The following is a 60,948-nucleotide window of genomic DNA, read 5'->3' as shown; positions in this document are numbered from 1 at the left end:
ATGTTATGATATGAATATACCACACCAATTCGTTATGTATGGATGATGAGATTCCATTGATACAGAGTCAATTCCAATAGATTTATTTTATTGGAGGGTCCCATTAACGTTCATCCAGTAGGAATTGAACCTACAAATTCGCCAATTATGAGTTGGGCACCTTAACCATTCAGCCATGGATGCTTAGCGGGGATCCTCGTACATGGTGAATAACCAAATTCCAATTCAAAGGAAATCTTTAAGATAAATCAATGCAATTTAGTAGGACTCAATGAAAGGACATCAATTCAAATCCTGGATTTTAAAATTAAGAGAGATGTTGAGAGAGATCAAGAATTCTCATTATTTCTTAGATTCATGGACCCAATTTAATTTAGTGGGATCTTTCATTCACATTTTTTTCCATCAAGAATGTTTTATAAAACTCTTGGACTCCCAAATTTGGAGTATCGTACTTTCACACAATCACATTTACAGGGTTCAACAAGCAATCGATATTTCACGATCAAGGGTGTAGTACTATTTGTAGTAGCAGTCCTTATATATCGTATTAACAATCGAAAGATGGTCGAAATAAAAAATCTCTATTTGACAGGGCTTCTTCCTATACTTATGAATTTCATTGGACCCATAAATGATACAATGGAAGAATCTTTTGGATTTTCCAATATCAATAGGTTGATTGTTTTGCTCTTGTATATTCCAAAAGGAAAAAAGATCTCTGAGCGCTGTTTCCTGGATCCGAAATAGAGTACTTTGGTTCTCCCAATAACTAAAAAGTGTATCATGCCTGAATCTAACTGGGATTCGCAATGATGGAGGAACTGGATCAGAAAAAAAAAGGGATTCTAGTTGTAAGAATGAAACCGTCACTGGAATTCAGATCTCATTCAAAGAGAAAGATATCAAATATTTGGAGTTTCTTTTTGTATATTCTATGGATGATTCGATCCGCAAGGACCATGATTGGTAATTGTTTGATTGTCTTTCTTTAAGGAAGAAGCGAAACATAATCAACTTGAATTCGGGATAGCTATTCGAAATCTTAGTGAAAGACTAGATTTGTTATCTCGTGTTTCCTTTTCGTAAAAAAATACCAATTGAAGTGGAGGGTTTCTTTAAATAACAAGGAGCTGGGTCAATTATTCAATCAAATGATATTGAGCATGTTTCCCATCTCTTCACGAGAAACAAGTGGGCTATTTCTTTGCAAAATTATTAAGCATATGTGGCAATTCCACCAAGATCTCTTCTTTATTTTGGGGAAGAATCCGCACGAATTGGATTTTTTGAGGAACATGTTGAGAGAGAATTGGATTTGATTAGACAATGTGTGGTTGGTATACAAGGATCAGTTTTTTTTATCAAAGTACGGAATGTATCATCAAATATTCAATATGATTATACAAGATCCAGTTTTGTTCACGTAACAGATTCTAACCAACTGAAAGGATCTTCTAATCGATCTAGAGATCATTTTGATTCCATTAGTAATGAGGATTCAGAATATCACACATTGATCAATCAAAGAGAGATTCAACAACTAAAACAAAGATCGATTCTTAAGGATCCTTCCTTTCTTTAAATAGAATGAATAGAGATAGAATCAGACTGATTCCCTAAATACCTTTCTGGATATTCGTTAATGTCCCAACTATTCATTGAACATGAGAAGCAGATGATTGGAAGAAATCGAAGAATTTCTTAGGAATCCTACAAGATCCATTCATTCTTTTTTCTCTGACAGATGGTCAAAACCTCATATGGGTTTGAATCCTACTGAGAGGTCCACTAGAGATTAGAAATTGTTGAAGAAAGAACAAGATGTTTCTCTTGTCCTTTTCAGGCGATCAGAAAATAAAGAAATAGTTAATTTATTCAAGATAATTGCGTATTTACAAAATACCATCTCAATTCCCTATTTTATCATATCCGGGATGTGATATGGTTTCGAAGGATAAACTGGATAGTTCCAATAAGATTTCATTTTTGAACAAAAATCGATTTTTTGATTTATTTCATCTATTCCATGATGGGAACAGGGGGGATACACATTACACCATGATTTTGAATCAGGAGTTCAAAAAATGGCAGATCTATTCACTCTATCAATAACCGAGCCAGCTTTGGTGTATCATAAGGGATTTCTATTGATTCCTACATATTTGATAAAAAATAATTATTGAATGAGGTATTCAACTCCAGGGATGAATCGAAAAAGAAATCTTTATTGGTTCTACCTCCTATTTTTATGAAGAAAATGAATCTTTTTATCGAAAGATCAGAAAAAAATGGGTCTGGACCTCATGCGGGAATGATTTGGGAGATACAAAACAAAAAATAGTGGTATTTGCTAGCAACAACATAATGGAGGCAGTCAATCAATATAGATTGATCCAAAATCTGATTCAAACCAATATAGTACCTATGGGTACATAAGAAATGTATTGAGAAATGTATTGAATCGATTCTTTTTAATGAATAAATCCAATCGCAACTTCAAATATGGAATTCAAAAGGATCAAATAGGAAATGATACTATGAATCATAGGACTACAATGAAATATACGATCTCGAACTGAGAGATCCATGAATCAAGATACTAATGCATATAGATACAAATGGTCCAATAGGAGCAAGAATGTACAGGAACATTTGGAACATTTCATTTCTGAGCAGAAGAGCCATTTTCATTTTCAAGTAGTGTTTGATCGATTACATATTAATCAATATTCAAATGATTGGTCTGAGGTTATCGACAAAAAAGATTTGTCTAAGTTACTTCCTTTCTTTTTGTCCAAGTTACTTCTTTTTTTGTCCAAGTTTCTTCTCTCTTTGTCCAACTAATGTCCTTTTTTCCTTGTGAGTTTCAGGAATATCCCCATTCACAGGTCCGAGTTCCACATCTATGAATTGAAAGGTCTGAATGATCAACTCTGCAATCAGTTGTTAGAATCAATAGGTCTTTAAATCATTCAATTGAAAAAATGGAAACCCTTCTTGATCATGATCATGATACTTCCCAAAAAGCGAAATTCTTGATCAATGGAGGAACAATATCACCACTTTTGTTCAATAAGATACCAAAGTGGATGATTGACTCATTCCATACTAGAAATAATCGTAGGAAATCTTTTGGTAACACCGATTCCTATTTCTCAATGATATCCCAGGATCAAGACAATTGTCTAAATCCCGTGAAACCATTTCATAGAAATTCATTGATATCTTGTTTTTATAAAGCAAATCGACTTCGATTCTTGAATAATCCACATCACTTCTGCTTCTATTGTAAAAAGATTCCCTTTTTATGTGGAAAAGGCCCATATCAATAATTATGATTTTACGTATGGACAATTCCTCAATATCTTGTTCATTTGCAACAAAATATTTTCTTTGCTCGGCGGTAAAAAAAAAAAAATTTAGAAAGAAATAACATTTCCCAATCAAGTTACAAGGTTCTAACATATTCATACCTAATGATTTTCCATAAAAATGGTGACGAAAAGTATAACTTGTACAAATCTTTCCATTTTCCAATTCAATCTGATCCATTCGTTTATAGAGCTATTTACTCGACCGCAAACATTTCTAGAACACTTTTAACAGAGGGACAAATAGTCAATTTTGCAAGAAGGGAAGAACTTGCATTAGTATCTCAATTTCAATTCAAACATGGGTTTGATTCACACTCCCTGTTTTGAGAAATATTTACCATCTGAAAAGAGGAAAAAACGAGGTCTTTGTCTAAAGAAATGCCTTGAGAAAGGGTGGATGTATAGAACCTTTCAACGAGGTAGTGCTTTTTCAACTCTCTTAAAATGGAATATATTCCAAACATATATGCCATGGTTCCTTACTTTGATAGGATACAAATATCTAAATTTGATATTTTTAGATACTTTTTTAGACCTATGGCCTATACTAAGTAGCAGCCAAAAATTTGTATCCATTTTTCCTGATATTATGTGTGGATTAGTTATATCATGGTGAATTCCTAAAAAAAAAAAAATATGTCTTCCATAATGGAATCTGATAAGTGACATTTCAAGTAACTGTTTACATAATCTTCTTCTGTATGAAGAAATGATTCATCGAAATCATGAGTCACCATTGATATTGACACATCTGAGATCGCCAAATGTTCAGGAGTTCCTCTATTCAATCCTTTTTCTTCTTCTTGTTGTTGGATATCTCATTCGGACACACCTACTCTTTGTTTCTCAAGTGTATAGTGAGTTATGGACAGAGTTCGAAAGGGTCAAATCTTTGATGATTCCATCATACATGATTGAGTTGCGAAAACTTCTGAATAGGTATCCTACATCTGAAATGAATTATTTTTGGTTAAAGAATCTCTTTCTAATTGCTCTGGAACAATTAGGAGATTCTCCAGAAGAAATACAGGGTTTTGCTTCGGGCGGCAACATGCTATGGGGTGGTGGTCCCTCTTATGGGGTCAAATTAATACGTTCTAAGAAGAAATATTTGAATAACAATCTCATCGATATCGTTGAAGTATCTAATCAGTTATGAATTCAATACATCCTATTTAGTAGAAATACGGATATTCCTTGCTCATTATTAGACAATCACTTATTGATAAACCTCCCGTGGGGCTACGAGACCGATTTATATCACCCTTCAATGCGAATTAGCAAAAGCAATATGGATTACTTATCCCTTGGTTTATCAGTGAACTATCTCTGCAGGGATTGTGAAAGATGTTCCACTAGAAATTTTCTTATTATTGCTTCAACTCATATTCCCCAAAAAGTGGATCCCGCTCTAATAGCTCCGAATAAATTAAATACATGCATTAAGATATGAAGGCTTCTTATTCCCCAACAACAAAAGCATTTTTTCACTCTTTCATATACTAGGGGATTTCACTTGGAGAAGAAAATTTTCCATACTAATGGATTCGGGTCCATACCCATGGGTTCCAATGTACGGGATCTTGTAGCACTTACCAATGATGATGTGATTCCGCCCGAGCCCGCTCCACCGATAACCCGCTGGGGTGCTGACTTGACACGGATGAAGACTAGGCCAATCACAATAGCTCAAATTAAGAGATTTAAGGACAACCTGGGAGTATTTATACAGGGGGTAATCAATATGATAAGAGCTTGTCCATACTTGAAGATACAAAGCCTATTCTAAGCATCCAAGTGGTGGAAGCCGATACGGACCCGGGTGACGGTTTTGGTACATTTTTGGAGTTCGGGAAGCATGAAATGGTTCCAATGCTTTATGGGTTCAATACATATGCCTAAGAGGTCATGGAATCAAGTTAAAGTAGCCTCAAATGCAATCAAAAAGGGCTTGTACGGACAGCATCAACAATTTGGCCGAATTTGCTGTATTGCTTGCTGCTTTACTGTATTTTACTGTATTAGCCTTTTCTTATTTTTCCAAGCATGGGTAACGTGTGGAACCTCATATTCAGCTTATTTGGCATCCTACAAAGCATCTAGAAGCTGATTTGAAGCTCAAAGAGGTCAAAGATTGATCAAAGTCAACTTGATCAAAAATGGTAGCATTTTTAGTTTCCTAATTTGTTTTTACTTTTTGTTTTAGGAAACTACCATTACTTTTTGGCTTTTATTTATTTATTTTCTGGAAAAATAACTTTAGGAAGGTTTTTATTTTATTCTATCCATTGTAAATTAATTAATTCCTAATTTAATATAAAGGAATTAATTAATCAAACTTAGATTAGGAAAGGAAGTATAGGTTCAGCCAACTAGGTTTCTTTATGTGTGGTTGCTGGTTTTCTTTATGTTCTAGGGTTTTATTTCGTGGCTTTGTAGCCTATTTAAAGGCTTAGTTATCAATAAGAAAACAACTTTGATTTGATTGAGAAAATATTTGTGAGATTAATTATCTATTTGTTCTTTGAGAACACCTAAAACACCATTAGAGAATTGGTTGTTTTAGCTTGACTTATCAATAGGTTTTCCATCCCCTATTGTGGCGTCTACATTATACCAAGGTTTCTAACCACAGGTTGGTTAGGGGTTGAGGTCCATTCCATTAGAACTTGAACTTAATTAAGATCCGGGCTAATATAATACGGGTTTAGGAGCAGGTCGTCCTAGGTTTGTATCATTTGGTATCAGAGCTAAGTTTTGTTCAGGTTTGATCTATCTTTTTTTGCTTTGTTTGTTTTTGTGTTATTCTGCAATTTTAGCATTAGGTTAAGATTGCATCCATCCCATACACGTTCTGCATCTTTAAAAAAAACCAAAAAAAAAAAAAAATTCATTCCTAGTTGAATTAGGTTTCCTAGTTTTATCGTATTTTTGCTTCCTAGTTTGTTGGTTGTTCTTCATCATTGTTCTTGTTAATTTTGATTTTTTTGGATTTTCCTTTGCTGTTTTAGTCTTAGAAATTTGCATTCATATATTCAAAAAAAAAAAAAAAAAGTTTGCGGCAACAGTTAAAAAAAAAAAAAAAAAAAAAACTGCACATTTTGTTTTTGTTGGAGGCCACGGGTTTGGTGGATTTTTCGTGTGGAGTTGCAATTTCTAGTGTTGATCTTTGCTACTGCAGTCGTTTTATGTTCTGTGAGTGAAAAAACACAAAAAAAAAAGAAAGAAAAAAAAACAAAAGAAGAAGAAAAAAAGCCGAATTAAAAAAAAAAAATTTTCAGTTTGTTAAATTTGATTTGTTTGCTGGAAATTTGTTGGAGCTGCTGTTTTTTTGATTATTTATTCAATATTTGAGTTGCTGGAGAATTATTTTTGCTGCTGGATATTTGGATTTTGGGTGCTTAAATTATTTGGATTAAAATTAGTTAAAGGATTTGATACAAAACTTGAATTACAAGAACAACAACCAACAACTATTCTATATTTTTGTTCAATTTGATTCTTGTTCGTATTTGAATTTCTTTTTCTGGAATTTTATTCTTAAACTCATAATCTACTACCATCTGGTGCAGTTTTCAAAAATTCCAACGTTTTTCCATTATTTTGTGTTTTCTTGTCTAGAAAGCCGAAAAATTAGGATTTGTTGGATTCTTTCGGTATTGCCTACTTTTTGCTACTGTTTTGTTGATAAGTTTAATTAAAACATATTAGTGATCTAATTGCTATTTTGTGGGTGTTTTAATTAGAACTTTGAGATAATTCATTGAGTGGAAAAAGGCAAGAGTGTGTGAGCTTAAAAGAGGGTAAAAAGCCGAAACAAGTGTGCAAACACGAGTGTCGAGTCTTCATTTGAGTGAAACATGTAAGGGAGTGAAATTGGTAAGGTCCTATTTTATTTTTATTGCATTATTACACTAACATGACAGAATCAAGAATGAGGAGAGGAGATCCACCTTTGAGGATCAATGAGAAGGAATCCATAGCATTCCATGGCGATGCCCGAGCTACCGGGAGTGGAGACCAAGTGGACATGAGAGCTGTTTTGGAGTCAATACAGCGGGTTAGTGCTCAAGTTGAGCATGTGAATCAAAGGATGGGAACGCTAGAAGTTTCTCAAGGAATTCCGAACATAAGAAATAGGCAAGAATTCCATGGAGGACGAGGCCTAGGACGAGGAGGTCGCGAAAGATCGAGAGAGGAATTTGATGAGGAGCCATTCGGTGGAGACTTTGAGGAAGGTATGGACGAAACTTTTGCTGTCCAAGATAGAGCTGGCCATGGAAGATATAGGAGGGAAGAAACAGATGACAATCTTAGCAATATCAAGATCAACATCCCCCCATTCATGGGAAAAAGTGACCCCGAAGCATATTTGGAGTGGGAAGAAAAGATGGAGATGATATTTGACCGCCATAATTATTCGGAGGCTAAGAAGGTGAAATTGGCAGCAATGGAGTTTGGCCATTACGCACTCCAATGGTGGACCAATGAGCAAAACACCCGAAGGAGAGTTGGTGATGACTTGATTACTACATGGCGACAAATGAAAGGAGCCATGCGGAAGCGATTCGTACCATCACACTATCATAGGTTGCTGCATCAAAGACTTCAATCTTTATCTCAAGGACATGGATCCGTGGAGGATTATTACAAGGAGATGGAGATGCTTATGATGAGATTGAACTTGAATGAAGATAGGGAAGCAACCATGGCAAGGTTTCTTGCTTGAATGAAGATAGGGAAGCAACCATGGCAAGGTTTCTTGGTGGTTTGAATAAGCCAAAAGTCAAAGAAGAAAGTTCAAATTGGCCAAGGAAGGAGACTAGAACCGAATCTGTCCAAGCACCAAAGAATGAGGTAAAATTAGATCCTAAACCTTCTAGAACTCATGATGTTGTGTGTTTTAAGTGCCAGGGAGGAGGACACATTGCTAGCCAATGCCCGAATAGAAGAATCATGGTGTTCAAGGGCAATGACGAGCTAGAATCGGAAAGTGAAGAAAGTGAGGATGAAGCCAAGCAAGAGGAGAAGGACTTGGAGGATGAACCCGAAACCTTGCAAGCATCCAATGCTGAATTAAACTTGCTTTCTAGGAGAGTACTTGCTGCATACAAAGACGAGGATGAAATTCAAAGAGAGAACATCTTCCACACCCGATGTGAAATTCAAGGTAAGATTTGTAGTATGATTATTGATAGTGGAAGTTGTACAAATGTAATTAGTAACATTGTAGTTGATAAATTAGGCTTAATAACTATTAAACATCCAGAACCTTATAGATTACAATGGCTTAATGATGGTGGTGAAATAAAAGTGAATAAACAAGCCAAAGTAAAATTTAATATAGGTAGATATGAGGATGTAGTTTTATGTGATATTGTACCCATGATTGCTGGACATATACTATTAGGTAGGCCATGGCAATTTGATAAAGATGCTACTCATTTTGGTCGAGAAAATAGTATTGTTTTCAGGTTTAAAGGGAAGAAGGTTAAGCTGGAACCATTATCTCCTAAAGAGGTTTACAAAGACCAATTACAAATGCAACAAAGGAGAGAAGCCGAAAAGCTCAAGGAAAAAGCAAGTATGGCACCAACGGCTTCACCATCCTTTCAAGAAGGTAAGAATGAGGTTGCTGGTCAAGGTAAGGTTTCTAAGGCTCATATTGAGTGGAAAGATCAAGGGAAATCTGAAAGAGAGGGGAAAGAAAGTGGAAAACCCGAGAGCTTGGAGAAGGTAGAAAAATCCGAACGTTTGCGCCAATCCAAGGGGGGAAAAGGAAAAGAAAGAAAAGAAAGGTCAAGTAGCAACTTTTATTTGAGTTTAGGGGATATTAATAAGGTTATTGAGTATAAGAAACCTTTGCTGGTCATGATTTATAAAGAAAATTATTTTAATGATCAAACTAACATTGAAGAACTTGAATTGCCAAGTTCAATGATTTCTCTTTTGAAGGAATTTGGAGATGTCTTCCCAAATGAAATTCCAAGTGGACTACCATCCAATCAAGAGGGAAAAGGTGAGCTTACTATCCAAGGTAAGTCTTCTAATACTCAGGTTGTGTGGAAAAATTTTAATAAAACCAAGAGTGAAAAATTTGGTGCAAAAGCCGAGAGTGAGGAAGGTGAGATGGCATTGAGTGAGAAAGGAAAAGGAAGACAAGAAAGGAAGAATATAAATTTTTATCTTAGCTTTGGTGATGTTAATAAATTAATTATGAATAAGAAATCATTGCTGACCATGAATTTTAAAGATACTTATTTAAAGATGTCTTTATTGCATTGAACTTTATCTGCATTGTTGAGAGCTTTACTTAGTGGCAATTTGAAAATTTGGGAAATATTGTTTGCTAACTTTAAAAAGTGTAATTTTTACCATAATGAGCATGTATTTCTAGATTTTTCTGTAATAGTGTTTGACAAAGGAGAATTGGTTTTGTTGCACTTACGAAAGGAAAGGTTTCCTAATCAAAGAAAGTCAAAGCTCATGCCGCCTATGGATGGACCTTTTCAAGTTTTGGAGCCGAATAACAAGAATGCCTACAAGCTTGATTTACCGGGTAAGTATAACATGAGTGCTGCATTTAATGTTGCTGATTTAACTCCTTTTGCTGCAGGTGATGATCTTGATTTGAGGACAAATCCTTTTCAAGAGGAGGGGAATGATGTGATTCCGCCCGAGCCCGCTCCACCGATAACCCGCTGGGGTGCTGACTTGACACGGATGAAGACTAGGCCAATCACAATAGCTCAAATTAAGAGATTTAAGGACAACCTGGGAGTATTTATACAGGGGGTAATCAATATGATAAGAGCTTGTCCATACTTGAAGATACAAAGCCTATTCTAAGCATCCAAGTGGTGGAAGCCGATACGGACCCGGGTGACGGTTTTGGTACATTTTTGGAGTTCGGGAAGCATGAAATGGTTCCAATGCTTTATGGGTTCAATACATATCCCTAAGAGGTCATGGAATCAAGTTAAAGCAGCCTCAAATGCAATCAAAAAGGGCTTGTACGGACAGCATCAACAATTTGGCCGAATTTGCTGTATTGCTTGCTGGCTTTACTGTATTTTACTGTATTAGCCTTTTCTTATTAATCCAAGCATGGGCAACGTGTGGAACCTCATATTCAGCTTATTTGGCATCCTACAAAGCATCTAGAAACTGATTTGAAGTTCAAAGAGGTCAAAGATTGATCAAAGTCAACTTGATCAAAAAGGCTAGCATTTTTAGTTTCCTAATTTGTTTTTACTTTTTGTTTTAGGAAACTACCATTACTTTTTGGCTTTTATTTATTTATTTCCTAGAAAAATAACTTTAGGAAGGTTTTTATTTTATTCTTTCCATTGTAAATTAATTAATTCCTAATTTAATATAAAGGAATTAATTAATCAAACTTACATTAGGAAAGGAAGTATAGTTTCAGCCAACTAGGTTTCTTTATGTGTGGTTGCTGGTTTTCTTTATGTTCTAGGGTTTTATTTCGTGGCTTTGTAGCCTATTTAAAGGCTTAGTTATCAATAAGAAAACAACTTTGATTTGATTGAGAAAATATTTATGAGATTAATTATCTATTTGTTCTTTGAGAACACCTAAAACACCATTAGAGAATTGGTTGTTTTAGCTTGACTTATCAATAGGTTTTCCATCCCCTATTGTGGCGTCTACATTATACCAAGGTTTCTAACCACAGGTTGGTTAGGGGTTGAGGTCCATTCCATTAGAACTTGAACTTAATTAAGATCCGGGCTAATATAATACGGGTTTAGGAGCAGGTCGTCCTAGGTTTGTATCAAATGAGGCCCTATTTATTAGTATTACATAGAAGAAATCAATTATAGACACTAATATAATTAGATGTGCTCTTCATAGACAAACTTGGGATTTGCGATCCCAAGTAGATTGGTTCAGGATCATGGGATCCTTTTCTATTAGATAGGAAGGGCTGTTGCATAAAATGTACTTCTAAGTAGTTGCTCTATAGATCCTATGTCTATCTATACGAAGAAGAAATCATGTAACAAAGGGGATTCTTATTTGTACAAATGGTACTTTGAACTTAGAACGAGCATGAAGAAATTAACGATACTTCTTTATCTTTTGAGTTGTTCTGCCAGATCGATCGCTTAAGACCTTTGGTCTCTACCCGGACTCGATGAAAAAAATGGGATCACTTCTTATGGACTTGTTGAGAATAATTCTGATATAGTTCATGGCCTATTAGAAGTAGAAGGCACTCTGGTGGGATCCTCATGGATAGAAAAATATTGCAGCCAGTTTGATAATGATTGAGTGACATTGCTCCTTCGGCCCATACCAAGGAATCCTTTAGATATGATGCAAAATGGATCCTGTTCTATCGTTGATCAGAGATTTCTCTATGAACAATATGAATCAAAATTTGAAGAAGGGGAAGGAGAAGGAGTCCTCAACCCATAACGGATAGAGGAGGATTTATTTAATCACATAGTTTGGGCTCCTAGAATATGGCACCCTTGGGGCTTTCTATTTGATTATATCGAAAGGCCCAATGAATTAGGATTTCCCTATTGGGCCATGTCATTTTGGGGCAAGCAGATCATTTATGATGGAGAGGATGGGCTTCAAAAGAATGATTTGGTGTTCTTGCAGAGTGGAACCACGCAGTACCGTACATGAGATAAATCTTCCCAAGAACAAGGCTTTTTTGAATAAATCAATTCATTTGGGACCCTGCAGATCCACTCCTTTTCCTATTCAAAGATCAGCCCATTGTCTCTGTATTTTCACATAGAGAATTCTTTACAGACAACCAGATGTCAAAAGGGCTTCTTAATTCCCAAACAGATCTTCCTGCATCTATATATAAATGCTGGTTTATTAAGAATACGCAAGAAAAGTACTTCGAATTGTTGATTCATGACCAAAGCTGGCTTTGAACCAATAGTTCATTATCTAATGGATTTTTCCATTCTAATACTCTCTTCGAGAGTTATCAGTATTTATCAAAGTTGTTCCTATCTAATGGAACACTATTGGATCAAATGACAGAGACATTGCTAAGAAAAAGATGGCTTTTCCTAGATGAAATGAAAATTGGGTTCATGTAACAAGAGAAAGGTTTCCCATTCCTTAGCCAAAAAGATATGTGGCCATGAAATATGGATTAAGTGGAACAGAATTGAGCGGGTGGTAGAGTCATGGAAACACCCGTTTCTTCCATATTTTGGACCTTAACTCCATGGAACAATATACTACTACTGAAACATGGAAGAATTGAAATCTTAGATCAAAACATTAGGGATGGATGGTATGAACTATCTAAACAAGAATTCATGAACAGCGAACAACCAATTGACCGACTAATTCTAATTGTTTCGAAGCAATCCATAGAGCATTTGTTCTATTCAGATATTCACCACCAAGAAGTACTAGATTCTCTTTCGAATAGGCCCTAAAATGAGAAGGAAGGTTGGAATGCCAACAGGCATCTATTATTGAATTCACCAACCAGATTGTACCCATTTCGGAACGTCCAGTGCAAAGTCACTAAATGGGTAAGTTGCCAATCCCTAAAACGGACTATATAATGTACTTTATTTGTTGGGTTATCGGGGGGGGGGGGGGGGCATTTTACTAGAGGTTTCTATTGTATCAATCTACCATTGTGTGATTCCTGTTGAAGCATATACTCGGGGAGTGGGGTGGGTGCAAGATGGACGATTTCAAAGTGGTCTCCCCATTCATTAGATAGAGAAGATCACCAAGATTTTGTGATCCACTATTGAACTTATTCCAATTCACTGAGCATTCTCAATATTCAATATTATGCCTTGAAGAGGACTCGAACCTCCACACTCTTTAACACAAGATTTTGAGTCTTACGTGTCTACCATTTCACACCAAGGCAACTTGAAAGTGAATCATATTCCATGAATATGATATCTCTCCAGTGTGATGTATGGAATATATCACAAAGGTGGAGTGTTAAAGTATTTCTATTGATTGGTCATGTCATATAGGCCCGAATCGGACATCCACTTACTTCGATTTGAATTATCAGGAGGGTGCCTTATCTTATATTTATATATTATATAAAAAAGATGGACAATCAAACCTATTTCTCAATTCAATAGAAGCCCAAAGATGCAAGGTGAATAGCATCCCAAATAACGAGAGATATGTAAAAAGCAGGTCCGATTACACCTGTTCCTAATCCTAAATGGAATGTAACGATGTAGGGATCCATATGTATACATAGTATCTATTTACATACGTTCGAATGGCCCATTCTCGTAATTAAAATGTATATAACCCTATGCTGGTCTGGTTCGGTATGGATTGAACTTATAATCATGGAATCGACTTGATCATTAGATTATAGATTATAAGTTCATAACCCTAGCCCATCCCCATTTTGGACGGAACAAATCTACTAATTCTTTGATTCGAGTTAGTAAGAGGGATCTTGAACTAAGAAATAGCTTCTAGAAGCTAAAAAAGGGTTTCTTTTAATAATCGAATTCATTGATATTCCTGGTATAGTAGATGCTATCACACATACAATTATACTTAATTTGATGGAATTGTTTGATCTTAAAGCCGATCTTCTATAATTTTTCACATGAGGGGTTATTTTGTGGTTTCATCTAGTCATTAATAACTTGATTATTTTTAGATAATAATAGATAGAAACAACGCTCGTAATGAGTTCTATTGAAACCAAGAAATATAGGCCTGCCTACCATCCACACCAGACTAAATGAAGTTTTCCGAAAAAACCTGCTAGTAGAGGAAGACCTCCTAAGGATAAGAGACATAAGGCTAAAGAGAGAGCCCAAAAAGGATCTTTTGTGCATAATCCTGCATAATCTCGAATGTTATCAGTTCCGATATGTAGACCAAATGATACAATACAAGCAAAAGTTCCTAGATTCATGTAGATATAGGACAGCATATAAGTTACCATGCTTGCATATCCACCATTTTAGTCTCCAACAATTATTCCAATAATTACATATCCAATTTGACCTATGCATGAATACGCAAGCATAGATTTCATGCTTGTTTGAGTAATAGCAATGAGATTCCCCAATATCATGCTAAGAATAGCTAGGATTTCAATAAGAAGATACCATTCGTTTGGTGAGAAATAAAAAATATCGGAAATTCGAGTTACTGAAACTGAAGTAGCTACTTTCGAAGTAACAGAAAGAAAAGCAACAACTGGAATGGGAGAGTCAGAGTCGAAAAGAGCATTCCTTACTCCTTTCTCTCACTCAAAACCATGCATGAGACTTTCATCTCGCATGGCTCCTAAGTGATAAAAGAAAGAAGAACTCATCTTCTTTCTTTTTTGATTACCTTCCTCATGTATCTATATGACCGAACCCATTTGATTTCTAAAAAGGATTACTAATCCTTAACTTTTCGAGGAATCCTTCATCAGTGGTTGTGAATGACTGATTTTTCTCAATCTTTTCGACCTTGGTTCCATAGGAGCAAGTCAGAAAGATTGAGAAATAGAACCATCTGATTTGATTCGTTCTCAATAGCAATGAGATGATCATCTTAGGGTGATCCTTTTGTCGACAGATGGTCCTGTTACACTCATAGTCTCTGAAAGATGAGAACCAACTATGTAGCATCTACATCGAGAATTCAAGTATTGTATACGTCATTAGTCTAATCCTTTGTAGGAACTACCTATAATAACGAACTTGCAAAATGAATCTCTTTATCATAAAGAGATTCATTGTTCCTGACCCTGCTTCACCTTAATTGTTATTTGAACAAGTAAAAGTTATGTTTTGGTCTGAGTGGTGATAGCATTTCACTTCTGCATGTCCAAGGTCATCATTGATTAGTTTTCGACATAGTTTTTGTTTTTAGCTTAGCTTGACAGCATGTCTATTGTCTCAAAGTAATCCACTTAGAGTTAGGGAAGAAAAATATACAAATAAGATTGAAATAAAAATAGAGTACTAGTAAAAATAATATTACGATATTAAGTTAAGGAATTGTTAAAAAAAAAAAAAAGGGAAAGAGATCTAAAAGATCTTTTTCCTCAAATTCCTATTTGGTCGATTTATACCACCTTCCAATGTATACTCCCTTTCTATTGATATTGTTTTGTTCATTCAATTCACCGATTGACAAAAGAAAAATTAATAAATAATAAATCACATAAACTTCGATCAAATCAATCCTGATATTTCTATGCAATGATTATGTCTAATGAATTTGTCAGTTAGATTGATTGTACTCATGGGGGATAATGATAAGGGTTTGCAAGAAGGATATTTATAAATAAAAAGAAAAGGTTGGTTAGAGGAGGAGGGGGGGTCGAGCTAGATGTATGTAATCTAATCATTATAAGACAATTCTTGTGTTTGTTTTGAATAATGGTTCTAGAATCCGACTGAATCTAGGATATGAATAGTTGGTTTACGTTGTAGGGGAAAAACATGTATATGTGATATTTGATATTAACTAGGTATATGTGAATTAAAGATATATTTAATTTGGCCTACTATTGTGTTATGAATTTCGGTAGGGATTCCAATTTAAGTCTTTCCATTTTGACTATAATTTTTTTGAATATTTAATGAATTTAAATCACAAAAAAGGACAAAGAATTCAAAGAATGGTTCCCAAAAAAAAAATAAAAAAGAAAGAAATAGCTGAACAAAAGTCGTACGAATTAACAAAAACTACGTGGATAAGAAAATATCGATGCAGTTCTGTTGCTTCAAGAATATTATTATTTCAATTCGGGGTTTTTAGTGACTTTGAATGGATAAATCTTAGTGATAGAATAAGTAAGCCATAATTCATCGGTTGATTGTATCATTAACTATTTCTTTATTTTCTTTATTTTTTGCGAGGAATTTATCATGAATCCACTGATTTCTGCCGCTTCCTTTATTGCTGCTGGATTCGCTGTCGGGCTTGCTTTTATTGGACCTGGGGTTGGGCAAGGTACTGCGGTGGGCCAGGTTGTAGAAGGGATCGCCAGACAACCAAAAGTAGAGGGAAAAATACGAGGTACTTTATTGCTTAGTCTGGCTTTTATGGAAGCTTTAAAAATTTATGGACTGGTTGTGGCATTAGCACTTTTATTTGCGAATCCCTTTGTTTAATCTTAAAAAATATTTTTGTTTTTCTTTTTTATTTCCTGGGGTTTGCTGCTCTTGCTTTTTCAAATTATATTAAGATTTCACTCCTACAATTTCATATTCTTTGTGACGACAACCCCCTGAAAGGACTGGTTTGAGGATGAGGAATTAAATTAGTTGATTAACTCGCTTTCTTCTCTTAGTCTAATGGGATTATTTTTAGGAAGTATTGCAACAAACGATAAATTTTATTTCACAACTGACATAAGACCTGGTACCTAATTCTAATAAGTATCATTCTTATTGGATATTTCCAAATGAAAAAAAAAAAATTCATTTACATCTGTAAATCAATATATACATATATTTTGACTTTTACCCTATTTCTATTTAATTTAGAAAAAAATAGAATAAAAAAATATAGATAATTAGTCTATTTGTAAGAATAAGAAAGAGGCGATCATATGAAAAATGTAATGGATTCTTTCCTTTCCTTGGGTTATTGGCCATTCGCCGGGAGTTTTGGGTTTAATACCGATATTTTAGCAACAAATCCAATAAATCTAAGTGTATTCTTTGGTGTATTAATTTCTTTTGGAAAGGGAGTGTGTGTGCAAATTGTTTATTTCAAGAATAGATGGATCCAACCAACTGCACTTTTTTATGTTATAACTCGAAAAGGTGCACGATTCTGCAAATTACTTCTGAATAAATTAAGAAATCATATTTAAGAACCACAGCATTTCATGATTCATTGGTAAATCAACTTTGATTCTCTATCAACCAATAATGTGGGATTATTTAAAGCTAAGTCATTTGAAGTCCAAATGCAGTTTGGTACCTAAATCGTTTGAAGTGCAGATGCAGTGTGGTACTATTTCTACTACTATGTTAATATAGAATATGTTAATCCATAAATGGTATCAAAGAGTTGGAATTTGTTTTTCGATATAAAACACTCATGTTAATAAAAAAATGACTTGAACCTGTTATTTGTATTTGATTTTTAAAAATTAGAAAAATGGATATTTCAACTCCCCCTTTTTTTTTATCTTTTTTATCCAATGCTGAATCGATGACCTATGTATAAAGTAAAGAGAATTCTTTGGATTTGAACAAAAAAAAAAAAAAAAAAACAACTTTGCTTACAATTATTTGTTTGGTTAGAAGAGTCCTCTGAATATTATGTTCTTGGATTAGTGATCAGTTTCTATACTTTCACAAATATGAATAGAGAAAAGAGGATAGGCTCATTACATTAAAAAAAAAAAAAAAAAAAAAAAAAAGCTAGGGACCTTCCCCCATAAATAAGTAATTGGGCATGAGAGCTAAATGAATCAAAAGATTCATGTTTGGTTCAGGAAGGGATCGTGGAAGTTTTGAAATGAATGGAAAAATAATCTACTTTCATTAAGTGATTTATTAAATAATTGAAAATAGCGGATCTTGAAGACTATTCAAAATTCATAAGAACTACACAGGGGGGAGGGGGGTGTGGAACAGCTGGAAAAAGCCCAGTCCTACTTGTGGAAAGTAGAAATGGAAGCGGAGCAGTTTGAAGTGAATGGACACTCTTAAATAGAATGAGAAGAATTGAATTTGATTAATTCAACTTATAAAACCTTGGAACAATTAGAAAATTCCAGAAATGAAACCATTCATTTTGAACAACTAAAAGCTATTAATCAAGTTCGACAACAGGTTTTCCAACCAGCCTTACAAGGAGCTCTAGGAACTTTGAATAGTTGTTTGAATACTGAGTTACATTTACGTACCATTAAGACTAATATTGGCATGTTCGGAAAGATGATAGAAATAAAGGGTTAGTCTTTCTACCGCATGCATTATTTTTCTTTCAAACAAAAATAAAGAATTAAGAAACACTCATGGTAACTATTCGAGCAGATGAAATTAGTAACATTATTCATGAACGTATTAAGCAATATAATAAACAAGTAAAGATTTTAAATACCAGCACTATACTCCAAGTAGGCGATGACATTGCTTGTATTTATGGTCCTGATGAAGTAATGGTGGGGGAATTAGTAGACTTTGAAGAACATACGATAGGCATTACTCTGAATTTGGAATCAAATAATGTCGGTGTTGTATTAATGGGTGACAATTTGATGATACAAGAGGGAGGTTCTGTAAAAGTAACAGGAAAAATTGCTCAGATCACGATAAGTGAGGCTTTTTTAGGCCATGTCACAAATGCTCTAGCTAAACCTATTGATGGTCAAGGTGAAATTTCAGCTTCTAAATCCTGGTTAATTGAATATCCCGCCCCGGGTATTATTTCAAGTCTTTTCAAACAGGACTTACTGCTATTGATTAGATGATTCCTATAGGACGTGATCAATGAGAATTAATTATTTGGGATAGGCAAACCGGTAAAACAGCAGTAGCCATAGATCCGATTCTCAATCAACAAGGATAAAATGTAAAAGGCGTTTATGTAGCTAGTGGTCAACAAGCATCTTCTTGGCTCAGGTGGTGACTGCTTTACAGGAAAAGGGAGCAATGGATTACACTATTATGGTAGCTGGGACAGTCGATTCTCCGGCTACATTACAATATCTCGCTAAAGCTACTCTGGCTGAATATTTTATGTACTGTGAATAACACACTTCAATTATTTATGACGATCTCTAAAAAAAAGCATAGGCTTATCACCAAATGTCTCTTTTATTACACAGACTGCCAGGCCGAGAAGCTTATCCGGGAGATTTTTTTATTTACGTTCATGCCTTTTGGAAAGAGCTGCTAAATCAAGTTCTCATTTAGGTGAAGGAAGTATGACTGCTTTACCAATAGTTAAGACTCAATCGGGAGATGTTTCGGCTTATATTCCTACTGATGTAATTTCCATTACAGATGGACAAATATTCTTATTTGCCCATCTATTCAATGCCGGAATCAGACTTGCTATTAATGTGGGTATTTCTGTATCCAGAGTGGAGTCCGTAGCTCAAATTAAAGCCATGAAAAAGTAGCTGGCAAATCAAAATTAGAATTGGCACAATTCGTAGAATTAGAAGCCTTTGTACAATTCGCTTCTGATTTCGATAAAGCTACTCAGAATCAATTGGAAAGAGGTCAACGCTCATGTGAGTTGCTCAAACAATCTCAATCAACCCCTCTCGCTGTCAAAGAACAGATAATGACTATTTATACTGGAACCAATGGTTATCTTGATTCATTAGAATTTGGGCACGTAAGCAAATTTCTCGTTGAGTTACGTACTTACTTAAAAATGAATAAACCTCAGTTCCAAGAAATCATAGCTTCTACCAAGATATTTACCGAGGAAGCAGAAGCACTTTTGGAAGAAGCTATTTAGAAACAGTTGGAACGTTTTCTACTTCAAGAATAAGTATTAAGAAAAGAAATTGATCACTTTTAATTTTTCTCAATCTTAGTTCAATATTAATTAAATCTTAATTTAATACTAATTTTAATAATAATTATTAAATTATATACTTTTTCTATTATATAATTATTAAAATTATTTTAAAATATTAAATTATTTTAAAATAAAACATTAAAAAATAATTAAATATAAAAGTTTTTGTTTTTTGTAATAATTATTTTCTATAATAATATAGAAATAATAATATATTACATTTCTATATTAAATATAATGTTAATGTTAAATACATATTAATTATATACACATATTAACATACATTAACTATATAATATATTTAAACATATAATATATATTAAATAAATGGAAATAATATATAAACTAGATTATACTTATTTTACAAGTACTAGGTGTATAAGTGTGCCTCTTATTCAAATTATTCAAAAGATCTTTCTTGACATGAAAATCTAAAAATATATGGAAATAAATTGCGTCCAATAGGATTTGAACCTATATCAAAGGTTTAGAAGACCTTTGTCCTATCCATTAGACAATGGACAATAAATAATAATATATTAAATATAATATTAATATTAAATACATAATAATTATATACACATATCAACATACATTAAATATATAATAAATTTAAATATATAATATATATTACATATATGGAAATAATATATAAATGGAAATAATATATAAACTAGATTATAATTATATTAGAAGTACAAAGTGTATAAGAGCGCCTCTTATTCAAATTATTCAAAAGATCTTTCTTATGGAAATCTAAAAATATATGGAAATAAATTGCATCCAATAGGATTTGAACCTATACCAAAGGTTTAGAAGGATTTGAACCTATATCAAAGGTTTAGAAGACCTCTGTCCTATCCATTCGACAATGGACGCTTTGTATTCTAATTTTTTTATATTTATTTTCTTTGCACATTTATTATTCGGACGAAACGCATATGTAAAAGAATTTCGGGAATTGTGTATTCAACTATGCATTACATTAATTATATTCATTTTGTTTATATTTCTATAAAACATATTTATTAGAAATTTGATATTTCAATAAATATCAAAATATATAAATATATATTAGATATAAATATCTATTAGATATATAGATTTATAGGTTTTTGACTATAAAAAAAAATATTGAAAAATATTGAATAGTGATAAGAGAAAGTAAGCACAAGCAAGTAGCGGGAATTGAACCCGCATCGTTAGCTTGGAAGGCTAGGGGTTATATTCAGTGTTGATTCATCATTGTTAATGTCTCTAATTCAAAACCGAACGTGAAACTTTGGTTTCATTCGGCTCCTTTATGGAAGATAAATAAATTCCCAAATATCAATGAAATTAAAAAAAAATTCAACCCATAACATCTATGCCAGCTTCTTCGGCCTAAATGCATTCAAAATGGCCCACTTTCTAAATGATCCTTGTAGAAACGAGGGAATTATAACAATCTTTCTAGTTACTTCGTTCTCTATTTCTATTTGAAAGAATCCTTAGGAAAAGGATTTTGTTTCCACTGAGCTAAAACAATTTTTTGATGTCTCTAGTAAACCAAAATCATTGTTTAATTAGCTATTTTGTTTCAATTTTCCCTATACAAAAAAGAAAAATTGAAGATTTAGTTATGATTAGAAATACACTTTCTATCTTTATCCATGGATCCTTTACTCATACTCATTCAATTGGAAATATTGATTGATCCAATTAAAAAAAATAAATTATGTTTAATAATTTCATAATCCGATTTTTCAATTTTTAATTGACTCTTGGATACAAATCATGAGAATGTGTATTCTTCCTCAAATTTTTCATTGAAAGGTAAATGATTTAATCCTTTTAAGAAATAAAGTTTTTGCTCGGAATGGAATATTAATCAAACCGAGAGACCCCTTAACTATTCGGGGGTTAATAGAACGAATCGAACTTTTACCACTAAACTATACCCACTCCAATCCGATTATTGTATATAAATGGACTTTTTGTTGAACAAGAAACTCGGGCGTAATCAAAAGATAGGATCAGAAAAAAAATGCATTGTGCACGAATCCATAGTTCTGTTTTTTATTATATACATATTTTTATTTATTTTTTATTTCAGTAAAATATCAGTAAAAAAAAAATAAAATAAGGAAAATAAAGAAGATAAGAAATCTCGCTTTGATTCTATATCATTTGATTCTATATCAAAATAAGTCTTTTTATGATTTTTGTTATTTCAATAACAAGCCCTTTTGTTTTGGTTTCAAATCAATTGTTTTCAAATTAAATAAATCATTTTATCTTATTACGATTGAACAAAACAAAAGAGGGCCAGCCTGGTTAGGTACTGATTAGGCCAAGCCGTGGAAATAAAGGGCCTTCAGACGAACCCAAAGAGGTTTATTTATTTATTATTAATAATATATATTATTTTTTTCACATTATTTCTATTTTTTATTTTTTCTAAAAAACACTTAAAAAATAGATAAATAAAAAAAGAAGGGCTTTTTTCAAGCCTTATTTTTGTGATGTAACACAGTAATTACCTCTTTTCAATTAGGGGAGAGATGGCTGAGTGGACGAAAGTGTCGGATTTCTAATCTTGTTCTTTTCTTTCAAATTTTTTGCGAGTTCAGTGCGGAATAGATAAAATCCTACTAATCAAGAACGTGTAATAAGACGTCTTCGAATGTTTCAGAAAGCCAATCAGAGACGTAGATCAAATGGAAAAGGTGGGAAAGAAAGAAATAAAGGTATGCGGTAGATAGTGATCTATCTTGATTCTATATTTTTATACTTTTTATTTAGTAAAAAATAAAATGAAGGGCACCAAAAGAAAGAATAGGTTTTATTATTACTAGTAACAACCTTTTGCTACTTCAATCAAAAGGTTGTCCCGTGTATTTTGTTGGTGCTTAATGTTTTCTGATTATACCAGAAATCTTACAATTATATGAACGTGTTATAATTGGATTTTTTTATCAACAGTATTGGGTCAGAACCCCCCGTTGACTCTGCGCCAGTGATTTTTTTATTATTACTAAACAATAATTTATTATTAATCAACAATAATTGAATAATTCCTTCGTATTCATAGAGATAGAGGACATAAATCACATGGATATAGTAAGTCTTGCTTGGGCTGCTATAATGGTAGTCTTTGCATTTTCCCTTTCACTTATAGAATGGGCCAGAATTGGACTCTAAAAGTACTTCTAATTGAATTTAGGAACCAAACTGTATCAATTTTTTTTTTTAAGATCTTCCTGCAAAGCCTTTTTTTTATTTTAATTTCACTATTTAAATTGAAATTCCATTTTGAAATGGAAATAAAAAACATCTTCATTTCGAAATGGTATTTGATTCTAATACGAACCTAGAACGACCTGCTCCTAAACCCGTATTATATTAGCCCGGATCTCAATTAAGTTCAAGTTCTAATGGAATGGACCTCAACCCCTAACCAACCTGTGGTTAGAAACCTTGGTATAATGTAGACGCCACAATAGGGGATGGAAAACCTATTGAGAAGTCAAGCTAAAACAACCAATTCTCTAATGGTGTTTTAGGTGTTCTCAAATAACAAAGAGATAATTAATCTCACAAGTATTTTCTTAATCAAATCAAAGTTAATTCTTATTGATAACTAAGCCTTTAAATAGGCTTTGAAAGAAACAAAATAAATCCTAAAAACCCTAGGTAAAACCGGCCACTCACATAAAGAATCCTAGTTGGCCGAAACTATACTTCCTTTCCTAATCTAAGTTTGATTAATTAATTCCTTTATATTAAATTAGGAATTAATTAATTTACAATGGAAAGAATAAAATAAAAACCTTCCTAAAGTTATTTGTCCATAAAATAAATAAAAAACCTAAAATTAATGGTAGTTTCCTAAAACAAAAAGTAAGAACAAATTAGGAAACTAAAAATGGTAAATTTCGGCTATGTTGGTAATGACCCTTCTTTGATCCAATTGGACTCCAAATCAGCTTCAATAGTCTTTTTGGGATGCCAAATAAGCTTATTGTGAAGTTCCTCACGTTGCCCTTGCCTGGAAGTATGAGAAAAGGCTAATATAGTAAAATACAGTAAAGCCAGCAAGGAATACAGCAAATTCGGCCAAATTGTTGATGCTGTCCGTACAAGCCCTTTCTGATTGCATTTGAGGCTTCTTTAACTTGATTCCATGACCTCTTAGACATATGTATTGAACCCATAAAGCATTGGAACCATTTCATGCTTCCCAGACTCCAAAAATGTACCAAAATCGTCACCCGGGTCCGTATCGGCTTCCACCACTTGGATGCTTAGAATAGGCATTGTATCTTCAAGTATGGACAAGCTCTGTTGAGATTGATTACCCCGTATAGAAATACTCCCAGGTTGTCCTTAAATCTCTTCATTTGAGCTTTTGTGATTGGCCTAGTCTTCATCCGTGCGAGTCAGCACCCCAGATGATTATCGGTGGAGCGGGCTCGGGCAGAATCACATCATTCCCCTCCTCTTGAAAAGGATTTGTCCTCAAATCAAAATCATCACCTGCAGCAAAAGGATTTAAATCAGCAACATTAAATGCAGCACTCATGTTATACTCACCCGGTAAATCAAGCTTGTAGGCATTCTTGTTATTTGGCTCCAAAACTTGAAAAGGTCCATCCATAGGAGGCATGAGCTTTGACTTTCTTTGATTAGGAAACCTTTTCTTTCGTAAGTGTAACCAAACCAATTCTCCTGGGTCAAACACTATTACAACAAAATCTAGAAATACATGCTTATTATGGTAAAAATTACACTTTTTAAAGTTAGCAAACAATATTTCCCAAATTTTCAAATTGCCACTAAGTAAAGCTCTCAACAATGCAGATAAAGTTCTATGCAATAATGACATCTTTAAATAAGTATCTTTAAAATTCATGGTTAGCAATGATTTCTTATTCATAATTACTTTATTAACGTCACCAAAGCTAAGATAAAAATTTATATTTTTCCTTTCTTGTCTTCCTTTTCCTTTCTCACTCATGGCCATCTCACCTTCCTCACTCTCGGCTTTTGCACCAAATTTTTCACTCTTGGTTTTATTAAAATTTTTCCACACAACCTGAGTATTAGAAGACTTACCTTGGACAGCAAGCTCACCTTTTCCCTCTTGATTGGATGGTGGTCCACTTGGAATTTCATTTGGGAAGACATCTCCAAATTCCTTCAAAAAAGAAATCATTGAACTTGGCAATTCAAGTTCTTCAAAGTTAGTTTGATCATTAAAATAATTTTCTTTATAAATCATGACCAGCAAAGGTTTCTTACACTCAATAACCTTATTAATATCCCCTAAACTCAAATAAAAGTTGCTGCTTAACCTTTCTTTTCTTTCTTTTTCTTTTTTTCCCATGGATTGGCGCACACCTTCGGATTTTTCTTCCTTCTCCATATTCTCGGGTTTGCCACTTTCTTTCCCCTCTCTTACGGCTTTTCCTTGATATTTCCTCTCAATATGAGTCTTAGAAACCTTACCTTGGTCAGCAACCTCATTCTTACCTCCTTGAAAGGATGGTGAAGCCGTTGGTGCCATACTTGCTTTTTCCTTAAGCTTTTCGGCTTCTCTCCTTTGTTGCATTTGTAATTGGTCTTTGTAAACCTCTTTAGGAGATAATGGTTCCAGCTTGACCTTCTTCCCTTTAAACCTAAAAAAATTACTATTTTCTCGACCAAAATGAGTAGCATCTTTATCAAATTGCCATGGTCTACCTAATAGTATATGTCCAGACAATATCACATAAAACTACATCCTCATATCTACCTATATTAAATTTTACTTTGGCTTGTTTATTCACTTTTATTTCACCACTACCATTAAGCCATTGTAATCTATAAGGTTCTGGATGTTTAATAGTTATTAAGCCTAATTTCTCAACTACAATGTTACAAATTACATTTGTACAACTTTCACTATCAATAATCATACTACAAATCTTACCTTGAATTTCACATCGGGTGTGGAAGATGTTCTCTCTTTGAATTTCATCCTCATCTTTGTATGTAGCAAGTACTCTCCTAGAAAGCAAGTTTAATTCAGCATTGGATGCTTGCAAGGTTTCGGGTTCATCCTCCAAGTCCTCCTCCTCTTGCTTGGCTTCATCTTCACTTTCTTCACTTTCCAATTCTAGCTCGTCATTGCCCATTAACACCATGATTCTTCTATTCGGGCATTGGCTATCAATGTGTCCTCCTCCCTGGCACTTAAAACACACAACATCATGAGTTCTAGAAGGTTTAGGATCTAATTTTACCTCATTCTTTGGTGCTTGGACAGATTTGATTCTAGTCTCCTTCCTTGGCCAGTTTGAACTTTCTTCTTTGACTTTCGGCTTTGGCTTGCTTTCATAGATGGGATTGTTCCTCCAGCCACTTGAATTGGACCTTCCACTGTTAGAAACACCTCTAAACCATGATCTTACACCCCTCCTCTTGAATTGATGCTCTAATTTAATAGCCACATGCAACATCTCCTCCAATTCCACATATTGTTGCAATTCTAGTTGATTAGCTATTTCACGATTCAAACCACCAAGAAACCTTGCCATGGTTGCTTCCATATCTTCATTCAAGTTTAATCTCATCATAAGCATCTCCATCTTCTTGTAATAATTCTCCACAGATCCATGTCCTTAAGATAAAGATTGAAGTCTTTGATGCAGCAACCTATGATAGTGTGATGGTACGAATCGCTTCCACATGGCTCCATTCATTTGTCGCCATGTAGTAATCAAGTCATCACCAACTCTCCTTCGGGTGTTTTGCTCATTGGTCCACCATTGGAGTGCATAATGGCCAAACTCCATTGCTGCCAATTTCACCTTCTTAGCCTCTGAATAATTATGGCGGTCAAATATCATCTCTATCTTTTCTTCCCACTCCAAACATGCTTCGGGGTCACTTTTTCCCATGAATGGTGGGATGTTGATCTTGATATTGCTAAGATTGTCATCTGTTTCTTCCCTCCTATATCTTCCACAGCCAGCTCTATCTTGGAAAGAAAAATTTTCGTCCATACCTTCCTCAAAGTCTCCACCGAATGGCTCCTCATCAAATTCCTCTCTCGGTCTCTCGCGACCTCCTCGTCCTCGGCCTCGTCCTCCATGGAATTCTTGCCTATTTCTTATGTTTGGAATTCCTTGGGAAACTTCTAGCCTTCCCATCCTTTGATTCACATGCTCAACTTGAGCACTAACCAACTGTATTGACTCCAAAATAGCTCTCATGTCCACTTGGTCTCCGCTCCCAGTAGCTCGGGCATCGCCATGGAATGCTACGGACTCCTCCTCATTGATCCTCAAGGGTGGCTCTCCTCTCCTCATTCTTGTTTCTGTCATGTTAGTATAATAATGCAATAGAAATAAAATAGGACCTTACAATTTCACTCCCTTACGTGTTTCACTCAAATGAGAACTCGACACTCATGTTTGCACACTTGTTTCGACTTTTTACTCTCTTTTAAGCTCAACACTCTTGCCTTTTTCCACTCAATGTATTATCTCAAAGTTCTAATTAAAACACCCACAAAACAGCAATTAGATCACTAGTATGTTTTAATTAAACTTATCAACAAACACTAAGCAAAAAGTAGGTAATACCGAAAGAATCCAACAAATCCTAATTTTTCGGCTTTCTAGACAAGAAAACACAAAATAATGGGAAAACGTTGGAATTTTTGAAAACTGCACCAGATGGTAGTAGACTATGAGTTCAAGAATAAAATTTTAGAAAAAGAAATTCAAATACGAACAAGAATCAAATTGAACAAAAATATAGAATAGTGTTGGTTGTTGTTCTTGTAATTCAAGTTTTGTATCAATTCCTTTATCTAATTTTAATCCAAATAATTTAAGCACCCAAAATCCAAATATCCAGCAGCAAAAATAATTCTCCAGCAACTCAAATATTGAATAAATAATAAAAAAAATAGCAGCTCCAACAAATTTCCAGCAAACAAATCAAACTCCAACAATCGAAATATTTTTTTCTTCTTTTTTTTTTATTTTATATTCAGCTTTACCTCTTCTTTCTTTTCTTTTTTTTATTCTTTTTTTCACTCATAGAACATAAACAACTGCAGTAGCAAGAATAATTACCAAAATTACAATTCCAACTCCAAAACAAACACCAAACCCGTGACCTCCAAATAAACACAAATGTGCAGTTTTTTTCTTTTTTTTTAAATGTTGCCGCAAACTCTTTTTTTTTTTTTTTTTTGAATATATGAATGCAAATATTTGAGACTAAAACAGCAAATAAAAAATCAACAAAAACCAAAATCAATAAGAACAATGATGAAAAACAACCAACAAACTAGGAAATAAAAATACGATAAAACTAGGAAATCCTAATTCAACTAGGAATGAATTTTTATTTTTATTTTTATTTTTTTTTAAGATGCAGAACGTGTAGGGGATGGATGCAACCTTAACCTAATGCTAAAATTGCAGAATAACACAAAAAGGAATAAAACAAATAAAGATAGATCAAACCTGAATAGAATATATCTCTGATACCAAATGATACGAACCTAGGACGACCTGCTCCTAAACCCGTATTATATTAGCCCGGATCTCAATTAAGTTCAAGTTCTAATGGAATGGACCTCAACCCCTAACCAAACTATGGTTAGAAACCTTGGTATAATGTAGACGCCACAATAGGGGATGGAAAACCTATTGAGAAGTCAAGCTAAAACAACCAATTCTCTAATGGTGTTTTAGGTGTTCTCAAAGAACAAAGAGATAATTAATCTCACAAGTATTTTCTTAATCAAATCAAAGTTAATTCTTATTGATAACTAAGCCTTTAAATAGGCTTTGAAAGAAACAAAATAAACCCTAAAAACCCTAGGTAAAACCGGCCACTCACATAAAGAATCCTAGTTGGCCGAAACTATACTTCCTTTCCTAATCTAAGTTTGATTAATTAATTCCTTTATATTAAATTAGGAATTAATTAATTTAAAATGGAAAGAATAAAATAAAAACCTTCCTAAAGTTATTTGTCCATAAAATAAATAAAAAACCTAAAAGTAATGGTAGTTTCTGTTGAAATGTGGTGATCTTGCCACAATGTGCAAGGTAGTTCGGTTGCACTTACACTCTTTGTTTTGCAACATCAAAGACCAAACATTATTTATGTTTATGTATTTTATTTTATCTTGTAATGTTTAAGAACAATATCCTTTTTGTAATGCCCTAAGCTCATTATCTAGCTTAAGGCCTTTTTTGTCTAGTTGCTGGAATTGTATTTCCAGCAACATAAGTCCACTTCCTTGGATGCCGTTTGAAGTAGGTTTGGTATTTGGAACTGAATTTTGGATATGATAAACTAGATATGCAGAGGAAGCAGTAGCAAAAATAATTGCCCAATTTGGATCTTGGACGGCCAAGTTAAGCCCAAAACAATCTGACCCTTGTGCAGTTTTGTTGCCCAGAAAACTGGGCAAAACTGCCTCGGGTTTGATTACTTTTGAATGGGTAAATGGACTTTGTTTTATCTGGTTTTTGGCTAGAACATAGTTTAATATTCAAAAAGGCTTCCCTCCCATTTTCAAGTCAAATGGAGCTGTTTTTCAAATTCAAATACCTTAGACAAGCTGAACTGCCCATTAAAGAAGGTCTCTTGCATGCCCAGCACATTGATTAGAGTTAGTTGAGGTAGTTTGGCTTGGTTGGTTACTTTTAATGCTTTTGTATTTATTGATCAATATGGAAGCATGCCTTATTGTCTTGTTGATGTATTTAAAAGTATGAAAATTGCAATGAAAAACGTTGAGAAAGAAAATATTCAAAAAACAGATTTTGAAAAATAACATTTTTGGCTCTCTCTCTCTCAACTACTACATTTTTGGTTTCTTCTTCTTCCCAAAAGCTAACAACCTTCTCAAGAACCCTAAACCTCCATTAAAACCAGAAACAAAACCTTAACAAACCCAAAAAAAACAAAATCAAGAACCAAGAACCAACAACAATCATTCTTGACTAACACCTTGAATGATTGTGCTCTAGGGTACAACAACATAAACCTACACCAAATTCCATCATGGTATTAGAGCATAGTGTAATTTCTTAGGACCTTGTGAGCTTTCAACCTAGACCATTTCATTTGTGAGAGGATCCCCCACCTAAAGCCTTCCAACCGAAACCAAAACCTCCCAAAAAGACTAGTTGAAACTCACCAAAACACCACCACCCGAGAGCTTGTTCTTGTGTCCATTTTTCAAAACTTTTCAAAAACCATTTTTTCAAATGGCCTCACAATCCTTTGCAACCCCAACACCACCTAAGTTTGAAGGACAAAACTATTCCATTTGGAGTATAAAAATGAAAGCCTACCTTCAAGCCTTTGGTTTATGGGAAGTCATAGAAGAAGGTTATGTAGTGGAAGAGTTGAGAGCTAATGCAACCCAAGCACAAAGAAATGCACATGAGGCCGAAGTTGCCAAAGGGTTCAAGGCCCTCACTGCCTTGCACTCCTCCATGAGTGATTCCATTTTTACAAGGATAATGTCATGCACAAGTGCTAGAGAGGTTTGGATAAAGCTTCAAGAGGAGTTCCATGGAAATACTAGAACTCGGCAAATGCAAGTTTTAAACTTAAGAAGAGAGTTTGAGACCTTGAAGATGAAGGAGAATGAGCTTGTCAAGGATTTCATGGAAAGGATGCTCAAAGTGGTAAATCAAATTCGGGTCCTTGGTGAGCAATTGACCGATCAAAGGGTAGTAGAGAAAGTATTGGTGAGCTTACCCGAAAGGTTTGAAGCTAAGATTTCCTCCCTTGAAGAATCTAGAAATCTTAGTGAAATAACCTTGAGTGAGCTCATCAATGCTCTTCAAGCAACCGAACAAAGGAGAGCCATTAGAAAGGAGGAGACCATAGAGAGTGCATTCTATGATGGCCACGGCAACAAAAAGAAGAATAAAGGAAGGAAGAGCAACAACACCAACCAAACCGGTTTTACAACCAACAACAACACAAACAACAACAAAAATGGATGGAATCAACAACAACAACAACAAAGCCATCAAAACCGAGGAGGGCATCCACCTTGCCCTCATTGCAAGAAGCTTGGACATCCACCATCCAAGTGTTTTTGGAGGCCGGATGCATCTTGTGAAAGATGTGGAGGAAAAGGCCACATTGCCAAAGTATGCAAGCAAAGGAGACAACAAGCCAATGTGGTTAATGAAGAAGCCGAGAACCTATTTGTGGCCACATGCCTTAAAGTCATAAGTAGTGGTCTCGGTTGGCTTGTGGATAGTGGTTACTCACACCACATGAGTTTCCAAAAGGATGGCTTTGTGGAGCTTGACCGAAACTACAGAACCAAAGTGAAGATTGGTGATGGCCGGTTCATGAAAGTAGAAGGCAAAGGAGATATGTGCTTGAACACCAAGGAAGGTACCAAAATTATAAAAGATGTGTTATATGTTCCCAGTTTGTGTGAAAACTTGCTTAGTGTAGCACAATTGGTAGAAAGAGGCTTTGCTTTAAATTTTGCAAAAGATGGATGTATCATATATGATGCTTGTGGTAATGAGCTGTTTAAGGTACCATTGAAGGACAAAAGCTATAGATTGGACCTAGTTAAGAATGAACAAGCCTTAAAAACCAAAGTGGAGTCCATTTCTCAACTTTGGCATAAAAGGCTTGGGCATTCTAGCTATGGTGCCATGAAAAACACCAATGCCATTGTGAAGAACATGCCAAAGATTGAGGAGATGAAACGCCTATGTGATGTATGCCAACTAGGGAAATCCACACGGCTTCCATTCCCTAAAGCCGGTTCATGGAGAGCTAAGGAGAAGCTTGAGCTAGTCCATTCAGATGTGTGTGGACCAATGAGTTTGTCATCAATTGGAGGATGTAAGTACTTCCTAACCTTCATTGATGACTACTCAAGGATGTGTTGGGTATATTTTCTAACAACCAAGTCACAAGTGCTTGAGAAGTTCATGGAATTCAAGAAGATGGTGGAAACCCAAAGCAATGCAAAGATGAAGTGCTTGAGAACCGACAATGGTGGAGAATATACAAGCTTGGCTATGGAGGATTTTTGCAAAGAAAATGGAATGGTGCATCAATTCACAACACCATACACACCACAACAAAATGGTGTTTGTGAGAGGAAAATTAGGACCTTGATGGAGATGGCAAGGTGCATGATACATGAGAAGAACATGCCAAAGAAGTTTTGGGCCGAAGCCATATACACGGCTAGCTACATCCAAAACCGAGCATACACCAAAGCCAATGAGTCCAAGACACCCTATGAGATATGGTATGGAGAAAAACCATCTTTGGATAACATAAAAATCTTTGGAAGTGTTTGTTTTCTCCATGTCATCCACACATGAGAGACAATCTTGACAAAAGGGCAAATGTGGGCATCTTGGTCTGCTTTAGTGAGGTTACCAAAGGTTTTAGGGTTTTCAACTTGGAAACCAAGAAACTTGTGGTAACAAGGGATGTGAGGATTGATGAAGATGCTGTTTGGGATTGGACAAAGGAGGAGCTTCTTGTCCATGAAGATAATGCTCGGTTGGATGATGGAGAAGAAGAAACCAATGACAATGACAATGAAGAAAATGAAGATGATGAGGAGGATGCACTTGAGACCATTGGAGCCGAATTGGAGATTGGAGATGGTGTTAGAGGAGAAAGGCCATTGCTTGAAATATATGAAAGGTACAATGTTGCCTTGAGTGATCCTACCAATGCTCAAGAAGCTATGCAAAAGAAAGAGTGGATAGAGGCCATGCAAACCGAAATGGATATGATAGAAAAGAATGAAACTTGGTTTTTGGTTTCTAAACCTAAAAACAAGAAACCAATTGGTGTAAAATGGATCTTTAGGACCAAGTTCAACCCGGATGGAACAATATGCAAGCACAAGGCAAGGCTTGTGGCAAAAGGCTATGCACAACAAGCGGGTGTAGATTATGGAGAGACGTTTGCACCGGTTGCAAGAATGGAGACCATAAGGCTCATCCTATCCATCTCGGCCTCAATGTCATGGAAGGTGTACCACCTTGATGTAAAGTCGGCTTTCTTGAATGGTGTGCTTCAAGAGGAGGTTTATGTCAAGCAACCCGAGGGCTTCATTGTTCAAGGACATGAGGACAAAGTCTACTATCTACACAAGGCACTTTACGGGTTAAAGCAAGCACCTAGGGCTTGGTATGGCAAGATTGATGGTTACTTGACCTACCAAGGCTTTAGGAGGAGTCCAAATGAGCCAACACTATACATAAGGAATGAATAAGGCATGATTGTTATCTCACTCTATGTGGATGATTTGTTGGTCACGGGTGAAAATGAAAAGAATGTGGAAGTTTTGAAAAATGAACTTGAAAAGGAGTTTGACATGTCAAGCCTTGGTGAAATGAATTACTTCCTTGGAGTGGAAGTGATGCAATGCTCTAGGGGTATTTTCATATCTCAAGAGAAATACATCAAAGATCTTTTGAAAAAGTTCAACCTTGATGAATGCAAGCCAATGTCAAGACCAATGAGCCAAGGAGACAAATACAAGAAGGAGGATGGCACACCAAAGGTAAACCCAACCCTGTATAGAAGCATGGTAGGAAGTTTGCTCTATGTATGTTCATCAAGACCGGATATTATGCATGCCACATGTGTTTTGTCTAGATATATGCAAGCACCATCCCAAAACCATTTTGTAGGTGCCAAAAGAATTCTTTGATACTTAAAAGGAACACAAGACTTTGGAGTTTGGTATGATAGGCAATATGTGATGAGATTAATGGCCTACTCGGATAGTGATTGGGCTGGACGCTTGGATGCTATGAAGAGCACTTCGGGGTATCTTTTCTCACTTGGTAGTGGATCATTCTCATGGAATGCAAAGAAGCAAGCAACAACCGCTCAAAGCACCGCCGAAGCCGAGTGCATTGCTTGCTCTTCATGTGCAAATCAATGCATTTGGCTTAGGAAATTATTGGAGGACCTTGGTTATCCTCAAGAGGGTTCAACCATCACCAAATGTGACAACACTTCAGCCATATCAATAGCCAAGAACCCCATTCAACATGGAAGGACAAAACACATACCGGTGAAGTATCACTCTTTGAGGGAGTTTGAAGAAAATGGAGAAGTAAGCTTGGAATATATCAAGACCGAAGATAACCTTGCAGATTTCTTAACCAAGCCACTTCCAAAAGCAAGATTTGAGACCTTGAGGAAGCTTCTAAATATTTCAAGCAAGAACACCAAGGAGGAGTGTTGAAATGTGGTGATCTTGCCACAATGTGCAAGGTAGTTCGGTTACACTTGCACTCTTTGTTTTGCAACATCAAAGACCAAACATTATATATGTTTATGCATTTTATTTTATCTTGTAATGTTTAAGAACAATATCCTTTTTGTAATGCCCTAAGCTCATTATCTAGCTTAAAGCCTTTTTTGTCTAGTTGCTGGAATTGTATTTCCAGCAACATAAGTCCACTTCCTTGGATGCCGTTTGAAGTAGGTTTGGTATTTGGACCTGAATTTTGGATATGATAAACTAGATATGCAGAGGAAGCAGAAACAAAAAGAATGGCCCAATTTGGAGCTAGGAAGGCCAAGTTAAGCCCAAAACAATCTGACCTTTGTGCAGTTTTGTTGCCCAGAAAATTGGGCAAAACTGCCTCGGGATGATTACTTTTGAATGGGTAAATGGACTTTGTTTTATCTGGTTTTTGGCTAGAACATAGTTTAATATTCAAAACGGCTTCCCTCCAATTTTCAAGTCAAATGGAGCTGGTTTTCAAATTCAAATGCCTTAGACAAGCTGAACTGCCCATTAAAGAAGGTCTCTTGCATGCCCAGCACATTGATTAGAGTTAGTTGAGGTAGTTTGGCTTGGTTGGTTACTTTTAATGCTTTTGTATTTATTGATCAATATGGCAGCATGCCTTATTGTATTTTTGATGTATTTAAAAGTATGAAAATTGCAATGAAAAACGTTGAGAAAGAAAATATTCAAAAAACAGATTTTGAAAAACAACATTTTTGGCTCTCTCTCTCAACTACTACATTTTTGGTTTCTTCTTCTTCCCAAAAGCTAACAACCTTCTCAAGAACCCTAAAACTCCATTAAAACCAGAAACAAAACCTTAACAAACCTAAAAAAAATAAAATCAAGAACCAAGAACCAACAACAATCATTCTTGACTAACACCTTGAATGATTGTGCTCTAGGGTACAACAACATAAACCTACACCAAAATCCATCAGTTTCATAAAACAAAAAGTAAGAACAAATTAGGAAACTAAAAATGGTAAATTTCGGCTATGCGGAGTTTAACATGTCTAGAAGCACAGGAGAACGTTCTTTTGCTAATATTATTACCAGTATTTGATACTGGGTCATTCATAGCATTACTATACCTTCCTTATTCATTGCGGGTTGGCTATTCGTCAGCACCAGTTTAGCTTACGATGTATTTGGAAGCCCTTGTCCAAACGAGTATTTTAAGAGAGAGCCGACAAGGAATTCCATTAATAATTGGCCATTTTGATCCTTTGGAACAACTTGATGAATTTAGTAAATCTTTTTAGGAGGCCCCAGTGACTATAGATATCTTTTGCAGGTTAGCTGTTCACGTACTAGTTGTACCTACCGTTTCTTTTTTGGGGTCAATATCAGCAATGCAGTTCATCCAATGATAAATATCATCCGAATCATAAAGCTACGACACATTCAAACCCGAATGAACAAAATATTGAATTGAATCATACCAGTCTCTACTAGGGGTTATCACTCATTTTTGTACTTGCTGTTTTATTTTCCAATTATTTCTTAATTAAAATAAGAAAAAGAATATTAAAAATATAGTAGCAATTCTCTTATCTCATTCGGAAGGATATAATCTTATAATTATCTATGGCTATTTATGTCTCTAGCATGACCCCTTGATGAAATATGGAGGAAAGTAGGAAAAATGGTCAATACTACCGGAAGGATTCCTCTTTGGCTAATAGGTACTGTAACTGGTATTCTTGTCATCGGTTTAATCGGTATTTTCTTTTATGGTTCATATTCTGAATTATGTTCATCCCTTTAGTAATCAGATGAACCGAGTTATAGACATGACATGAAAGTGTAAGAACTCAACAGTGCCCTCTTGAATTAGACAAAGAAAAAGGGGGTAGGCCCGTTGAGTTCTGAATAATCATAATAGTTTATTCGTCTAAATGGTAGAAAAAGGGATCACTTTTTCAGATGTTTCAAAAAACTCCATTTCATTTTTTTATAATGTTTTGGAAAACTCACTTCATTACTTGATTCAGAACATCTGTTCCTCAACAGCATCCGACGATACTTTCAAAAATCACGAAGGGATCACTCTATTTCCTCTTTTTGGATGACACAACCATAATTATATCTATTTTTTTAATAAGTTTTTTTAAGTTCATTGAAGAAGTTCTATTTGCTCACTAAAGTTTTGATACGAACCTAGGACGACCTGCTCCTAAACCCGTATTATATTAGCCCGGATCTAATTATATTCAAGTTCTAATGGTCACCTTGACCCCTAACCAAGCTGTGATTAGAAACCTTGGTATATAATGAAGACACCACAATAGGTGATGGAAGGCCTATTGATAAGTCAAACTAAAATACTCATTTACTAATGGTGTTTTAGGTGCTCAAAAGAACAAAGAGAATTCAATCTCACAAATAATTTTCTGTATAAAATTCAAGTTTCCTTTCTCATTGAAAATAAGCCTTTAAATAGGCTTTGAATGAATAAAATAAAACCCAAAAATGATTAGGAAATTTCGGCCAACATAGAATCCAATTAGGAAATTGCCTAATTTCACATTCTTTCCTAAGCTAATTTGGATTAATTAATTCCCTTATTTTGAATTAGGAATTAATTAATTTACAATGAAAATAATAAAATAATAACTTTCCTAAACTTATTTGTCTGACTAGTTTGACAACTAAGCTGACTTATGTCTGATGTCCGAGCAAACTTATGTCTGCCTGATGTCCGAGCTAACTTATGTCTGTTTGAGCTAACTTATGTCTGTCCGATGTCCGAACTAAGTTATGTCTGATGTCCGAAGTCCGAGGTCAAATGTCTGAGGCATGGGTGTTCGATACAAAATGTCCGATGTATGGGTGTCTGATATAAAATGTTCGATGTATGGGTGTCCAATGTAAAATTTCCAATGTATCAGCTTCCACCACTTGGATGCTTGAAATAGGTCTTTTATCTTTAGGTATGGACAAGCCCTTTTAAGAATAAATTACATTCTAGATAAAGGCAGCAAGGTCGTCCTTAAACCTCTTAGCTTGCGCCCTAGTGATCGGTCGAATCTTAATCCGTATCGGATCAGTACCCCAGTGAGTTGTCGGTTGTGCGAGCTTGGGCGGATTCGCATCATTCCCCACCTCTTGAAAAGGATTTGCCCTCAAATCAAAGTCATCACCTGCAACAAAAGGAGACAAATCATAAACATTGAAGGTGGCACTGACATTATACTCACCCGTTAGATCAAGTTTGTAAGCATTTTTGTTTATCCTTTCCAAAACTTGAAAAGGTCCACCACCCCTCGGCATGAGTTTTGATTTCCTTTGTTCGGAAAATCTCTCTTTCCTCAAATGCAGCCACACCCAATCTCCAGGTTCAAAGACCATTGGTTTTCCACCTTGATTAGCCACTTTTGCATATTGCTCGGTCCTCTTCTTAATATTTGCCTTTGTCTTCTCATGAATCTGTTTTACAAAATTAGCTTTTTATTTTCCATCTAGATTAGCACGCTCACTCAAAGGTAAAGGTGTTAGATATAATGGAGCCAAAGGATTAAAACCATAAACAATTTCAAATGGTGTATATTTAGTAGCTGAATGTAAAGGCCTATTATAAGCAAATTCAACATGTGGCAAACATTCCTCCGAAGTTCTCAAATTTCGACTAATTAATGTCTCAACAATGCAAACAAAGTTCTATTCACTACTTCGGTTTGTCCATCAGTTTGCGGATGACAAGTAGTTGAAAATAAAAGCTTAGTACCTAAATTAGCCCACAAAGTTTTCCAAAAATAACTTAAGAACTTAGCATCCCTATCCGAAACAATAGTTCTTGGCATTCCATGCAATCTCACAATTTCCTTAAAAAATAAATTAGCAACATTGGATGCATCATCAGTTTTATTACATGCAATAAAATGTGCCATCTTAGAAAACCTATCTACTACAACAAATATTGACTCCTTACCTGTCCTTGACCTATGCAAACCAAGAATAAAATCCATAAACAAATCTACCCAAGGATAGGTAGGAATCGGCAAAGGCTTGTACAATCCATGCGGCTTCAATGTTGATTTTGTTTTTCGGCACTTCATACATCTTTCACAAATTCTCTTAACATCTCTCCTCATGTTAGGCCAATAAAAATGTTCTTGCAGCAAGAATAAAGTTTTAAAAACACCAAAATGACCCATTAAACTACCCTCATGTCCTTCCCGAACCAATAATTCCCTAATGCTACAATTAGGCACACAAAGTTTGTTTTCCTCGAACAAATAGCCCTCAAATATATAAAATTTAATATGCTTTACCTGTCCTTGACCCTTAATATGCTTTAAAGACTCATGATCCGTATGAATCACAAACTCCTTTGGCATGAGATAATGCTGCCACGACTCCAAAGCCCTCACCAAAGCGTACATCTCCTTGTCATATGTCAGGTAGTTTAGTGCAGCTCCATTTAATGGGTAGGCTATGGGTCTCCAAAGCCCTCACCAAAGCATACATCTCCAAGTTCTTTCACTAAAGTAGGCCATGGGTCTTCTTTCTTGCATTAAGACGGCTCCAATACCTACACCCGAAGCATCACACTCAATTTCAAAAGTCTTAGAAAAATTTGGTAAAACTAATAAAGATGCATTACACAATTTTTCTTTTAACAAATTAAAATATTTTTCTTGTACTTCCCCCCATTTAAAGGCCACATTCTTCTTGACAACTTCATTCAAGGTGCGGCTATGGTGCTAAAATCCTTAACAAATCTTCTATAAAAACTTGCCAAGCCATGGAAACTCCTCACTTGGGTGATTGTTGTAGGAATCGGCCACTCTTTAATTGCTTACACTTTAGCTTGATCCACTTTGATTCCTGCAGCATTTACTACAAATCCTAGAAAAACAAGCTCATCTTTGCAAAAATCACACTTGTTCATGTTAGCAAACAATCTTTTCTTTCTAAGAACTTGCAAAACTTGCCTAAGTTGATCCACATGCTCATCCAAGTTTTGGCTATACACCAAACTATCATTAAAATAAACAACCACAAATTTACCAATAAATGGACTCATTACATGATTCATAAGCCTCATGAAAGTACTAGGTGCATTAGATAATCCAAAAGGCATAACGAACCATTCATACAGCCCATATTTAGTTTTAAATGTGGTTTTCCATTCATCACCTTCTTTCATTCTAATTTGATGATAACCACTCCTAAGATCAATTTTAGTAAACATGCAAGCACCATGCAACTCATCAAGCATATTATCTAACCTAGGAATGGGATGTCTATATTAATGGTGATGGTATTTATAGCCCTACAATCAACACACATTCTCCAAGATCAATCCTTTTTAGGTACCAACAAAAACAGGAACAGCACATGGACTTAAACTCTCACAAATGTATCCTTTATCAAACAAGTCACTTACCTGTTTTTGCAGTTCCTTTGTTTCTTTGGGATTGCTTCTATATGCTGGTCTATTTGGTAAGGCAGCCCCTGGGACAAAGTCAATTTGATGTTCTATCCCTCAAATAGGTGGTAGTCCACTTGGAATCTCATTCAGGAAAACATCTCCAAATTCCTTCAAAAGAGAAATCATTGAACTTGGCAATTCAAGTTCTTCAAAGTTAGTTTGATCATTAATATAGTTTTCTTTATATATCATGACCAGCAAGGGTTTCGTACATTCACTAGTCTTATTAATATCCCCAAAACTCAAATAAAAATACTGGTTTTTCCTCTCTTTTCTTTCTTTTCTTTTTCTTCCCTCGGTTTGGCTCTCATTGGCGGAAATTTCCAGATTGTTGGTGCTCTCGGGTTTACTCTCTTTTTTCACCCCCCCTCAGCTTTGATGTGATTCCGCCAGAGCCCGCTCCACCAATAACCCGCTGGGGTGCTGACTCGACACGGATGAAGACTAGGGCAATCACAAGAGCTCAAATTAAGAGATTTAAGGACAAACTGGGAGTATTTATACAGGGGGTAATCAATCTCAACAGAGCTTGTCCATACTTGAAGATACAAAGCCTATTCTAAGCATCCAAGTGGTGGAAGCCGATACGGACCCGGGTGACGGTTTTGGTACATTTTTGGAGTCCGGGAAGCATGAAATGGTTCCAATGCTTTATGGGTTCAATACATATGCCTAAGAGGTCATGGAATCAAGTTAAAGCAGCCTCAAATGCAATCAAAAAGGGCTTGTACGGACAGCCTCAACAATTTGGCCGAATTTGCTGTATTGCTTGCTGGCTTTACTGTATTTTACTGTATTAGCCTTTTCTTATTTTTCCAAGCATGGGCAACGTGTGGGACTTCATATTCAGCTTATTTGGCATCCTACAAATCATCTAGAAGCTGATTTGAAGCTCAAAGAGGTCAAAGATTGATCAAAGTCAACTTGATCAAAAAGGCTAGCATTTTTAGTTTTCTAATTTGTTTTTACTTTTTGTTTTAGGAAACTACCATTACTTTTTGGCTTTTATTTATTTATTTTCTGGACAAATAACTTTAGGAAGGTTTTTATTTTATTCTTTCCATTGTAAATTAATTAATTCCTAATTTAATATAAAGGAATTAATTAATCAAACTTAGATTAGGAACGGAAGTATAGTTTCGACCAACTAGGTTTCTTTATGTGTGGTGGCCGGTTTTCTTTATGTTTTAGGGTTTATTTTGTTTCTTTCAAAGCCTATTTAAAGGCTTAGTTATCAATAAGAAAAAACTTTGATTTGATTAAGAAAATACTTGTGAGATTAATTATCTCTTTGTTCTTTGAGAACACCTAAAACACCATTAGAGAATTGGTTGTTTTAGCTTGACTTAACAATAGGTTTTCCATCCCCTATTGTGGCGTCTACATTATACCAAGGTTTCTAACCACAGGTTGGTTAGGGGTTGAGGTCCATTCCATTAGAACTTGAACTTAATCAAGATCCGGGCTAATATAATACGGGTTTAGGAGCAGGTCGTCCTAGGTTCGTATCAAGCTTTCTCTTGGTTTTTCCACTCGATTTGGGTTTTAGAAAGCTTACCTTGATCAGTAACCTCAATCTAACCTTCTTGAAAGGATGGTGAAGCCGTTGGTGCCATACTTATTTTCTCCTTGAGCTTTTCGGCCTCCCTCCTTTGTTGCATTTGTAGTTGATCTTTGTAGACCTCCTTAGGAGTCAATGGCTCCAGCTTGATTTTCTTCCCTTTAAACCTTAAAACAACACTATTTTCTCGACCAAAATGAGTAGCATCTTTGTCAAATTGCCATGGTCTACCTAGTTAAATATGTCCGGCATGCATTGGTACAATGTCACACAAGACAACATCCTCATACCTACCTATATTAAATTTAACTTGGGCTTGCTTATTTACCGTCATCTCACCGCTATCATTTAACCATTGTAACCTATAGGGTTCTGGATGTTTAATTGTTTTCAAGCATAATTTATCAACTACAAGACTACTTATCACGTTGGTACAACTCCCACTATCTATAATCATGCTACAAATCTTACCTTTTATTTTGCAGCAAGTGTGGAAGATGTTTTCTCTTTGTATCTGCTCTTCATCTTTGTAGACAGCAAGTACTCTCCTTGAAACCAAGCTCAACTCAGCATTAGATGTGTCTACTGGTTCGGCTTCATCAGCATTGCATTCCTCCTCTTGCTCGGTTTCAGCTTCGTTTTCTTCACTTGCAGATTCCAGCTCACCATTACCCTTTAATATCATGATTCTTCTATTTGGGCATTGGCTGGCTATATGTTCTCTTCCTTGGCACTTAAAACAAATTATTTCTCTAGATTTTTGAGGTTTAGGATCAGATTTTATCTCACCTCTAAGTGCTTGGACAGATTCCATTTTGGCCTCCCTTTTTGACCGGTTGGTACTTTCTTCTCCAGCTTTCGGTTTTGGTTTGATTTCAATAGCTGAATTGTTTCTCCAGCCACTTGAATTGAATCTCCCACTGCTGGAAGCACCTCCAAGCCGTGATCCTACACCCCTCCTCTTGAATTGGTGTTCAAGCTTAATGGCTACATGCTACATCTCCTCCAACTCCAAGTATTGTTGCAATTCAAGCTGGTTGGCAATGTCACAATTCAAACCACCAAGAAATCTCGCCATTGTTGCCTCCCTATCTTCATTCATATTCAGCCTCATCATGAGCATCTCCATCTCTTTGTAATAATCCTCCACGGACCTACTTCCTTGAGACAAAGATTGAAGCCTTTGATGCAGCAACCTATGGTAATGTGATGGCACAAACCGCTTTCTCATGGCTCCTTTCATTTGTCGCCATGTTGTGATCAAGTCATCACCAACTCTTCACCAGGTGCCTTGCTCATTTGTCCACCATTGGAGTGCATAATGGCCAAACTCCATTGCTGCCAACTTCACCTTTTTACCCTCCGAATAATTATGGCAATCGAATATCATCTCCATCTTTTCTTCCCACTCCAAATATGCCTGGGGATCACTTTTTCCCATGAATGGTGGGATTTTGACCTTGATATTGCTAAGATCGTCAGCTGTTTCTTCCCTCCTATACCTTCCACAGCCAGCTCTCTCTTGGACAGCAAAGGTTTTGTCCATGCCTTCCTCAAAGTCTCCACCGAAATTCTCCTCCTCAAATTCCTCTCTCAGTCTCTCACGACCTCCTCGTCCTCGACCTCGACCTTCATGGAATTCTTGCCTATTTCTTGTGTTCGACATTCCTTGGGAAACTTCTAGCCTTCCCATCCTTTGATTCATGTGCTCAACTTGAGCACTCACCCGCTGTAATTGTTCCAAAACAGCTTTCAATTCCGTTTGCTCACCACTCCTGGTAGCTCGTGGATCACCATGAAATCCTACAGACTCTTCTTCGTTAATTCTCAGTGGTGTGTCTCCTCTTCTTATTCTAGAATCTGCCATGCTAGTAAAATACTGCAACAATAAAATAAATCCTCACAATATTCATCCCCTCACGTGTTTCACTCAAACAAGGTCTCGACACTCTTGTTTGAACACTAGTTTCGACTTTTACTCTCTTTTAAGCTCACACTCTCTTGCCTTTTTTCTCTCAATGAATTATCTTAAAGTTCTAATTAAAATACCCACAATAACAGTAAGTAGATTACAAGCATGTTTTAATTAAACTTATCAATAAAACAGTAGCTAAAAGTAGGCAATACCGAAAGAATTCAACAAAACCTAGTTTTCGGCTTTTCTAGGCAAAATAAAGCAAATTAATGAGAAAATGTTGGAATTTTGAAGATCTAGACCAGATGGTAATAGATTATGAGTTCAAGAATAAAATTCTAGAAAAATAAATTCAAATACGAACAAGAATCAATGAGAACAAAAATATAGAAAAGTGTTGGTTCTTGTTCTTGTAATTCAAGTTTTGTATCAAATCCTTTAACTAATTTTAATCCAAATAATTTAAGCACCCAAAATTCCAAATATCCAGCAGCAAAAATAATTCTCCAGTAACTCAAATATTGAATAAATAATCACAAACCAGCAGCTATAACAAATTTCCAGCAAACAAATCAAACTCCAACAAACCGAAAGTTTTTTTTTTTTTTATTTGGCTTGTTCTTCTTCTTTTTTTTCTTTTTTTTTTTCACTCACAGATTAACAAAAAACTGTATTAGCAAAGATCAACATTAAAAATTGCAATTCCACACCAAAAATAACCAAACCCGTGACCTCCAACAAGATACAAAAGTGCAGTTTTTTTTTTTTCCTTTTAAATATGTTGCCGCAACCCTTCTTTTTTTTTTTTTTAATATATGAATGCAAATATTTAAGACCAAAACAGAAAAAAAAATCAACAAAAACCAAAATTAACAAGAAAAATGATGAAAAACAACCAACAAACTAGGAAACAAAAATACGATAAAACTAGGAAATCCTAATTCAACTAGGAATGAATTTTTTTTTTTTAAGATGCAGCACATGTATGGGATGGATGCAACCTTAAACTAATGCTAAAATTGCAGAATAACACAAAAACAAATAAAGCAAATAAAGATAGATCAAACCTGAACAAAATTTGGCTCTGATACCAAATGATACGAATCTAGGACGACCTGCTCCTAAACCTGTATTACATTAGCCCCGATCTAATTATGTTCAAATCCTAATGGTCACCTCAACCCCTAACCAACCTGTGATTAGAAACCTTGGCATATGATGAAGACGCCACAATAGGTGATGGAAGGCCTATTGATAAGTCAAACTAAAACACTCATTCACTAATGGTGTTTTAGGTGTTCAAAAGAACAAAGAGAATTCAATCTCACAAATAATTTTTTGTATAAAATTCAAGCTTCCTTTCTCATTGAAAATAAGCCTTTAAATAGGCTTTGAATGAACAAAATTAAACCCTAAAAGGATCAGGAAATTTCGGCCAACATAGAATCCAATTAGGAAATTGCCTAATTTCACATCCTTTCCTAATCTAATTTGGATTAATTAATTTCCTATTTTGAAGTAGGAATTAATTAATTTACAATGAAAATAATAAAATAATAACTTTCCTAAACTTATTTTTCCAGCAAATAAATAAATAAAAACTCAAAATATAAATTGAAACACAAAATAGAAAACTAGTTGACTAGTTTGACAACCAAGCTGACTTATGTCTGATGTCCGAGCTAACTTATGTCTGCCTGATGTCCGAGCTAACTTATGTCTGTCCGACATCCAAACTAAGTTATATCTGATGTCCGACGTCTGAGGTCAGATGTCCGAGGCATGGGTGTCCGATACAAAATGTCCGATGTATGGGTGTCTGATATAAAATGTCCGATGTATGGGTGTCCGATGTATCAGCCTCCACCACTTGGATGCTTAAAATAGGTCTTTTATCTTCAGGTATGGACAAGCCCTTTTGAGAATGAATTATATTATGGATAAAGGCAGAAAGGTTGTCCTTAAACCTCTTAGCTTGAGCCCTAGTGATCTGTCCAGTCTTCATCCGTATCAGATCAATACCCTAGTGAGTTGTCGGTTGTGCGAGCTCGGGCGGATTCGCATCAAGTTTCCAATATTTTTTGTTTGTCCACTATCACTACTTACATTCCTCTCATTTCTTTTATAGTTTTGTTTCTATTCTACGCTTATTTATCTCTTAATTTTTAGTGTCCAATCGAATAGAAAACTATTGATTCATTCTATGACATTGAAATCTGAAAATATTGACATAATCATACCGCTTCAATTTGGATTGAAAAAAACAAAGAAATAAAGAAGAGGGGAGTAAACTCAAATAGTCTTCTTCATAGTATACATACTAGGAGTGTGGTCCAAGTAATTCAATTCCCGAACTTAGGTAGAAAAAACATAACAAAACAATAAGCTTTTTAGAACTTTTTTGATCATCCATAATTACATAGCATAATTGGCGACAAAAGTTGGATTCTTTTTAGAGCTTGGTGTGGACAAATCTTCAGATCTAGAAATTCACTTCGGACAATTGAACCTTCTCAAAGTGTTTCTTTTGAAGAACCAAAAATATTTGTGCCAAAATAAAAGATGCCAAGAAAAGCAAAAGTTTTTGGACACGTAATGGATCTTGAAGTACTATTTCCCCATCCCCCTGATCAAATCCACCCACATTAGGATTGCTCATTACTGGTTGATCAAGCTTGATGAATTCCCCCTCTGAAACAAGAAGTTCTAGTCTTGAAGGGATAATATCAACCACTTGACGCCATCCGATGCATCCATTATGGTTATTTCATATCCCCCTTTTTCTTTTCTTATGGTTTTGCTTACTATACCTGACGCTGTAGCATTATAAACATTATTGTTACTCTTGCTTCCGTCGGGATAAATCTGACCCCGTCCCCTATTGCCGCCTATGTATATGGGATATTTTAAGAAGTGCACATCTTTCTTAGTAGCGGGGTCCAGAGAAAGAATAGGAAAGGTGATTTCACTATATTTTTGACCAGGAACAGGACCTATCACAAGATTTTTTTTTTTTTTAGAGGGACAATAGCTCTGAAAAGATAGATTGCCTACTTTTTCTTTAATCTCAGGCGAATTACAATCGGGAGGGGCTAATTCAAACCCCTCAGTAAAATAAGCACAACCCTACGTTCAAAGCTCCTTTTTTACCATTAGCAATAACTTGTTTCAGTTGCAGATCATAAGGAATTCGAACAACTGCTTCAAATACAATATCAAGAAGTACAGCTTCTATCTTGATATCCACGGACTTATTGGCTAAATGGCAATTGGCACATAGAATACAGCATGTCGCTTCTCGTGGATTTTTATAAACCTGCTGTGCAAAAATGGGATATGCATTTGAAATGGGAGCCCAAGTTATTATAGATATCATGAGCAAGATGGAAATAGATTGAGTAGTCTTTTCCTTTATCCAAGAAAAGGTATTTCTAGTTTGCATGGTCCAATCATTGATCCCGAAAATTTCTACAATAAAATTAGATAAGTCGCTAGTATAGTTCCCTATCTATGATTCTGCTATTTACTGAAATAATTTTACTGGACCATTGAAGGAAGCCCCCAAATGGGTAGAAAGAATAAGTACAATTTTGAATGGGTTGCTTATGTACAAAGTAACGAGCATTATAATTGAATCGATCTATCATTTTTCAGTCATTCATTGAATGATAAATGACTACAAGTGACGGAGATAATCGATTTAAATAACGAAAGATCCAATATTTAAAAATGGTATCTAAAATGTCTAGAAAAGTAGAAACAAGACCTGATATAATTTGATCATTATGAGCAAATCCAAAATCTATGTATATAGAGCCAATCATTAGTTCCCAACCGTGTGGCGAATGGAATCCTATACATAAATCAATTAATAAAAGAATAGAAAACACTTTTATTGTGTCGCTTAAGTTATATAGGAATTCTTGAACCCAAGAATTAAGAATAACAAGTTCGTTATTACCTAGAATAGAATAACCACTAAGAATAATGAAAGAGATTATATTTATCGAGAAATGAAAAAACGTATTCATACGATTCTCATTGTGCATTTTGATCAATTGGATCGTTTCTTTGTAGATTCTGCAGTCAGGCTTTGGTAAATGTGTTTTTGGGTATTCCTTTATCATTTCATCCTAGAGGGAGAGTTCTTCTAATTTCTTGAATATCATTCAAAAAAATTTCAGAGTGTCTAGCATGCCACAAATTAGTAACCCAGGATTCCATACTTTTATTAAATGAAAGAGAGATCCACCAAGGCAAAAATACTATAAATGAAAGATATATAAGGGAAATGAATGCTTTCTTTTTTGCTATTATTTCATCTAGGAATTTTTAAATGAACTCACCTCATTTGTCAACTCAATACTACTATTTATATCAAGCATTGGTTCTATTACATTAAAAGTTATAGAGCCCATGAATCTATTTCCTATTTTTTATTTGTGATTCAGTAAAGTGGTTAGTCCTTGAATTTAGAAAGTATACAGAAAAACAATACGGAAATACAACAAGAAAGAGTGCACTTCAAATTCAAAACAAAAAAAAAAAGCAATTTCATTTTATGATTTTCCTTATTTGTTTGCGTTTAGCTCAAATGAGCATTCTAAATAAACTTCAGTTAAGTTGTGCTATATAAAAAAGAGGATTCTTGAGTTTTCGTTTTTCCATCTTGCTAAGAAAGCTATCATTCTTCAGTTATTGTTTCAAAATACTTCAATTGGTACACGCAAAAAATAGGCCAATTCGGCAGCTTTTTGCTCAATTTCTCGTAGAGTCAAATTCTCATCAGTACGATTCAAGGGAATGGACCCCTGGCCTCTGATTTCCATATAAAAGGCACGATGAGCATAAATACCCTCTTTAACTTCTATTCTGATGGACTGAATGTCTTTCATAAGGAATCGGAGGAAGATGCGATGCTTTTTTCTAGGAAATCCCCAACAAAAAATACACACTATTCCTCTTTTTATATCGAATCGATCATAACCACTACCTACATTCCACGAAATTGTGCACCACAAATAGGAACTAATAAAAAGACCTACGATTCCATGAAAGACGTGATGATCCCTTGTGGAAAAAAAATTATTTGCTGAGAGGGAACTAAAGATATCAAATTCCTACCAAAAAAACTAGAAGTTCCAACCAATAAAAATCCTAATGAACCTAAAAAAAGGACATTTTTCGAGACCCCGCTATAAGTTATATCCATATACGGTCTGATCACCAACTCATACTATACTAGATCTAGTTGCATTTTATTGGAATTGGGGAATAACAAAAAAAAATTTACTTTCAATTTTTTGTTTTCGAAGTAACTCTCATCAACTAGCACTGTTATGATGTGAACTTTTAGGAGTAATTCATCGAATTGCCTAGATCTAAACTAAAATATGAACATCCCTTTCATATGATATCTTATAGATATCCACATACATATATTGAATTTACATTTGAAAATAGCTCCAATTCAGTTACTCATATATCATGTTTACACATTCATACGAGCTTATGCTTGGAAGAAGCCACACGTTATACCATATTCTAATAAATAGATATCCGTGTTATGATTCACGTAAGTCTTGAAAAAAAAATATATAAGATTTTGCCTCATCATCTTTAAAAAATTTCGTTTTTTTGAACATGAAGAGACAAAGAAACCATTGCAATTGTCGGAAAAACTAAGCCCACTAAAGGCACAAAAATAGAGGGTAGGGTGTCAAGAATTGTCATAGAATGGGTATCTCGATTTAATATTTGATTTGTATCTGTTATTTATTGTTATATTAATCTTTTAACCTATTATAAAGATATCTTATAATTCATATAATAATTATACTATTATACTAAGTATACCTAAGTGAGTATATACACTAATTAATATTAATTATTAATAAATGGTATATAATGTATATATACTAAGATATAATAAAATAAGATAATAAAATAAGGATATAATAAGGAGTCTATAATATAAGAGTCTATAGACTAATATATATATATATTTTAATATATTTAATATATATTAAAAAAATATTTAATATATATAAAAAAAATATATATATATATATTATAAGTCTGTAAAGTAATAATAGACTAGAATATACTACGTACGTATATAATATAATTAATGTAAATCAAAAGTGTAAATATGTAAATAAAATAAGTAAATAAATGGGCTTATTCATCTTTCTACATGCAATATATGCATGATAATTCACTTTTTTATTATGTTCATTATTTATTTTTATTATACTTCATTTTTGTTTTTCTCTTCGTGAAAAAATTCGTTATAATACGATCCGACAAAAAAGATTCTTAGTAAAATCAGGGGTTCTTGAGGGATATAGAAAGATACAGGACACCCTCGTCCAATTTCATGGACGAAGGAGACAGAATTCGCTCTTTTTATTTTGTTTGATAGAGATTTCCTGACCTGATTAGTAATCAGGGCTATCGATAAAAAAAAAGTATCCGTATGATTCTTTTTACAATTTAATCTTATGTTACCAAAGAAAAATCCATTCTTGGAATTTTGACTTTGCTTCTTATAAACTAAATAACTACTTGGTTACCACAAAACAAGTAATAAATTTAGAACAAGTAATAAATTTTTGAATTTATTAAATTTAATAATTTATTAAATATTAAATTAAGGATAAAATTAAGGATAAGGATATATGGCTCTCCTTAATTTTATTTTGGATCTCATTTTTTGATTCAAAGGAAAGAAAGCATGGAGCTAAAATAACTCACTCAGAACACCTTTTAAAGGATTACGTGGTACGATTGGATCGAATAAGACCTTATGGAATAAATATCCAACCGCTTGTGCACCCTCGGATACTGTCTTATTCAATGTTTGTTCAATTACTCTTTTACCCACAAATGCAACATAGGCATTTGGTTCGGCAATAATGATATCTCTCAATATACTAAAACTAGCTGTCATCCCACCCGTAGTAGGAGATGAAAGGATTGATACATAGAATAACTTATTATTTGATTGATAATAATATAAAGCAGAAGATATTTTAGCCATTTGCATCAAACTCAAACTTCCTTCTTGCATACGTGCTCCTCCAAAACCACAAACTAGAATAAGAGGTAAAAATTTATTGGTAGCTCGCCCACTACCGATCCCATACTACCCCCCATAAACTGAAAATCCATAACCTCGATTGTTACAGGAATACCATTTAGTCGACCTATGCCTGTTTGAACAGCATTAGTTAATCCTATCTTTCTTTTATTAAAATCAATACAATCTTTATAAGGTTCCTCCCACAAATGAAATTTATGGGATCCCTAGAGACCATGTCTTCATCCAGAGACTCCCAGGTACCTGGATCAACCGTACTTTCGATTCTATCTGAACTAGTCATTTTCAAATGACATCCACAATGTTCACAAATATTCATTTGAAATTTAAAAAAATTCTTATAATTTAATCCATAATAATTTTCGCATTGCACCCACAAATATTTGTATTTTTTAGTTATCTCTAAATCACTTTTTCTACCTCTTATTTGTACTTGATTTAGAGAAAACATTAAATCATTTTTTCTTTCTCTTATTTCAGCTAGGGCTTTCTTTAATTGTTTTCTTTTAAAATTTTATTTAATTTTAATTTGTTTTCTTCTAGTTGAGTTAGAGCTCTCTTTAAATCCCTTTTTCTTTTTCTTATTTCGGTTAGAGCTCTCTCAAACTCTCTTTTTCTAAAAGTTTTTGCACTATCATCCGTACTGGTTCGTATATTGGAACTCCCGCTTTTACTATTCATATCACTTTCACCACGAATGTAACTATAAATGTAACTGTCATTAGTATTGACACCACTACTTAAAATATAACGATCAATACTGATTTGTGAACGAAGATAACTGTCAATGCATCTAGTAATGTGATTATTCCAACTATATTTAGTATCATACATGTAACGATAATAATGAGGATCATCACTCTTAGATACATTATTCGGATAACTAGAATTTTGATAACTATAAAAAGAACTTTTTGGTGCACTTAGAAAAGAACGATCGGTGTCAGTCTCAAAAATTTGATTTTTAATATCAAAATATATGGAGTAATGGTCCCTATTACTATCCGTAAAGAAAAAAGTTTGATCATATATGAAATTTCGAATGTACCTCCTGACGCCAACTAAATGATCAACATTACTGTAACTATAATTGTTACTCTCAATCCCATTAGGAATTTTTTTAGTCATATGATTTATAATCGGATCTTTATTTACACTGGTATTTTCCTTTTCAATAGGACCACCAAAACTATCCATTGATTTACTTAACCCACACCTATATTCTGACCCCCTCCTAAACAACATCGAATCGAACCGACATTTTTCCATAGAGCTTTCTTGCCCTTATTTACATGAAAATACAATAAATGAATAGTCATTTGATAAAAATCATTTGAATATTCTGATTAGAATTTAGAATCAGAATAAGCATATAAATCCAATCGCTAAGATTATTAACTAATAACAAGTAGATACTGAAAAAAAAAATTATTATCCCTTGCGAGAATCCAGAGTATCTCTTCTCTATATATGATAGAATAAAAATAGGATGAAATCTTTTTCAATTATTTTGAATTGAAAAAAGTTTTTTTTATTATAAATAGCAAATAGCGGGTTCCTCCATGTTGTGTCAAATTCACATCGAAAAAAGAAAAAGTTGTTTTCTCGTATGAATATGAAGAACATTTTTTCGTAAAATCTCACCTACTAGTCAGTTTCTATTCCAACACAGAATGAAAAGGACAATATACAAGATGGGTAGAAGAAATTGTGATACTCGACTCAATCCATGATTCGAAATGGCAAGATATAATAATATATAAAATAAAAATATAATTATAAAAATGATAATTAAAATATATAATATAAAAAATACAAAAATACACCAATCCTAAGGATCCATAGGGTTAATTATGGATCCAACACAACAATAGAAACGTTTAAGTTGTTTCACCTTATATTTTGTATTTAAGATCTTATCTTGTATATCTAGATAGATCTGTATCTATCAAAACTTGATAAAATCTTTGTATTCGGCTTAATCCTTTTACTAAACGATTGGGCCGAGTTTAATTTCAATTACAATTAAGAGAATGAATAGTGAGTAATTACTGGATTACAAAGTATCCATTGGTTCGAATTCAAATTTGATCTCCTTCCATACTTCACAAACAGCAGCTGGTTCAGGACTCCATTTACTAGCCTCACGGATAATTTCATTACCCTCACGAGCAAGATCACGTCCCTCATTACAAGCTTGTACACATGCTTCTAGAGCTACTCGATTAGCTATGGCACTGGGCGCATTTCCCCATGGGTGTCCTAAAGTTCCTACGCCGAACTGTAGTACGGAATCATCTCCAAAGATCTCGGTCAGAGTGGGCATATGCCAAACATGAATACCCCCTGAAGCCACAAGGATAACACCTGGTAGAGAGACCCAATCTTGTGTGAAATAAATACCGCGACTTCGATCTTTTTCAATAAAATCATCGTGTAGTAACTCAAAAATGCCTAAAGTGATGTCTCTTTCCCCTTCAAGTTTACCTACTACAGTACCAGTGTGAATATGATCTCCACCAGACAGACGTAACACTTTAGCTAGTACACAAAAGTGCATACCATGATTTTTCTGTCTATCAATAACTGCATACATTGCACGATGGATGTGAAGAAGTAGACCATTATCTCGGCAATAATGAGCCAAGCTAGTATTTCCAGTGAATCCCCCTGTTAAGTAATCGTGCATCACAATAGAAACTCCCAATTCTGTGGCAAATACAACCCTTTTCATCATTTCTTCGCATGTACCTATAGTAGCATTCAAGTAATTCCCTTTGATTTCACCTGTTTTAGCCTGTGCTTTACAAATGGCTTCGGTACAAAATAAAAAACGGTCTCTCCAACGCATAAATGGTTGGGAATTCACGTTTTCATCATCTTTGGTAAAATCAAGTCCACCACGAAGACATTCATAAACTGCTCTACCATAATTCTTAGCAGATAACCCTAATTTAGGTTTAATAGTACATCCCAATAGGAGGCGACCATACTTGTTCAATTTATCTCTTTCAACCTGGATGCCATGAGGCCGTCCTTGGAAAGTTTTAGTATAAGAGTAAGGATTCGCAAATCCTCCAAACATAGAGCGTGCAGGGCCTTAAACCCAAAAGCATTACCCACAATGGAAGTAAACATGTTAGTAACAGAACCTTTTTCAAAAAGGTGTAAGGGGTAAGCTACATAAGCAATATATTGATTTTCTTCTCCAGCAATGGACTTAAGGCCATAGCATCGATCTTGTAACGATCAAGACTGCTAAGCCTGTTAGTCCATACAGTTGTCCATGTACCAGTAGAAGATTCAGAAGCTACTGCGGCCCCTGCTTCCTTAGGAGGAACTCCAGGTTGAGGAGTTACTCAAAACGGTGCCAAGATATCAGTACCTTTGGTTTCATAGTTAGGAGTGTAATAAGTCAATTTATAATCTTTAACATCGGCTTTGAATCCAACATTTTCTTTAGTCTCTGTTTGTGGTGACATAAGTCCCTCCCTACAACTCATGAATTAAGAATTCTCGCAATACCAAGGTCGACTTGACACGAATTAGGAGTTAATGAAATCTTTCACAAAATTATCAACTAATCAGAACAGTTCGTTATTAGACCGTGGTATTTGATTCGCCAAATACATCATTATTGTATACTCTTTCATATGTATGGCACAACCCGCTCTTTGTTTTTCAAAGTTTCTAATCTTTTACCTTTTTTTTAATTGAAATATCTAAGAAATTCACTCTTGACAGTAATATATGTTGTATATGTAAATCCTATATGTAAAAATATGCAAAATTCATTCATGAATAGAAAGAAAGGGTATAGGTATAAAAAAGAAAAATAGAATTAATATAATAAATAATAGGCTAGGCGTAAATCAATATACTGAAATAGGAAATAGGACATGAAATAAAGGCCGATGAGATAGAAAAAAGGAATCATAATAGAATAGTGTTCGGCTTCGAATTCCATAGATAATATGGTTTGTATTGTCTATAATGATAGGCAAATGAAAGAATTTCTCAAGATTTTTATTCATTACTTGATATTTTGAAAATGGATTTTGGTTGAACTTGAAAATTCACTCATTGAAATTGAATAAGTAAACAATTGGATTGCATTCGGTTGGACGGCCCCAACAAAGTCGAGTGCTAGCACCCATTTTTTATTTCTTATTGAAATGTTGAATTAACTGATTGACTTAAGTTACTATCGAACATTTATTTTTTATTTCAATAATTTTCACAAAAAATTTTGATATCTTTTTTTTTTTATTATGAGAATCAATCCTACTACTTCTGGTCCTGGGGTTCCCGCGCTTGAAAAAAACAACCTGGGATGTATTGTTCAAATCATTGGTCCAGTATTGGATGTAACTTTTCCACTGGGCAAGATGCCTAATATTTACAACGCTCTAGTAGTTAAGGGCCAAGATACTGTTGGTCAAAAAATTAATGTGACTTGTGAAGTACAATAATTATTAGGAAATAATTGAGTTAGAGCGGTAGCTATGAGTGCTACAGATGGTCTAACGAGAGGAATGGAAGTGATTAACACAGGAGCTCCTCTAAGTGTTCCAGTCGGTGGAGTAATGCTAGGACGAATTTTCATCGTGCTTGGAGAGCCCGTTGATAATTTAGGTCCTGTAGATACTCGCACAACATCTCTTATTCATAGATCTGCCCCTGCCTTTATACAGTTAGATACAAAATTATCGATTTTTGAAATAGGTATTAAAGTCATAGATCTTTTAGCCCTTTATCGCCGTGGAGGAAAAATAGGACTATTCAGGGGAGCGGGAATGGGCAAAACAGTACTCGTTATGGAATTGATCAACAACATTGCCAAAGCTCATGGAGGCATATCCATATTTGGCGGAGTAGGTGAACGTACTCGTGAAGGCAATGATCTTTACATAAAAATGAAAGAATCTGGAGTAATTAATGAAAAAAATATTTCAGAATCAAAAGTAGCTCTAGTCTACAGTCAGATGAATGAATCGCCGAGAGCGTGTATGAGAGTTGGCTTAACTACCCTAACTATGGTAGAATATTTATGAGATGTTAATGAACAAAACGTACTTCTATTTATTGACAATATCTTTCATTTTGTTCAAGCGGGATCCAAAGTATCGGCCATGTTGGTTAGAATGCCCTCCGCTGTGGGATATCAACCCACTCTTAGTACCGAACTGGGTTCTTTACAAGAAAGAATTACTTCTACCAAAGAGAGGTCCATAACTTCTATTTAAGCAGTTTATGTATCCGCGGACAATTTGACCGATCCCGCTCCAGCCATAACTATTTACACATTTAGATGCTACTACCGTACTATCAAGAGGATTGGCTGCCAAAGGTATCTATCCAGTAGTAGATCCTTTAGATTCAACGTCAACTGTGCTCCAACCTTGGATAGTTGGTGAAAAACATTGCAACTACATAAAGAGTTAAACAAACTTTACAACATTACAAAGAACTTCAGGACATTATAGCTATCCTTTGGTTGGATGAATTATTCGAAGAAGATCGCTTAACCGTAGCAAGAAAAATTGAGTGTTTCCTATCACAACCCTTTTATGTAGCAGAAGTATTTATCGGTTCACCAGGGAAATATGTTGGTCTAGCATAAACAATTAGAGGATTTAAATTGATCCTTTCTGGCGAATTAGATGGTCTCCCTAAACAGGCTTTTTATTTAGTAGGTAACATCGATGAAGCTACTACGAAGGCTACGAACTTAGAAATGGAGAGAAAAATTAAGAAATGACCTTAAATCTTTGTGTACTGACCCCGAATAGAATTGTTTGGGATTAGGAAGTGAAAGAAATAATTTTTTATCTACTAATAGTGGACAAATCGAAATATTACCAAACCATGCACATATTGCCACAGCTGTAGATATCAGTATTTTGAGAATACGCCTTAACGACCAATGGTTAACGATGGCTCTGATGGGTGGTTTTGCTAGAATAGGCAATAATGAGATCACTATTTTAGTAAATGATGTAGAGAAGGGTAGCGACATTGATAAACTCTTGAAATAGCGGAAGCTAACTTGAGTAAAGCTAAAGGCAAAAGACAAACAATTGAAGCAAATATCACTCTCAGATGAGCTAGGACACAAGTAGAGGCTATCAATGTGATATCGTAACTAGGTGGTGGGTCCGAATAAGCAAAATAAGGTGTATAAACAGAAGTTATGTTTATACACCTTATTTTATTTTGTTTGCTTCTGTTGATTGAAATTGGATAAGAAACAAATATAATCAAGTAGAATCGACTTTTAATGAAACAAAAAAATATTTAATTCAAAATTAAATAGATAAATAGAGTAGGATGAAAAAGATACAAAATCAATAAAGAGCATGAGTAGAAAAACATATTAGAGACTATTCACGCTGGTATCGAATAAGTTCTACCTACTATTGGATTTGAACCAATGACTCCCGCCGTATGAAAGCAATACTCTAACCACTGAGTTAAGTAGGTCATTTATCATCATGAAGAGAAAAAAGTGTGACCTATCACATTGATAGATTATAAATGGAATAATGTTTAGAAGCAATACCAATCAAACGAATCAAAGTGATATGATCTTAGATCATGTAATATTCATCTTGGGAAGAAATTATCTACATGATAAAATATGTATTGAAAAATGTTTTTCAAAGCACCTCGTTTACATTCACGCCAATGTTTTTCAAAAGAATCCATCATGGAATCAAAAGATTTGATCTTATTGAAAAATGGATGTCTTACTCTATGACGTTTAGGGAACAAAATAATAGAACAATAGCCTGACAAATGGTTTGGTCCGATTTGGATTCGGGCACCCATGTAGGCGCCAATATAAAACCCATCATTAAGTTGAGATAGGGATAAGGTGAATACCTTGTTTATTCAATGCTAGGCATAATGAGTATAAAGACCTTAAAAAAATTATCTTTTCATTCTATCTTATGAACTTTACGGTGTATGTGTTGGGGTGAGAAGGTTATGACCAAGAGCAAGCTAGCTTGAAGTGTTAGCTACAAGCAAGCTTTTGGTGATGCTCTTGGGAATGGTTGTGTGTGAGTTGTGTTTTTAGGTTTTGGTTATGGTGTTTCTGGTTTTTAGGGTTCCTAAAGTGTTCTAAGGTGTTGAAGAAGAGATGAGAAGAAGGGGACCACATTGGGTTTTGAAAATGAGGCTTCGATGTGTAGCCATTTCATTCATTTTACAATATAAGCTTGAAATTACAACTAGTTCACACATGCCAAGCATGTGAGCTTACAAAATGAGTAAAGTATTTGAAATTTAAAAAATAAAATGGTCAACACCTAACTTTTCATACACAAAAGAGTCAAAAACCAGCTGCAACATGTCTATTCCAAATATAGTAAAAAGTGGCACAAGGTTTGAACTAAGTTCCTATTGTTTAACTAGTTTGGGTAAACAACCAAACTAGCTTCACCTACTTAGTTCCCCTTTGTATCTGCTTATGAAACTTGGTTTGAAGCATCCTTGGTCATCAATAAATATTGTTCCAAGAGCTAGGAAAGTTCTGGAACCGGATCATGGGCCAAACAGCTCCAAAACTGGCCCATACTCTGCATACTGGGCCCATCAGATACAGCAATCTGTTTGGAATAGAAAATGGACTTTCCCATGTCAGTTTGACCTGACATTTAAACCATAGTCTTCTATATATGTCTGTAGACATCCCTCAAAATTTCAGCCCAAAAATCCATTTGCAACCTGAGATATAAGATAAATAATGGAACTAGGTTGCTGGAAATTATGAATCCAGCACCATAGGCATTTCAAGCATAACATTCCTACTCTTTTGTGCATAATCTTGCCTATAATTTTGCATACATAACTTAGGCACAAAACATTATCAAAATATACCTTGCATCAATTAAAAACATACAAAGAAATATAAACTCATAAAAGGAAAGGATTTGATACCAAGGTGTGCATGCTAGACGGTGACATGCACCATCAAGTAGCAAAATTGCCACACTTCAACAGTATGAAGTTTCATATTTGATTCAAACGAGGCGATAGAGATTCCATTTAACTTAAGTTGATCTAGGCCAGAAGCAGACCTATGTCAAAATAACCATTCTTTGAAACATTTTGGTAGTGCTTCCGGATTGGAATTCACATAATGAATCGGAGCACATGGAGCCATCCTTTTATCTTTCTATCATTCAAAAAATATAGTAGACTAACCGATATTTATATCAGTTAACGAAAGAGCCCAATGCACAAAAATGCATGTTGGGTCTTTGAAACAGTTTAAATCATTTTGATAATAATAAGTTTGATCTGTTTTACCGAGAAGGTCTATCATTCGAGTTTGTACAGCCCTATAAACCTAAAACCTATAATTTTAATTATAATATGAAAAAGAAAAAAATTAATATTTATAGAATATTAAAATATTAATAATTTATATAATATTCTATATTCTAATTTAGAATTAATTCTAATTTAGAATTTTATTTATAATATAGAATAGAAATATAGAAAGAATAAAAAAAAATAGAATTTTGAAGTCATTTTCTTTAATTCTTTAGGTTTAGTTAGATTTAGAGATAATCTAATCAGATTATCTGAAGTGAGGCGATTATTTGTATAAGAGCAATATAAACAAATATGTATTCTATCTATATCGAAATAAATGTAATAGGTAATACAAATAAAATGGAATTAAAATTATAGTTTATAATGGATGTGGATAATCTCAAAAGGAGACATATACCACAGCACTAAACAATTATAGATGACTTGACAAATAATTCCAATTCGAATCAATTAATCCAGTATATTTTCCACATTATTAATAGGAGTACATTTATATTTCTGCTTTACAAATATGATATTTTATGGGCATTTTTAATAATATCAAGTGTTATTCCTATTTTGGCATTTCTAATTTCCAGAGTTTTAGCCGCGATTGGCAAAGGACCCGAAAAAATTTCGAGTTATGAATCGGGAATAGAACCAATGGGGGATGCTTGGTTTACAATTTCGAATATGTTATTATAAGTTTGCTCTCGTTTTTATTGTTTTTGATGTTGAAATGGTTTTTCTTTATCCATGGGCAATGAGTTTTGATGTACGGGGGGGGATCCGTATTTATAGAAGCTTTAATTTTCGTGCTTATCCTAATTGTTGGTTCAATTTATGCATGGCGAAAAGGAGCTTTGGAATGGTCTTAGCTCTTGAATATTCATCAGACAATCAATAAATAAAAAAAATTTGAAACAGTTATGAATTCCATTATTGAGTTTCCATTCCTTGATCGAACAATCCAAAATTCAGTTATTTCTACTACATCAAGTAATCTTTCAAATTGGTCAAGACTCTCCAGTTTATGGCCACTTTTCTATGGTACCATTCGTTGCTTTATTAAATTTGCTTCATTAATAGGATCACGATTCGACTTTGATCATTATGGATTGGTGCCAAGATCTAGTCCTAGACAGGTAGACCTAATTTTAATAGGGGGTATAGTAACAATGAAAATGGCCCCTTCCTTAGTGAGATTATATGAACAAATTCCTGAACCAAAATATGTTATTACCATGGGAGCATGTACAATAACAGGGGGGATGTTCAGTACCGATTCTTATAGTACTATTGGGGTGTTGATAAGCTAATTCCCATAGATATCTATTTACCCGGCTGTCCATCTAAACCAGAGGCCGTTATAGATGCTATAACAAAACTTTAGAAGAAAATACCTCAAGAAATCTATGAAGATCGAATTAGATCTCAACAGGCAAATCGGTGTTTTACTACCAGCCACAAGTTTCGTGTTGGATGCAGTACTCATACGGGAAATTATGATCAAGGATTACTCTATCAACCACCATCTACTTTAGAGATCCCCCCTAAAACATTTTTCAAATACAAAAGTTCAATATCTTCCAACGAATTAGTGAATGAGGCATAAGCTTTTTTTTTGTACAGATACAGAATACCAAACAGCAAGCCAATCTTCATAAATTTCATCGTAATCGTAAATGTCAAATATTTATAATATTTATACAAATAAACTACTTATCCAATACAAATAAAAATGTGGGAGAGATAAAAAAGATGCAGGGTCATTTGTTTGCTTGGTTAGTCAAACATGGGCTGGTTCATAGATCTCTGGGCTTCGATTACCAAGGAATAGAGACTTTACAAATAAAGCCTAAGGATTGGCATTCCATTGCTGTCATTTTATATGTATATGGTTACAATTATCTACGCTCCCAATGTGCTTATGATGTAGCACCAAGTGGACTGTTAGCCAATGTGTATCATCTTACGTGAATAGAGTATGGTATAGATCAACCAGAAGAAGTATGCATAAAAGTATTTGGCCCAAGGAGGAATCCTAGAATTCCATCTGTTTTCTGGATTTGGAAAAGTGCGGATTTTCAAGAAAGGGAATATTATGATATGTTGGGAATCTCTTATAATAATCATCCACATCTAAAACGTATCTTAATGCCGGAAAGTTATATAGGATGGCCTTTACGTAAGGATTATATTGCCCCTAATTTTTATGAACTACAAGATGCTCATTGAATAATCAGAAACTCATCTTCACTTCTACAACTCCAGATACTCAAAGAATATTTGTACCTTTTTTTATAGATTAAAGAACTGAAGTTTCATTCATTTCATATATTATGTATAAGTTAAAAAAAGGATAGGCTAAAAAAAAAAGAAATCCTAAATATAAATAAATAAAT

At 34.5% G+C, this 60,948-nt stretch overlaps 7 pseudogenes; 4 read left to right on the top strand and 3 right to left on the bottom strand.

Moving 5' to 3' along the window:
* The first annotated feature begins 271 nt into the window (after positions 1-271).
* Positions 272-12,517, top strand: LOC125419980 (protein Ycf2-like; annotated as a pseudogene).
* A 5,846-nt stretch (positions 12,518-18,363) lies between these two features.
* LOC125419966 (ATP synthase subunit alpha, chloroplastic-like) lies at positions 18,364-18,917 on the top strand (annotated as a pseudogene).
* Positions 18,918-19,118: 201 nt separating this feature from the next.
* Positions 19,119-19,853, top strand: LOC125419967 (ATP synthase subunit alpha, chloroplastic-like; annotated as a pseudogene).
* Positions 19,854-45,598: 25,745 nt separating this feature from the next.
* LOC132803684 (cytochrome f-like) lies at positions 45,599-46,492 on the bottom strand (annotated as a pseudogene).
* Positions 46,493-46,939: 447 nt separating this feature from the next.
* Positions 46,940-50,537, bottom strand: LOC112492575 (acetyl-coenzyme A carboxylase carboxyl transferase subunit beta, chloroplastic-like; annotated as a pseudogene).
* Positions 50,538-52,226: 1,689 nt separating this feature from the next.
* LOC125419962 (ribulose bisphosphate carboxylase large chain-like) lies at positions 52,227-53,730 on the bottom strand (annotated as a pseudogene).
* Positions 53,731-54,606: 876 nt separating this feature from the next.
* LOC125419982 (ATP synthase subunit beta, chloroplastic-like) lies at positions 54,607-55,979 on the top strand (annotated as a pseudogene).
* The last annotated feature ends 4,969 nt before the right edge of the window (positions 55,980-60,948 follow it).

This window comes from Ziziphus jujuba, chromosome 5, assembly GCF_031755915.1.
Source record: "Ziziphus jujuba cultivar Dongzao chromosome 5, ASM3175591v1".
NCBI lineage: Eukaryota > Viridiplantae > Streptophyta > Magnoliopsida > Rosales > Rhamnaceae > Ziziphus > Ziziphus jujuba.
This window is presented reverse-complemented; position numbering and strand designations above follow the sequence as displayed.